The following is a 65,534-nucleotide window of genomic DNA, read 5'->3' on the forward strand; positions in this document are numbered from 1 at the left end:
CACTAAATTAATGGGTAAATATGTTACGACACAACTATTCTACTGTGATCAAATTTCAGGAAAATGTTCCATCACATAGAAGTCTTGTGAATAATAATAATAATGTATGTATGAAAAGATTGTTCATGCAAGAGCGCCGTAGAGTTAATCTAGCTGTACATGTTAAACAATCACACAATCATATAAACCAAATCTTTCGGCAAAATAAGTTCATACAGAAAGAGCATTGAACATAATATGAGTAAGTTAAAATACTGAACCAAATACCATGGCAATATGGCATCAAACTGAAACCAACAAATATGAACGGAACAGCTTAAAATAGGTTCAATCTACCTACTGTTCTGATCACCAAGGCAAAAGATTAGTGTTCCAACTTGCAACCGGAAGAATACATTGTAACACATTTCTCAAAATTGCACCTTTGTACAAGCAAGTTGAGTCAGAGACAAATACAAGATACAAAAATAATCTACTGTAACTTAATGTTACTTGCAGACAGCTGGCCAAGTTCGCTAAATATCATATTTTGATGTATATAGGTTGTTTGTTACAAATAAGTAATAAAACTTAGCACCAAATTTAGATGCACTTGTTTATTTTACTTCAATTGAAAAGGGCATAATATTGGCGCTCGAATTTGTTACTATGATCATTAACGCACTATAAAAACTATAAGCATCGAATAGTTTAAACAAAGTTAACTAAACAGAAATGGCTTGTTTCCATATAATAGTCTTTCAGATCTAGTGTAAAGAGCAAAAGGCATTTACTTCAACAGGAACAGTTCGATCTCCAGCAATCTTCTTCAGGTATTGGATGTCTTTCCACTTTGTCCTTGCAGGCCAATGATCGATGCTTCCACTGATTATAACAGGGGACTCGCGTAAAAAGTAATCACATATAAATTCCTCCAAAGAAATGCATGATCGCCTCTCAACCTTCTTACAAGATAAAGACTTTGCCGGAAGAATATTAAGTGCCTGGAAAAAGTACTGTCAGTAGTAATACAAGATGAGCAGAAGGTAATGATTATGAATGCCCTTATCCATACAACAAATTCAGAAAATGAGTAAGCGAAGTGGTAACTAGAATGAACGGTACAAACCATAAGGAGTAATCTACAAATCTTCACTGATCATTCCAGAAAAAAAGATATTCCTACAATTTATGAGTTGATATACGGCAGTTCAACCCTAACAGTTTTTCGCCACCAGTTTGTTCCTTAGCCTGATCTAACTATATATGAAATTATATAGTTGCAGTCATAGTTAATTACGCATACTGCAATGAGCTCCTAAAAAATTAAGCTAAGTTGGAACCCGCATTGCCGCAGAAAAGCGCGCAAAACAAACACGGAATCCTACAAAGGCAACAGCGATCTCACATCGTCTCGATTCCTCTCGAGCCCTTCCCTCCACCTCCGGGTCTCCTCGTCGACGGCCTCCGCGTCGCCGCCGCCGCCGGGGTCGGCGACGATGCGCGCTATGGCGGCCTCGAGGTCGGCGCGGAGGAGGTTCCCCCCCATGATGAGGCCCATGTCGAGCGCCCTGAGCGCGGCGCGGCGGTCGGCGGCGGCCGCCCCCAGCCGCCGGAGCCGCGCGACGTGGAGGCAGGCGAGCGCGTAGGCGTCCCTCCACGCGGCGCCCACCTCGCTCCACGGCCCCGAGTGGAGCTGCTCCCACGCCATCTCCCGCGCCGCCTCCGCGGCGCGGAGGTCGCCGCACGCCGCCTTCTCCGCCGACGCCACGAACGCGAACCCGCCCTCCTCGGTTATCTCCCGCAGCAGCGCCGCCCTCCGCCCCTCCTCCGCCTCCGTCGCCGGCGCCGGCGGCTCGCCGCCGGCCATCGGGGTGGAAAGAGAAAAAAAAAAAACGCAAAAAGCGGAGGAGATATTTTTCTGGTCGTCGTTGCTTTTGCTCCGGATGCTTCCTCAACGGGGATATTTGCTTACTCCGTTTGGTATGCTAATATCACGAAATGACTTTCTAATTTGGGACAGATAATGGTTGGATTCGGCCCATATGCTTTGGGCCCACTAGTAGACAACATAGCAATATATTTGGGCCCTGCTGATAGGCCTATGTTTTTGGCCCAATATATGGTAGGGCCATGTCAGCTGGTACCAACAGATCGTTAATGGGCTAAAAAAATTGGGCCAGTAATATATCGATCATAATCGGCCCAGAAAATTTAGATTAAGGCCCAATTTCAAACGCACACTTGAATTTCACATTATTTTTCTTATGAGCTTCACATAATTCAGAACAAAAAAAAAATCAATGTTTCTTGCATTCTTTTCAGCTTATGGCCCATGAGTTATATGCGGATAATTTGTGTCGTGTTTCAAAAAAATACAATTTATTCAAGAACCTTTTACATTAGCATTAACAACATCATTGTTTCATTTATTCATTTGCTTATTTGAATCACTTATTAGCAAATAAAAGATCCATTTGTTAGTAAAAGTTTTATATACATATCCTTATCGACTCAAAAGCAAATGCACTAAAGTAAACTAGGGTGAAAAAACAAAAAAAAACAAATTCAAAATTAAATTCTAAAATGCAAATTTTAGCTTATAAGCAAGCACCAAGCAATGAGATCCTAATTGTTTAGATAACTTATTCTAACCAAAATATGTTATATACTTTTATAATCGGTTCAAATCATCCATTTCAAAACGCCCCCGACTTCTGGATATTCGTCGGATCGAAGGTTTCAAAAACGAAAATTAATCTTGAAAAACCTCACGTTGCAAACGCGGTTTGATCGAGGGAGCATGCACACTCCTACAGATTAAACGAATTAACAACGACTGCAGGTTGCGTTTTCATCAGGAAAAAGTTTGATTGAGCTGCATCAACACTTGATGAACCAGCTGCTGAGGTAAGATCCGCTAATTCAAGATCCTATCGACAGAGATCTCGATCGATCGACCAAGCAGTCAAACACGCCTACTTTGTTTACATCAAAGGGTTAATGCCCAAACACAGTACACATCGGTTCATCCATCCATCCATCCATCCATTCCATGGGGGGTTTCACAGTCGTCGTCCTCTCTCGATCGATCGCTTAATTTCTGATCTCTCGATATCTCTAAGCTGCTAGCTAAGAGCTACGGTGTTTGCATGCGTTGCCGGCGGCGGTGATCTCAGGTGTGGGGGGCGGCGGAGTGCGGCGGCGGCTGGTGGTCGTGAGGCGGGTGCCTGGGGCGGGTGACCCAGAGGGAGCTGAGGGTGCGGAGGCGGTGGAAGTAGTCGGAGACGGCGAGCAGCGACCGCGCCATCTGCCTCGTCGTCAGCACCTGCTGCAGCCGGTGCAGCGTCTGCTGCCTCAGGTTCTCAGCCTGCATATATCCAGTTAATTAATTACATTAGAATTAAATCTACTAATCATGCACGAGCTATTTAGAGTAAGTATAATAGAGGGCTATAAAAAGACTGAATGCTGATGTAGATGAGAGAGGAAAGGAGAGAGAGATGAGAAGCGGGGCTGTAAGCTTACAGCCGACTTAGACACAAAAACTAAGAAAATCTATGAGACAGACAGGTATATATCTATAGTGAAGAGCTAACCACTTTATAAGTAAGCTGAGATATAGACCATAAAGATCTATACAGGAAACAATTAAATAACTGGTTGTCTTATTAGCCTTGCTCTTAGCTTGTCGGAATGTCTGATGCTTTGCCACCGTCATGCCAAAATCAGCAGCTAATCATCCAGAAGCACAGTTAGTTGAAGACTTTGGAGTGGAGTTGGAGTTATATATGGTAAAACTATTATATATTCGTGCAATCCACGATATAAAAGTAAAAATAAATATTGGATGTTTGTAAATTTGTCACTGGTTTTTTCTAATTTTAAAAGTATGCCACTTGAATGATAGTCTTGCAAATTCAACTCTAAGATTATATTTTAGACGCCGATGATAAGAAAACAAATAGACGATAAGAGACTATAGGCTGGAACTAAATCATTTCTATTTTCAAAAACAAAACATATATTAATTCATACTTGCATCTCAAATGGATATAAGAAGTTATCCTCCTATATATTTTAATTGTAAAAAAAAAAGCAACAACTAGTTACACGCATTGTAGGAATATTACTTTACACATACGTGGACATCATTAATTAGTTGGCTGATTAATTATACTAAGCACAAACAGTAACCAATTAAGCAAGTTGCAAAGTGTGATATGAAATGAAATGTGTGGTCGATCTGTTTGTGGCATCCATGAGCAGGTGAAGGGCGGCCTATAAAAACCGAGCAGCCAGGCACATCTACCCAACATGGAAAGACCGATGAACAAACTAACAACTAGTCAAGCAATAAACCCTCATAAATTATACATGTTTGTGGTGTTTGTTACACAGCCTTTTCAGGGTTTTTATATCAAATCCAACCTCTGCTCTCTCCCGTTTCTGGGATGGAGACAGTCGGGTGCTTTTCAAAAGCTGAAAAACCTAATCCACATGTGCTTCTCTGTCGATCGATCGACACAACACCTAGCTAGGCGACAGCAATTATCTAATTTAATCATGAACATATTCAGTATTGCAGTGTCGATTTCAATTAGGTGAACTATCCATTGAACCTTCTCAACTACTAACAAATATATGTGATCTTCTCCCATTGGCTCCAGCTCTAACTAATCCATCGAAGTGACAGGAGATTAACTAACAAATAAACTATAATAAAGTCATAAACATGTAGTACAACCCAGTTTTATTGTTCCGAATAATTAAATGAACAGATGGTATATTATCTGACTCTTCTTGAGATACTCGACGTACAAACGAATGAATTAACTATTATAAAGTTAAGTAGTGCGATAATCTGTATATAATTTCTTGAAAGAAAAAATCGTATTGTTCAGTAGCTTGGAAAGTGTAGTGCGATAATCAATACTCCCTTCGTCCCACAATATAAGGGATTTTGAGTTTTTGCTTGCAACGTTTGACCACTCGTCTTATTCAAATTTTTTTTGCAAATATAAAAAACAAAAAGTTGTGCTTAAATTACTGTAGATAATAAAGTAAGTCACAAATAAAATAAATAATAATTTTAAAAAATTTTGAATAAGACGAGTGGTCAAACGTTGCAAGCAAAAACTCAAAATCCATTATATTATGAGACGGAGGGAGTAATTAATCTGTAAGAGGAGGAAGTACAAATGGGCCTACAACTGATGGAACTGAAGAGAAACCAACTAACTGATGATGAAGAGTGCATGCAATGCATGACTGAACTGATTGCAAGAAGGGTTGGTAATTTGGTATGGTTTGGTTACTGAGCTCGATCAAATCATGAGAGAAGAAGATGCAGACAGTGTGTGAGAATCACGCAAGGTAGGGTACCTGGCGGACGAAGCCCTCGAGGGTGGAGAGCTTGTTGATGGCGACGGCCATCTGGCCCATGTAGTTGGCGACGTTGGAAGGGCAGCTGAGGGCGTCGGAGACGACGGTGTCGGAGAGCGACTGGTAGAGCGCGTCGAGGCCCTGCGTCAGCGCCTCCTCCGTCTCCAGCGCCGACTGCTGCAGCCCGTACACCCCCACGATCTGCTGCTCCGTCAGCGGCTCCACGTGCGCCACCAGCATCTGCATCCCCTCCAATCCACATTGATCACAATTACTACTTATTAATCAATCCAATCACATTAATCACATCACGAATTCAGTCATGCAATCGAGCAAAAAAGAAGAGAACAAATGCACACAAACTGTTGCTCTGTCAGCTAGTGATCAGATATTCAGATATTCATTCAGGAGTTATAGTATATGTCAATGCAGGTACTGTGATAGCAGCTGATATAACAGTTCAGTATACGCGATCGATGGAGCAGTTTAATTACACTGAAAAACCCAGCACAATTAATCGTAACAGATTCGAAACGAATGTAGGTAAATCCTGAATCCGTAATGGTTTTTGTTGGTTTATCAGTACTGCTACGTACGTACGTACAGTTCTACAACATTTGGTTGGATTCAGTTGTGGCCCGGCTTGAAAAGCTGAAATCCCAGTTTCCTGATCTGATTATGATCAGATCGATCATTCAATGCGTCGATATATCGATCGATTCGATCGACGCATGCGCCCGCGCGGTCGCGAAGATGGCGGGGAATGCTCGCACGCGCGCGAGCGCGACAGATCGATGAAGCTAGCTATCCATCCACTACTCGTTGTCGTCGTCCAGCTCTCTCCATGGAGGGAGAGGGTATGATGAGCTTGCCGAGCAAGTGCACAACTTCTCCTACCCATTGCTGGAAACGACAATAACAAGGTGTGTGTTTTGGCTTTTGTCACATGAATATTATTCACTGCCTCCGCGACCCATATAATTAAGGTGCCAATGCTGCTAATACTCTCTCCGTTTCGTATTATAAGCAAGTACTAAACTAAAATAGGGTTTACTATCGACATTGTTTTTTTTAAAAAAGACATTTTCCTTTACAGACGGCTAGGATGCATTTGCAAAAGACGGAATCGCCCCCTAACAGAAGGCCTATGAAAATTTTTACATGTAGAAAATTATCACATTCCACAAGCAGTTGGCTTAACTCAACCACGTGTGCGGCCACCTTAAGTCAGCCATATATGAAACTACGTTTTCGTATGCGATCAATGACACGACCCTTATGGATTGTCAATGCAGTCGGAGGGGGCATCGATAGAAATCATTTTTTATATAGTGAGGCTAAGTAATATCGAAATTGTTTTCGATAAGTTACTTTTTTCTTGATCAAAATTAGAAATGCGCAAACAATGTAATGTACGATGATAATTTAATTTAAAGGTGAATAAAATAATCTAATGTTTGTTTTTAACCCCACAAAAATTGATCTATTTAAGAGGAATAACGGGCATCTTTTTTTTTGTTGCAGTTATACGGCTTGTAAATCTGAAGCACAATGATAAAACTGAATGAAGCAATGCCATACGAATGCATGTGTTTACAAAGAGTGAAAAATTCTAGGGCTAGTTAATTAATGCCCATTTAGTGTGATATATGTTTCATCAGTATATATGATTCATATATTTTCCAACAAAAATCCCCACTTTCCAAACAAATCTAGCGACATTTTTCTTCATCACTCTGAAGACCCGAGCTAGTTAAGGTTGTTTATGTAAATTCTTTTCTTTTCTTTTGAGGGACTAATACGCAATATAAAAAATATTCGAGGGGTTTCAAAGCATAATCCAAATTATTTTTTTCCCCACTTTGTTCCGTTTGTCTTCTACCTCCCGACGACGCCATTGTCAATCGCTACGAGCATCTAGGGTTAGGGTTAATCCAATCCAAGCCAATCCATGGCGGGGGGAGTGCATAGTAGCGTACCTTGATGACCTCGGAGGGGCGGAAGCCGCCGAGCCAGAGGAAGCAGCGCTCGGCGGGGCTCATCCAGACGCCGGAGATGAGGTGGAAGACGTCGCCCCTGATGGCGCCGTCCTTGATGGCGGCGACCTCGTCGTGGTGCGCCAGGCAGCTCTCCACGTACACCTGCAGCTCCCCCTCCGGCAGCTGCTGCTGCAGCGCCGCCCGCAGCTCGTACATCAGCCGGTGGTGCTCCTCCTGCCACCTCCCGTACTCCACGTCGAACATCGCCGCCTCCGAGCTCAGCCCCCCGCCGCCGCCGCCGCCGACGCCGTCGATCCCGCCCAGCAGGACCCCCTTCCCGCCGCCTCCCTCGCCGATCAGCCCGCCGCTGCCGGGGAAGAACACCCCCTGCACCATGTATAGATCCGTACACATTTTCATCCATAATACATAATCCAAATTGGTTGTGTTTGATTTGATTTGGGTGCAGTTTGAATATTGCTCGAATTTGAAATTATGAAATTCGCCTACCTGGGCTCTCGCGGTGTGCAGTTCCTGTTCGAGCTGAGCAAGCCTGATCCTGCTGGACTCCAGCTGCTGGATGTAAGCCTGTCGTTTCAGTCAAAATTTCAGTAAAGTAATTAATCCACAGTGGCTGAATTGAAGAAGAGTGGTAGTAATTAACTAGCAAAATTAATTTGGTTTAATTTGATCAAATTTGGGTGATTGCTTTTGTTCTGAATATATTGAATATATATAGCCTGTCATTTTCTTCTTTTTCTTTCTGTGTTTAATTACTGTTTAATTTTGCTTCACTCACCTTCTTCCTTAGCCTGCTTTTCCTTGCTGCCTCCCTGTTCTGGGCTAGCCTCCTCAGCGTCTGCATATATTTACATTAATCACAAAATGATACGCAAAAAAGTAAGCATGATCAGACCAAATCATTTTTAGTGTTGTCCTTAATTCAACTGATATGCACAAAAAGAGAACAACAACTAATCTCTAATTATTTCTTGAGAATATCACTAGTATAATACCTTTGGGTCGCGTTCACCAGTAGATACACCCCTCCTGTGATCCTTCTGCAATAATAAAAAAAAACAGAAACAATATGCACATTAATGTAAGCTAAAACATAAAAACAATCAAGGACAGTGTTCTGAATAGATTAATCAGGGTGTTTTCTTTAGCTAGCAGGGTTAGATATTAGTTGGTTAATTAAGTGGTTAAGTGATGATGCTGACCTTGGCTGTCACCGGCTTCACATCCCTGTTGATCCCTGCAGGCTCAGCAGCGAAAGGTTGGTGCTGCAGGTGGTGGTGATCCTGTCTCCTGCTCCCTGTCGCCAACTCCTCCATGGCTGCTGCTGCTTGCTGCTGATGGTGGTGGTGATGATCAGGTGACCTCGCCATCTTGGTTCCCACAGCTGCTGGGGACAGCACTAAACTAATCTCTCCCTGCCAAATCAATCAATCAATCATCACATCCACAAACATTAAACCAATCTTTGATTTCATATATACTACACACGAGTGCTACATTGAAAAGACAAATGACATAACCAATGTGAGATTCAATGAAAGTAAGTAAAATTAATTAAATACCTTGGGTGATGGCTCCACATGCATGGGCTGGGAAGGGAAGATGTTGAGGGTCTCTGCATCATCCATGAGCACAACACAAATCAAGAGATCGATCGAGCAAAAGCAGAAGACCAGCTAACCTGGAGACTCACACACCACAACTCACAAACTGATCGAATTGCTACTGAAAACTCTACTGAAGAAGAGAGCTAGGCTGTATATATGCAGGCATGCAGCTGGAACAAGACACTACTGTGCTACTGCTGCTGCTGCTCAAATTCATCATGCTTTGCATGGCAGAGAGTAGTGTGTACTATATATGCATGCTAGGTACGTCCAAAGCTAGCTATAGCTGCAGTACTGCAGGCACACAGGCAACACGAGAAAGCTGGGGGCTACGAGAGATACGGGAGCCAAGGACAGATATCACACAGCTGCACAGCTAGCTGCTGCTATACACTGCAACACTGATCACTGTAACCTGAAGCTGGAAACAACAGAAGTGGATAGCATCGATCGGGTCAAACTCGAACAAATGTGCACATCTTGCTACTACTCCTAGCTAGTAGCAGCAACAAGAACGATCAGTAGCATGGGGATTGATCGATCATCTCTTCGGCGTGTGTGTGTACGTCCCTCTTTCTCTGCACCAGGCCACATGCAGATGCAGCTCGATCTCGGCGAAATCATTGAGCAGTTTGTTACATGTCACAGTCCAAACCAGCCGGCCAGATCTTAGCAGTCAGAGATAGAGAGAGAGAGAGAGAGAGAGAGAGAGAGAGAGAGAGAGGGAAGAGAGAGGTATAGCTAGAGAGATTGTTGGTTTCATATGCATGGACTTTGGGTTGCTGATTCCCTGGTCCTGAGATGTGTGATCTCCACAGGAGTGCAGTGGTAGTAGTAGCAGTAGTAGTACTGCAGAGATTTGTTGCAGCTAGCAGATATCATGGTCAAAATGGAGTACCTGAGAATCTGCTGCATGCAGGCCGGCCGGCCGTATACCATGATCGTTTCTGATGACCCCAGAAAAAGGATGCAACTTTCTGCAACCATAGGAATATATCCCTCCTCCTCCTATACTACAGCCTACTGCTACTCCCTGTGTATGCTTGGCACATTTGTTTCTGTGCCTAAGCTATATATACTGCTGTTATTATGCTATTATTACTACCAATGCTAAATGCCAAATGCCAAAAGAAGAACAACTGAAAACTGTTACTACTGATCTCATCACCTGCATTAATACTCTTTGAAAAAAAAATCTGAACTTTTTGCAAGGAAATATATATGGTGAATGCATGTTTGAGAAAATTTGTGGTGATTTTTCAGTTGGCGAATTAAAATTTACGGGTTTTTTTCGTATACGTACGCCTTTGTTCTTGGTGCGACGCCGCATGGCTGCCATGATCCAGGTACATGAACAAGGCCTGGTCCAGCTCCCCCAGATGATCATAAGCTCCTGCAGATGCCTCCTTGCTGCTCCTGGTGGTGCAACACAAGAAGCAAAATTAGGAGCAACACAAGAAGCAAAATTGTTGGTGATGAGGTATAGCTATATGTATGTGTGAGATAGATGCAGGTAGTATAGTAGCATGCATGCACAAGGTTGAGGAAGTAGTGAAGGCATCACACATCATCATGAAATCATGCTTCTATAAGCCAATTATGTATGATGCTATATTAATTATTTGTCTGGTCCAACCTCTGCAAGACTGCAAGAGTAGGAGCAGGAGAATAATATGAATCTACTCCACCTTTGTAGCATTTATTTTGGCACAGCCCAGAAAATAAGCATGGCCATGTACTCTCCAAATTTCATGTGTGCAAGTCATGCTCACTGTAAATTAAATGTAAAAACTTGGGCAGATATGTATGATCAGTTGGTCATAAATATGTCTTAGGTAATGCTCTTGTACTTATGCGGAAATGAATCGCTGACCTCCCAAAATTTGAAAGAAAGACTAGCGAGTTGTTGCAACAATTCAACTATATCTGGCTCCAGATATTAAATCACAAGTACTGAATTTTTAAATCTGAACTTGTTTGATCATCGTCTAACTTTTTTTTTCTTGGGGGGAGAGGAAGAAGGAAGAGAAAAGGACCGATCTGTTTGCATCCGCTCAAACAATCACTGAATTCCCAACCAGGAAGCAAAAAGGCAAAATCGTCTGCATGTAAAATGCAAAATTCTAGCAAAAAAATAAGCAAAATCTTCAACATGTAGAACAGTAGAATGCAAAATTCAGTCCACAAGAAGATTATTGGTAACCTAGTTTCTCCATGGCTAGTGTTTTGTTAAAAGAGGAGGGGGAGGAGAAGAGGAAATTAAAGCAGTTTCCATAAAAAGAAGAAGGAGAAGAAGAAGAGGAAACCATGGCAAAAAAGAGATCAGAAGAACCAGCAGAAACAAAGAGAGCAAGCAAGAAAAAAGAACCAAACCAAAACAAACCATGCATGATCATGACTAACAAATCAGAGATCAAAATCAAACTCCAAGACACGGCCCAAATCAAGAACAAGAAAGAGACACACATATATATGCATCAAACAAATCAGAGAGAGAGAGAGAGAGGGAGAGAGATTCAGTAAACAAAGCCGTACATGAAGCTTGCGGCAGCGGCATGCATGGAGGAAGAGGAAGACGATGACGGAGGCGGATGATGATGGTGCTGCTGCTGATGCTGTCCGTAGTGATGGTGGCCATGGTTCATCATCATCCCAAAGGAGATGTTCATCTCCTGCTGCTGACGATGCTCCCTCTCCTGCTGGCTCTCGCTCCCGCTCATCATCGATCGATCAAATCAAAGCTAACTTCTTCAGAATCGAGAGGAGGAATAAGAGAAGAAGAAGAACACACGCCGAAACATACACAGAGAAGGCAAGGTAGCAAGCTATATACGTATGTGTATGTGCCTCTATCTATCTATAGCCATAGCTGCAAGGTCCTAAATACTCTTTGACTCTATGAGGCTAGCAGCCAAGGCGCCACCTCTCTCTCTCTCACTCACTTTCTCTCTTCCTCTTCCACACCAGCAACTACCCCATGCATGACCTCTAGCTCTATCTAGGACTCTAGTTCGTGATGGCGCCTTGGACACTAGCACCACTTGCAAACTACCCTCTCTTACTGCTTTGATGATGCTGTTCTTGGGCTGCTACTGCTTTGATTTCCTCTTAATTCACTAATATGGTTGCTGATGATGATGATCTTGGCTATGTGTTTCTAGAGAGAGAGGTGAGTGGGAGAGCCATTAATGGCGAAACAGACTTTCTGTTTGGCTCCATGCTCCCTCTGCATCTAATGGTATACTGCTACAAACAGCCGACTTCTTCTCTTCTCTCCTCTCCTCTCAATTTTCTCTCTCTAGATTGAGAGAGAAGTAGAGAGAGAGATGGAGGGGCAGGTGAAGCAGAAGACGTCGCCACCTTTAATTTTTCTGCCACTTTTGCACCGAAGCACTCGTGGTTTCTCTTATTCTCGTTTCAATTCAAACCCCGGCCGGTGACAAATTGCATTAGCCATTAATTTAGCCACTGTATTTTGTTAACTAAAAACTGAACTGTTATTACGATTTGAGATGCCGGTAGAGTTGTGCAGTTGTGCATGCATGCACCAATTAACGGTTTGAGATGTGATCCTTTCAACTTGTTGTCTCTGTTTTGACTTTCGGTAGAAACCGATATTGATGTGTTCACTCCCAACAGCAAAGTCAGTAGTATGTACTACCATGAAAAAAGTTGGTCAGAGCCACCCAAAGATTGCGAGAGAGAATTTTTCTATGAGAGTGAGCTAGAAAAAGTAAGCAATGCCTTGTGCCAAAAAGCCCGGGCCTCTTCTAAAAGTAAAGTGAGTTCAAACTGCCCGTTTGTCTCACGGCCTCGATCGTGTCGATATGATGTTGTAGAGATTAATTGATACTATCTTTGATTTTTAAATATAAGTCGTTTTAGCCTTATGATAAGAATTGAGAAAACAATACAAACGACTTTATTGTGCTTCATTTATACTGCAGGAAAAAAATAGCGTGTTTATTTGTGAGCGAGGTAGGTAGCATTTATTTAGCAATGACGGGTAGGGAAGAAAGACCGAAAAAGTGTCTTGAAGTTCCAAAAGGACTTGTATTTAATAATACATTGAGAAGTTTAAAATGATTTAGAATCAGAGAGAGTATTAACTTGAAAGTTTACAAAATGTCATGTGAATCAGTTTAATTCCCATAGAACTCCATGAAACTTTGTACCCATGATTTCAAAGAGGAGAAGAACTAGATAGGTGTGGTGTAAAAAGGTAACGTAGGTAGCATGATCGAACAGAAGCATGCGACGAACAAAGAACCACCCGCCTTCTTAGCCATGGTCCCTAAAAAATATACATATAGTTTAATTCTAAACGGAAGAAAGAACTAAGAAAACAACACAAATGATTTTATCGTGCTTCATTTATACATGGAAAATGATTCATTTACTTACGAGTGAGGTAGCATTTATTTAGCAATGACAACCAGGGAAGAAATACCAAAATAGTGACTATAAATTCCAAAATAACTCATATTTAAGAAAACATTGAGAAGTCTAGAATGATTTAGAATATGAGGGAATATTGGCGTAAAAATTTTACAAAACTAAGTGTGTGAATCAGTTCAATTCTCGTTGAATTCCACTACCCATAATTCCAAAGAGGAGAAGATCAGCTAGATAGCTAGACAGGTGTGGTGTACAAAGGTAATGTAGGTAGCATGATCGAACTAGAGTAGGAGAGGACAAATAACCGTCCACATGCCTAGCTATGGAAAAAAATATATCTAGTTTAATTCTGAACGGAAGGAGTGAATCGTTTTAGCCTTGTGCGGAACAAGTAAAAAAACAACATGAATGACATTATTGCACTTCATTTATACTACATGGAGGAAATAACTCAATTATTTACGAGTTAGGTAGTAAGCGTTTGTTTAGCAATATCAAACAAGAAAAAAAGAAGACCGCAAAAATGACTAGAAGTTTTAGGACGACTTACATTTAGGAAAATATTAAAAATGCTATAAAATGACTTAAAAATCTGACAAAAGCCTATAACATTAAAGAAAGTACAAAATGTCATGTGGATCAGCTCAACTCCCGTAAAACTTCCTACATATGACAAATTGGGAAGGAAAACGTTGAGCAAGCATGCTATAACTTGAAACCAGAGGGAGTATAACATAAGAACTTTACAGGATATCTAGGTTTTAATTCTCCTGAAAATTCTGCAAAATTATACTTTCCGCTATGATTAGTGTGGTGTAAAAAGGTAAGAGTTTGGTTTGGTAGTATAGGTAGGTTGGTCGAGCGAAGTGGAGGATCGCGCGGGCGACGACAAAAGAACCGCCCGCTCGCTCGCGCTGGCTGTGGGCATGGTCCAAGATTGAGAGCCGCGCCTGGGATCAGACGCACAAGAGACGCAGAAGAATTATTCGCCGAGTATGTGAATGCTCCTGTTGCTGCCCTCGAGGCACGTATACCGTCCCCAACTCCCAAAATCATCAGTCTGTTGAATGAATGAAAATGAATGAATGGCCATCGCCTTACGTGGCCGCTATCTTCCCATCCTCCGATCCAATGCATCTTTGCTTAATTTGCGTTGCATTATCCCCCGAATTCTCGGCAAATTTCTCTTCATCATCTCCAGCTTCTGTTTGTTTTATTATCTCGATCATCAGAATACAGGTAGTAGTAGTTTGTTATAGTACATCTATCATCTTGAAATCACAACACTTGTAGTCCTACTAGCAATTATTTTTACGTGAAAAACATAATTAAAAAAAACCACCTGCGCCGATAAACAATGATCATTGAGTTGTCTGGCTTAACAAAAATATATAAAGAGACAAGACAGAATCCTAAAGTCCTACTAGCAAAAAACCTGAATATATTGCATGTTAAAATTCGAATCACATTTATATTTAACAGTACGTTTGTTGAAATTGGTTCAATTCTCGTTGAATTCCTTTTTTGCAACGGACCCAATTGAATTGGTGCACACGTTACAAAAAAACGGGCCTGAATTCTTGGAGGAACAGGGGAGAAAAGTTTCGACTGACCGACTTAAATTGTTCGTTCACTGGACGCATTAACTTTGAAGTGAATGTGCTAGCGAGTGACTGGCAGGAGGATCGTCGATCGGACCAGGAGGACCGGACCGAGGGAGTTCTGACATCTTGGAAATTGCAGTCTCGAGATGGTAACTCGATCAGTTCAGCAGCCTCATGGCTTGTAAAAATTCTTCGTCTTCTCGTGTACTAGAAAAAAAAGATTGTTCCTTTTGAGACTTTGAAAATACAGTTGCTGCTGCTCATGTCATCTGGAGACTTGCAGCCTGTGGTAGGACGCTCCTGGAAATTGCAGCATGTGAGTTGTGACCCAGTTTAGCGAAGCCGTCAACCTTTGCCTGATGACGACGAAACAGGAACTCCGTCAGCTCCTAGCTAAAGAAAACACAGGGTCAGATTATCTCACGAGATTATTAATTTATTATCATTCGTTTATGACAATTCATATTCTAGGAAAAAACTCAGCATATATTATTATGTACAAACGGCCGGAAGCAGATTCTTTTCTATTATATAACGCTCGTTTCAGCTACAAAATATGGTCAAGACGACAGTGAAAATAAATGAAAATGCAAACGTCCATGAGTTATTTCTTTACCTAATGTGCTAGAAGAGAAAAGGTATAGCAATTGCTAAAAGACTCACCTTGACAGCATAGGTGAAGAGGAGTAAGAGCAGGTACGATAGCAGGCTATAAGCCAGCTATAAACATATTTTAAAGAGATAAAGAAAGAGAGAGAAAAGCGGCGGGCTACAGATCTGTAGCTAGCTGCAGCACGAATTCTAAGATGTAATGTGTGTATGACAGATGGGACTAGGTATTAATAGTATAGTAAACAACTATTGTATAAATTGACTATTACATTAGCTATAGATAATTTGGAGTTAGTAGTGGGCTATACTATTAAACTTGCTCTAATAAAAGATTAGTACTCTAGGGGTAGTAGAAAGGACTTACGGAGTACACTTCTCTCCATGCGTAAAGAGTACTTGCATCCAAAAGGAGAATCTCCGGTAGAAGTCAAAACTGTTACTGCCTGACATCCCGTTTCGCAAGTCGATATTCTACTCAACAGCTTTTCACTGATCCAGTCGTTCTGAATTCTGAACATATGCTCCAGCGGGTAGCAGGTCTGCCATGTGATGGGAGGCATGGAGCTGCAGCTGCTGCTGCAAAAGGATTAGGATCAGAGGACCCACAATAGTTGGCCCCTGCTATTTTGTGCACAAGAACAGCAATCAAATAAGGGAACAAGAAGTCAAGAACAACATTGTCTCTCCAAGCCAAGAGGTATGAATCTTGTGTCTTTAACGCAAAAGGAATCAAACAAAATCATCCTAAAAACACACGAACAGAAAAGAACAACAAACGAGAGGCAGCAACAACATTCCAGCATGGACTGAACAGCAATGGCAAAGCTCAAACAACCAACCAAACAATGCAAATCACTGCGATGTCAAAACAAAAATGCAGATGACAGATAACAGCAATGGGAAATGATTATGCAAAAACAGAACCCGCTCCATGATGAGATGAATGTGTTACATGAAGCTCTGCACAATTAGAAGTCATATGGCAAACTTTGTAAAAGTACTGCTGACATTGACAGTAACAAAAATTAGTATTTCACGAACATAACTGCCCCAAATGCGATCAAAGAAAAATCCCTTCACTTTGACCTTTCCCTAATTCATGCATTACAAACATGTCGCAAGTCAATGACAATCTCAATCCATTATCAATTCGAATTTTTTGAAAATAAAAATAGCAGCAGCCATTCATTGCTTGGATTGATCTCTACTTTTATCATTGAACAGAAAATAGTATGTCAACTTTTAACATTTGAAACTATGTTGGCTGTTATGCATACAAAGCTTTTCTTCGTGAAATATTTATCAAGACCATTTCAAGTTCACATGCTACTCCCAACTCACATGCTTCTCAAGGATACATATGCTACAGCTCGCAGATCTTGGATGCATGCATAGTCACACAGATGCACTGTGGTGAGAAAACTTACGGATAGCCTCTAGATAAGAATAATCAAGCATAGAAGATACATGGTGCAAGGGATCCAAGATGCATGGTTTAGGAAAAGAAAATTGTACTGGAAGCAATTTCTACTTTCCAAGAAATTGTGCTGGGTCATAAGTAAGCAGCTCTCAAAATTAAAGCATCTCATAAAAATAAGCAATCATGATGATATAGTTACTATCAATGCTGCAAGAACCTAGTAACATTCTACATGCTCATGGCATTTGGGCATAACAGGTTCTTTGATATAATAGTCAAAACTCAAAGATTATACTTTCATAATAAGAGCATCAGTTCAGGACCAACTCTAGCCATAGATTGATGGGTTTCTTCGCCCAATTAAACATCATGTAACCACATGCAGCACTGTGCTTAGCTGAAGTTATTAGTATTAATAAAATTAAGATAAAACTTATGCTTCCCAGTGTTTAGCCATAAGCACCAGAACATTTCCTTAACATTAGTTGTTTTTAGTTTTTTAGGTAAGAGAACTACAGAAGACACTCCATGGCTCTTATTCAGCGTATAAACGCTTTCTTGGACTTCTTTTTTTTTTTAAAAAAAAAAGCAAGCAGGATTGCAAACAGATTCTACAAATTGGAAAATGTACCAGTCATACAAAATGTCCAGCAGGACAAGCTATCATAGTATCATACAGATTTAAGGGTTATTTTCTTTTAGGGAATGCACAAAGACTTGTCTATCATCACATCAAGCCTGGGTACTGATGTTCAATTACATCGATCTAACTTCACAGCTGCATGAGACCACCAAAAGTAACTATGCCATATTGCCATGTATGATGTATCGTTGCATCAAGGGTTCTTTTCTCTCAGCTATCTCCAAAAATAACTATGCCAATTGCCAAGTAGCACAAGGGGACAGAGGAGGATAGTGTTGGTGTGATTTAGTAGCAGCCCCCATTGCCACCTGGTAGATAGTGCCATTACATTAGAGTATCCTAAGATTTTATATGCGCTTATAGAATTGCTTCACTTTTGTAACTATTAGAAAATGGCACTGGCAAAGAGCTTTTGATCTGCTACAACAGTTCTCTACTTCATTGTAATTGAACATATGGACAGATCGGATACAGGAGGTTCCTATCAACTGATGATTTTTCATTTATTAGTCGCATATAAAATGTTGAGGTGAATTCTCAATGTTTCTGTAGAATGCATAAGGGGAGAGAGTGAGAGAAAGCAGGAGACCAAAACTTTCATTTCTCGCAGGCTAAAAAAATTACAAAAACTATGTTCATTCTTCACTAGATATCTTTCTTCAGAAAAGGCCATATTTCAAACTTAAATCATATACACCTTTCCCATTTACAATTCGGTCATCATTTGATATATCATTTCCAAAGAATGCAAGTCAGGTATAATTTGCCATGCTAGAAACGGTATCAACTAACAAGATTGATATTTGATGGCAAAATAAGAAGTATAGCCTTCCATACTCAAGTTACGATGGTAATCCTACTGACAAAATGGGCGACAGAAACAAATGCAAGGAGGCATTGTAGCCTAACCTGAAAAGGAGAAATGAAAAAAATGGTCAAAGAGGAAGCAACATCGAATAAATGGATATGTTTAATGAATTTACCTATGTTATGTTCCCAAGTATTCCATTAGATCATCATCATGCAGCAGCAAATCATCAATATCTGGGATTGGGCTACTGATACTGATATAGTCTAAAGGTAATCCCGCAAAGGAACTGCCAGCAAACTTATCTTGTTCGCCATAGAAAGGGTAATCAATGAGCTGCATATCCCCAGGAACAGAAGTAGAATTCCCACTACCAATTATTTGATCACTATAAGGACTGTTGTCAGCTGGTGTTCTGATACCCAAGGGAACCACATGATGCTCCATGATAGATAGTGAAAGTGGTTGCTTAGGAGGTATGGTCTGGTAACTACTAGGCATATTGTTAAAGCCTGAATCAGAATCCTGTGGGAAGATATTTCCAGTTTTTGGCCTGGAATTGTCACTGCTTTCATAAGGTACAGCCTGGCCTCTCATGCATATGCTTACAGGAGTAGCAATTGTTGCCTGCGCATTGCCATAGTGATTAAAATCGGCAGGAAGATGGGCCAGTTCTTGAGTATTTCCTCTGTGTTGCAAAGCTTCACTCGTATTAGCTTCCTCATTGAAGCTGGTAATCTGGTTAGCCATGCCTTGGATTTCTACCTGGTCCAGTCGGTTCATATCTGGAATCATATTCCTTGAATGTTCTGATGCGTCATCAGCTCTTTGTACCTCCTGCTCAATTGCGGTGACACTGTGGCGTGGTCTTTTTCTCTTTGGTGGTTCTTTTGTTCCTGCCTTCTTAGGAACAACCTGATTAGGGCGTTTGACTTTAGCTCTTTCTCTCCTTGTTGGGGCATGCTCCTCGCTCAACTGTGCAGCCGGAGAAAGATCTTGTTCATCATCTCTAGATGATGTTGAAAGGGGAGCCTCCTCAAAACCATCAACATCATACTCATTACTGCTGCTGTGTGTGTCCCCATTTCTGTACTCCAGAGCACCGTGGTGAGTAACCTCTGACATGCCATTGTCAATGCTGAGAACAAGCCTTTCCTCTCTCTGTAGAACACCCAACCAAATCAGGCTCTCTTTTGCAGTCATCTTATCCTGCAAGCATTTTGATTTCCTAACATGGTTTCTGATCTTATCGAAGTTTGGGGACATGTGCTTGATCACACCTGTAAGCACCCCAACCTTCCAGACCTTCTTAAGATCATGTGGCTTTTTATACGGAGGAATTTGCCCCCTCGGAAGGCCCAAGGCAATCCACCAATCCTCGTTCCCTGAAGGCCACCACGGGGGTGGAGTGCCCTTCTCCAATGGGTACTTGCGCTGCGGTGGATCACAGTGCTGCATCAATGACGAAAGCAGTGAACCGAGAGTGGCGTCTTGGAGATCCATCAAGCTGTGCTGGCTCTTGATCCCGCTGCTTGGAGCATCAGCCGACGCCAAGTTCTCCGACTCATACTTTGCGATTGCCGCCGGCCCGTTCTTATCAAACTTCACCTTCTCCTTCCACCAAGCTCTAATATTGTCGGAAGCGCCGCTCACGGGCTTCCCTTTATCAGGGATGATCCCGTAAACGAACCCGCGCGCGTTGCACACCTCCATCAGCTTGAGCATGTACTTGAGGATCCCGTCTTGCGCCCTCGACATCTTCTTGCGCATGGCCTGATCGGATATCGGCTTCCCCTTGGACTTGTCCAGCTCAGCCTGCTGCAGCGCAAGGGCGAGCCTGTCCTGCCTCTCCTTGATCCTCCTCAGCTTGATCCTGTCTTTCCACATCCGCCGGGCCAGATCCTCGGCCTCAATCTCCTCGTCGCTGACATCATTCTCCGTCAGATTCTGGATGCCCTCCACCTCGAAGTCCGACGAATCCCCCAACTCCGTCGCAATGATAGCCAGATGATCCATCACAACACCACAAACTAGGGATTTCCCACAACCCGATCACATCCAACTCCACTCCCCCCCAACCCTCTCCTCGTCAGCAATCCGCCCACCGAAATCCTAGCGAGAATTCATACCTCCCGGTGCCAATCGGGAGCGAGTCAGCACCAATCCGAATCCGCGAAACAAGCCCTGCAAAAGGCGAAGACCAATACAGGATTAACGCCACCAAAAAACCAAAACCCCATCCATCCACCCCGACTCATCCAGGAACACCGAAACAACGAACAGAAATCGGAGGAATCAGCAGGGCGGGCGCGTACTTGGGCAGCAGCGGATGGGATTGTGCGCGGCGCGGCGCGAGGCGAATGCGACGGCGAAAGAGAGAGAAGAAATCGCTGTGCTCCCCTCCTCCCTCGAATCGAAGCGAATCAATCTGTTCGGGGGAATGGGGAATTTTATTTTTTTTTTAATTTTTTTTGCCCAGTGGAGGTGGAAAAGATTCGCTTCTCTTCCGTGTTTCCCTTTTTTTTAGAAAAAAATAAAAGGGGAAAGGGAAAGGAAACACGAGGGAGGCTAGCGCTGAGGAAGAAGGGAGCAGGGGTAGGGAAGGAAAGAAAGAAAGGCTCGCAGATCCCATTTGCTCCGGTCCACTCTGTGCACAGCCCTGTGTTGTCTAGTACTATCTCCGTCCCAAAATAAGTGCGGTCATGGAAATCTGTTTTCAACGTTTGACCGTTCGTTTTATTTGAAAAATTTATGAAATTTTTTTTAAAAAATAGTCACACATAAAGTACTATTCATGTTTTATTATCTAATAGCAATAAAAATAGTAATCATAAAAAAAATTCAAATAAAACAAACGATCAAACGTTGGAGATGAATAGTGTAAAACTGTACTTATTTTAGGACGGAGGGAGTAAGTTGGAGTTGGGAACTCTCCTCCAAACATGTAAAACGGAGCTATCCATTAGTAAGAATTAATTATTTTTTTAAAAAATTAAATCAATATGATTTTTAAAGAAACTTTTGTATATTTTTTTATGCAAAATCATGCTATTTAGCAGTTTGGTAAGCATGTGTACGGAAAACGAGGAAAGTGAGTTGGGAAAGCTAATTCTATATACCACTTTAAATGATGTTACCACTTTAAATGATCCAGAATTACTAATTTTAGAAATTGTATACGTACAAAACCTTCAAATTCACCTTCTACCAACAAATGAACCCCAATCTTGTATGATCCGACTGTATGACTTGTGAACATAGTCGGAGAGGATAAAACGAGGTGATCTAGAAGCATATTTTTAGTGTGGCTGCCCTTGGAGATGACATTATATGCTTAATCATCTAACCATGCTATAAACTTGTATTTTTTTTTGCTTTTGCTTTTATTTCTCAAAATATACTCCCTCCATTCCAAATTAATCTGCATATAGTTTTTTTTAGGTTATTCCTAAATGATCTACATATTTGCGTTCATTCATTAGGACTATTCGTTATTTGTGCATTGGAGTAAATAGATATTGATGCATGTATCCATGCACACAAGCATTTATTACCCACATGCAATATCTTGATTTGCTATTGGCTAGGAAATAGTGGGGATGGTGCATGCATTGAGTTTGTTGCTAGAGTAAATATAGTATGAGAGAGTTATTAGCTTTTCTTGGTCTTGGTATACCTATGAAATATGTAGATAGGGAGTATGTTGCAACACACAGGTTTTAGCTAGTTTTTTGAAAAAAAAATGTTGGAGTGTGTGTCATTTCACATAAATTTCATTTATCAAGTTAATTTATAATAGATGATAGTTGGGTTAGAATATGTATTTTTTACCAACTACTTGTCGTAAGTTACAGTTAAAATAGTTAAGCTGTTTAGAAAGATGCGAAGATTTGTTCGTGATTTTCAAATATAGTGGTTTTCTCATTGTTGTTAGAATATAATATACTCCCTCCGTGTCAAGATAAATCAACTTTTGTCCTAAATCTAGACATCAACATAGAGAGTTAATTTATTTTTTTATGGGAGTATCAGTTTTTATTACACAAAAGACGCACACTACTCCCACATCCATTAGTGTGTCCCCTAAAACACGCTCAAATTTAGCCGCGGCCGTAGCACCACTATAACCCATTCGTCGCTTCATTTTGCGCGTAAAGGGAGGATTCCCAACCCTTCCAAAACAACACAGCCCGTATAACTCAGCCAACCCAACAGTCACAGAAATGTGAAACCTCTTCCTCTCCACAAAGGATCCCGATCTCAAGGGGTCAGCCATGATGCATCAATGTTCACTGGACACCCCCAAGCTTGTGTCTGTGTACGTTCCTTCCTTGAGTGACTTTTCCTGCTTCCGTAGAGCCGTTTTCCAGCGTCAACCCATGCTCGGAATCTCGGATTCTCGCTCGGCTACGACCACTCCCCATCCCGGAGACCGCCCGTCACAACCACCCCACCCTCTCATCGATTCCATCCTTTCTACGGCGGCGTCGGCGGCGCGCGGCGCTGCGAACGGTGAGCGTCAGGCATTCGTCGTCTTGACCATGAAACTTGAAAGACCTCGTGGTTGTACTCTGGCAGAGGCGTCGTCAGACGTGTCATCGTCAAGTGGCTATAAAAACTAACACTACTTAAGTTTGAGGTCAAATAGATTCAGAGCCACACGTTTCTTAAGGATCAAGGAGTTTGATTTAGCAAAACAAAAAATAAGATTAAGCAAAGTTATACAAGTAACACAAACTTGCAGGGGTATGGATAAGATAGTAGCCCTACTGGTAGTATTCTAGGAGTACTGCTGGTAGCAGCTTGTTTGTTCGTGCATGGCACCTTTGGTGGTTTTTTTTTGGCCATTTGCTAAGGTTCACTGAAAGGGCAGATTCATTGAACGTGGACCCCCTCGTTAGGTGCCGAGGAAGCCGTCCAGATTCACTGTACCCAGCAGCGGGCCTCTCATGGGCCTTGTCCATCAATCTGGGCCGAGAGCCAATTCAGGCCGGAACACAACAAGAGCAGTAGTAGAAAAGTAATAAGTTCAGGTTAGGTCCCTTGAATTATCACCGAGTTCGACTTTGGTCCTCGAACCACAATACCACGTACAACAACGAGGGGGCAGTCCCTCAACTTGCAAAACCTGTACCCGAGATTCTAAACAGTATAGTGTCCAGTTTTAACTAACATGACTAGGTGGGTCTCACATGTCAGGCATATTTCTCGTTCTCTCCAACCTCCTGCCATTGCTAACTAAAATTATAAATCTCTCCTTTTTAGTTTTAGTAGAGTTGGTATTTTTTGGATGTATCCATCCTAATCAACAAGCAGGAGGTCTCTTCTCTGATTTAATTTGCTAGCCCATCAGATATGGGGTGCTTCGCGTTCAAGAGCGGCAACAGGAGCAAAGGCCAAGAACGCGCGGACGCCGGTGGCGGCGGCCGCGTCGTCCTCGCGCGCCGTCAAGCGCCTTAACCAGCGCAGCCTGCAGGTCAGTATGGTTTTGCATTTACTCCTCTCAAAAAATTGCCATGGTGCTTTTGATTTGAGCTAGATTTGTCAAAACCATACCGAATTTGTTCATCAGAATGATCGAATTACAGGCGATACTTCGGCAAAAAATGAACTTGCAGATTTTGTCTTTTGAGCCTGTGCACTGACCACATGTCTGCATATTTTCAGAGTACCAAAAAGAAATAGGCCTAATATGTGGGGCTTACTCGTCACATAAGCTAAAACCAAGCATTATACTGTTTGGGATCTCGGCTACAACAGTTTTATAAGTTGAGAGACACGTTATATCTGGCATTGTGTTTGGGGGGATGAAATTCGAACTCGACAACTAGATAAAGGACGTAAAGTGAACTTATTCCAGTGGAAAACGAGATGAAACAAAGAGACGAGAATTTGTTTTATTTTCCTCCAGATCGACGAACAAACAACCGAAACGAATTCCAATTGGTAAATCAAATAGCTCAAGCAACAATGAGCTTTATCCCCTCCCCCTCACTCAACAATGGCAACGGTGGTCAAGCATGTACAGTACATCAATTCACCAATCACTCTGAAACTGAAAATCGCACAGAGAGCTAGCTTAGCTTAGCTAGAACCATTAGCTCACTCAGTACTTCTTCCGCTTGAGGAAGTTGGCGATCCAGTAGCTGGACTGCTTGCGGTAGCGCTTGAGATTGTTGAGGCGGTCGATGTAGATGAGGCCGAATCGGTCGAGGTATCCGTCGCCCCACTCGAAGCAGTCCATGAACGTCCAGGTGAAGTAGCCCTTCACGTTCACCCCGTTCTTGATAGCGTGGTTGACGAACTGCAGGTGCTTCGAGTGGAACTCGATCCTATGCCCGTCCTTGAGCGCCTCCGTGATTGGCAAGCTCTTGTTGTTCCCCTCGGCGATTCCTGCAATCACACATGAAAGTCATCTTGCAGGATGTCGATCCCCTCGTTTTTTTTTCATTTCCATGTTATCCAAATAGTTGTGAAAAAGTTTTGGAGAAAAAAAGATGAGAATGTAGTTCAAATGTATCAGCCCACAAAACATGCAACTTCAAGTTCAAATTAATCTATACAAAGAGTGTACTACTTATCTATATTCCTTTAAAAGACCCTAATGATAATGGTGAGTGGTGAATCTGCCACCACCCACCACCACTACCATATGGGTCCCCTAAATACTGAGATAGGTGGACTTTTATCCCTTCCTTGGCCAGAAGCCATCAAACAAGGAAAACTTATTTTAAAGTGAGATACAAAATTATGAAAAATATAATGTCGAATGATTTATAATGGGGATAATTTTATTTTAATATTTGTGGTTTTAAAGCCGTATATTAATTCCCGTTGCAATGCACAAGCATTCAGCTAGTATATCAAAAAGAAGTTAAAGCCATTACAATGAGAAAGTTATTTAATTGGGAAGTGCGGCAGTATAAATCCTAATGCTCATGAATATTATGCATACGTGAGTACATTTTCAATAGGAATTTAGTGGAGCTTAGGATAAGCTATTAGTCCCTGTCTATTTGAGCGTATGCTAGAAGTGTGCGTACTCGTGGGTGTGTGAGTGTAGTGCATGTATTTATCTCGTGTGTAATGAAAACAAAGATGGTTATTTAATTACCATTTTCTGTGACGTAGATGATCGGGTTATTGTACCTCCTCTTGGTGTAGAGGAGTAGCTCGCGGAGACCCGGAGGGTAGTTGAAGAAGATCGGGGTGAACTCCTGCCAAAATGTTGGAAGAAATTAATCAGCCGTGGATTGATGGATTGATCGATCGGTCTCAAGAAAATCAAGAACATGATGTTGTGTTCATGCGTTGGTGTTGAGGAGGAGTCGATCTATGTACGTACCTGCGGACCAATGGGTTTGCCGTTGCGGAAGCCGGTGGTGTTGGCACGGATGTCGGTGTCGTAGGAGAGCCTGTTTGAGCTGGGCAGCGGCACGCTCTTGGCGTAGTAGGTGGTGTAGTAGTTGACGCCGATGAAGTCATAGGATCCCCTCACCGCTGCTGCCTGCTCCGCCGTGAACGCCGGCAGCCGCGCCCCAAGCCACCCCCTCATCGTGCCTGGGTAGTCGCCGTGCACGATGGGGTCCAGGAACCATCCGTACATGAAGTCGAGGCTGCGTTGCACAGCGCGGCGGTCAGCGGCCGTGTTATTATACGGCACGAACCAGTGCGACACCGCCGTGATGCCGATCTGCCCGTGCTGCGTGGGTTGGTACTTGGTGCGGTAGAGGTGGACGGCGGTGGCGTGGGCGAGGATGACGTGGTGCGCTGCTAGGTAAGGCTCGCGGCTGGAGTCGCCGCCGGCACAGGAGGTGGAGACGTAGGGGGAGCACCGGCCCGGGGCGTGGATGCCGGTGCCGTAGCCCTGGGAGCAGTAGGTCCATGGCTCGTTGAAGGTGGCCCAGAACTTGACGCGGTCGCCAAACTCCCGGAAGCACACTTCGGCGAAGTCCACATAATCCTTGCTGAAAATATTGACAATCCAAATCTCTAATATGAGTATTTTTTTAAGATAATAGAAATGGTTTACATCTCCGGTGTCTTTCGACAGGCACACAGCCAAATTTGCATAATCGACAAATTTTAATGTGAGTCATTGATGAATTCTAGCCAAATTTGCAGAACCGACAAGCAATTTATTTTGATTCAGATGACCAAATTACCTACCCTGTTCTATCTAACTGGTTTTTCTTTTGAAACTTAGGTGAATGGCCTAACTTTAATCAACCTCATCATCAGCTTAACAAGTTGAGTGATTTTAACAGGTTTATGGATTTTCTTTGTCTCTATCTAAAAAACTTACATGATATTCTCACTCAGGAATCCTCCGTATTTGCTCTCAAGGGCCTGTGGTGTGTCCCAGTGGAAGATTGTGACAAATGGCTTCATCCCTGTTATGAAAATTTTGTAATTAATTCAAAGTTTACTACTTAAAAATACCAAAAAAATATTTATAATTTTGTAGTAACAGTAACACATGATTGTAAATAGGACATAACTGAAAAAAATTACTCACCTTTGGCTATGATTTCATTGATCAGGTTGTTATAGAAAGCTACTCCTTCCTTGTTCACCCCTCCACTCAATGTTCCATCTGCATTCAACAGGCATTTACAAAGGAAAATTTCACGGTCAAAAAACTGAAATGCAACTGAATGCGCTGATACGATCTAGGAAATATAATGCCCATTCTCAAATACTTCCTCTGATCATAATTATTTGACGTTCTGGACAGCCATATACTAAGTTCAAGTCATCTTCACTGTCTAAAACGTCAACTAATTCAGTCCGGAGATGGTAGAATTAACTTCACTCACTTGGCAGGATCCGGCTCCAAGAAATGGAAAACCGGAAGGCGTCCATGTTCATGTCTTTGAGAAGGTTTACATCCTCCTGCATTTTCAAGGTTCAACAAAAGAAATGAATGATCAGTTCAAGAAGATTCCTGTCCAAGATAAACTTTTTATTCGGTCCATCAAGTCATGAAAACATTTATTTTTTGACATACAACAAGTCAAAGATTAAAACCTTGAGTTAATATCTTTTTAAATAATTAGACTGACACATGGAAATCATATGGGTAAAATCTCATAGTAAAATCAGGTTTTTATAATGTGCTCACTTCGGTCAAATTTATTTGACGTTGGGAGAACTGAGTTTAGTTCTTCCAATGTCAAATATTTTTTTTACTAGAGGCTGGAGTATACTATAACAAAAATTAGTCATTAAAATTGCATTCCAAAGACTGCGATTTTTTGGGAAAATTACTGTAGAAAAGGCTTCTACAGTGTGTAAATATATATTCCAAAGACTGCGTTAATACCGAACAATGTGTTTCCTTGAATGCATTTCAAGAGCAAGAACTCCTGCTTTACTTAAAAGAAAAACTAGAATCTACCTTGTAGCGATGATAGAAGTCATCTGCCACATCTCCGGTGTCACCATTTAAGATTTTTCCTGCAGGCATGAAAATAGTTTCCCTTAATCACCTATTTTAAATTTTACATGCCAGCTATATATATAATAGTGGGAGGTTAACACTTAATAATAATAATAACCTGGGATGTGCGAGAAAGTGTCCCACACGCTAGGACCCCTACCTCCTTCCTTAGCAGCTCCCTCATACTGCAAGTAATTAAGCAATGCAAGGATACATCTCTGAATTTGTTCAGGAACTAACCAAGAACCATGTGCATTGCACTTGATTCAAACCATTCTTGCAGATGTAAGAGTTTTGGACAAATTTATCTCTGTATGGATCACCTGATACGCTGCAGAGCCGGTGCCGAAGATGAAATCCTTGGGGAAGCTGTACCTGTTGAACGATGCATCAACACCGCTGCAGAGTACAGCAACGAAAACAAGAACAGGAACAATCTGCCTTCCCATTCCGATTCCGAGCCAGGCCATCTCGAAACTGGAACTGATCAAGCCAAGCAGCTTAGCTGGGCAGTGGCTCTGCAGGAAGCATAATTCAGAAGGGTATTTATAGAGAAGAGTTGGCGATGCAGATAAACGGATCAGATCATAGGCCAGCAGATGTGTTGGCGTTGCTTCCCTGATTGGCAATTCTCACTATTCCGAGATCGAGTTCCTCAAGACTTTCGAGAAGAGATATCGTATTATATTTGATTGGAACCGGTTGAATTTGTCATCTACAGTAGCAAGAAGACGTTGAAATTGATTTGTTTAGTTCAGCATGAGGGGCACGAGAGGGCAACTGCTCAAGGCTTGAGACATGTAAGTACAGTTTTTTTTTATATATATAGAATGTATATATGATAGCGGCTGATTTCGTTCTCATTCTTCTGAAGAGGACGCACCACCTATCATTTTTAGTTAAAGTATTTTGTGATTGGTACGAATGGTGTATAAATATATAATGTACGTTGCAATAAAAGGAATAGTTGCTATAACGACTTACGCACGACGATCGCCTAGTTGCTATAACTGGAAATGTATTTTCAACACCGCAATTAATTCTCTTCACATGTAATGGTGTGCCGCTGGTTACAACTGAACTCTGTACTTGTAAACCTCTTCAAATGGCAATGGAAATTTAGTTGGGAAACCTCTCCCCTCTGGTCTCTCGTGATTATTAAAAAAAAAGAATAGTTGTATTGATTATAATATAAGTACAATGTGTATATACTCTGTACTTATATTATAATCAATACAACTATTCCTTTTTTTATATCTTACTTAAATACTAATAATATACCTCCTATGTGGATTAAGAGAGAGACATTTGATCTTACACGTAAGGTAATGATATAAAACCGACATCACAGTCGTCATCTATATACAAACATGGAAAACACTCGAGATTCATTCTAGATAAGTCATTTAAAGGCACGATATTTTTGATAAATTTTCATGAGGTGGATTTATTGCGCGCATGTTCGCGCTCGAAATCGCTAATAGGCGATCAGTCGCGCGGGGCGTGCGATTGGACACGTGTCATGCGCGGAGAGGGGGGCGTGGGCGGCGTGCAGTTTCTTTCCTTTTTTTTTTGTTTTTTCGCACGGTTTCTAGGTGGCACGCGGTTTCTTTTTTTTTTCTCTTTTTATACGCGCGGTTTCTTTTTTTTTTCTTTTCTTCTTTCAGTATCGTTACTTTTTTTTTGGCGCACGGCTTTTTTTCTGTTTTTTTTCTTTCCATATTTTTTTGTTTTTCGGTTTTTTTAATACAAACATATACAAATTTTTGTATATGCGTATGTAAACTTTATATACGTATACAAAATTTGTATACGTATATATAAACTTTGTATATGTGTACCTTTTTATATATAGATGTACAAACTTTGTATATATATATATATATACATATATAAAGTTGGTATATTTTGTATGCATACATATATAAACTTTATATACATCGTATACAAACTTTGTATACGCCATATACATACATTATACATGTGTATATACATATTAGAATATCTACTTATATACTACTTAAAAAGTTTAAGATGTTTCCTTCCTCTGTTAATAAAAAAAATTAAAAAAAGTCCGATTGTAATTAAAAAAAGCCCGGGGCGAAAAAAAAGTGCGGCAAAAAAAAAAAAAAACTGACCGATTCCTATCCTTACTTAAAAAAGCGGAACAAAAAGGTGCGGCAAAAAACGATTGTAAAAAGGAAGCCCGGCACGGCCAAAAAATTTTTTTTGTCTGTTTCCTTTTTTTTTCCTTTTCCAATTTTATTTTATTTTCACCGCTTTTTTCTTTCACCGTTTTTCCGGGCTTTTTCGTCCGTTTTCTTTTTTTTTTCGTTTTATTTTCTTTGCGCCGTTTTTTCTTTCACCGTTTTTCTGGTTTCGCTATTTTTTTCTGTTTTTCCATTGGGCCGAATCCTAGCGCCGCCACCATATCGATTTGCATTTTTTATGTGTTTCCTCGTCCAATTGATTGCAAAAACCGATTCTCCACTACTCTCTTATCATTTTCCCCTTGAATTTCTCTTCCAGTTCGTCATTTTTTTTCCAAGTTTTACGGATTGCTTTGATTTTGGTAAAAAAAACGAAAAAGGGAATCGAGTGGATCAAAATCTCTCAACAATTTTGGAGATCGAGAAAGATTCGACCGCATTTGACGGAGAGGATCGACTCCACCATCGTACAGACACGGTACTATGCGAGCTCGACCAGATTACTGGATTTAATGGGTGGATCGGCTCCGTCATGGTATGGGCACGAGTTGACGGAGAGGATCGACTCCACCATCGTACGGACACAGTACTATGCGAGCTCGACCAGATTACTGGATTTGATGGGTGGATTGGCTCCGTCATGGCACGGGCATGAGACTGTTCGAGCTAGGCCTACAGTTGCACTTGTGGGCTGAGCCGAAGAGAGGTAGGCTAGGCACAGGACTGTTCGAGCTAGGGCTACAGCTCCACTTGTGGGCTGAGCCGAAGAGAGATAGGCCGAGCATATAGATGTAGCGGACTACTCTAGGACTAGAGCTGAAAAGGAAGGAAGGAATGAATGTCCGGTCCAAAAACAAAGAAGCATCCGGTCCAAAACCAAGGAGTATAATGTATCGGCTTGTTTGGTAACTCAAGGGAAGGGGATTGGGAGTTTACATGAGGGAATTGATGATGAGATTAAGATGGGAATTTGATTTTTAATCCCAATATCTTGTTTGGTAGAGGTGATGGAAATTGATAGGGAGTTTAGTTGGAGATTAGTTCATTAATAAAAACGGATGGCTGAGATTCGCTTAGACAAACTAAAGGAGGAATTCCCTTCCAATTACCTTCCCCTACCCAGGTATTGAAAAAGAGGGAGTTCCTTACTCAATTCCCCATCCCACCAAAATTCTCATATCTCCCAACCAAATAAAACACTTAATAGCCTCATCCCTCTAAACTCTCAATCCCTCATAAAAACTCCCTCCAACTAAACGAGCCATATAGGATAAAAAATGTTTTTACCCGTAGCAACGCACGGATATTTTTTCGTGTGTGTGTCTATATATATATACACACACACACACATATGTATAAACTTTATATATAAAGTTTAGGAAAAAGTACGTTTTACCCCCCCCCCCCCCGAACTATTGCGACAGTACGTGATGAGGACATCAACACCGTCGATACATCCACGTCCCCCCATGTACAGCATGATGGTCCTATTACCCGCGCTTGTGCACGTCAACTAAATTATCAGGTGAGTTCTTTCTTGAGTTCATATTCCTCGTCTTTATACCCCGGAGACGCGTGCACTCGTGTTTTACTCAGGAACGATGGAGAGGATCCAAAGGGAAGAGGATTCGCGCGGGGTGGATTCGGACTGCAGGGCAGCGCCAACTTCTGACGGCCGCCACGACTTCATGCGAACTCCGATTTGGGCGTGCAAGTACTTCATGGAAAGCTTATCAAGTCTACTTTCAAATGGATCCAGCCACATGTCCATATCTGTTCTGGAGCGGCCGCAATTGTCATTTTACTCCCGACTGTTTTCTGTCCATGGTGCTGCGTCGCCTCTTTTGGCCCAATGGGCTGTGTATCCAAGTTGGGCCCATTAGGGGCGCGTCCTAGGGTTGGAGCACGACCCTATGGTCGTTCTTCCCCTCTTCTTATACCTCTAGTCACCGCCAAAAACAGGCGGGTTTTGATGATAGAGATAGCTACTTGCTACCGGCTCGCAGCGCGCGTGTTGGCTAAACCGCCCGTCTGCCTGTAATCGGAACCCCACCATATTGTGTTTGATAGCGAAACTTTCATCTTTATCTAGCAATTTTAGTGCTTGTCCTACTTGTTCTTGCTTGTTCTTCGATTGCTTGCAGGACGAGTGCCCTCGTGGCCGGGTTGACGCGCACCACAAGTTCGCGGCGACCATTGGAGACGGTGTATCGGTTGCTAAGGCACAGCGTCTTTGGACGGTTGTAGTCGGGCCGTGAACGTCGTCTTCATCCAATCGAGTTATCCCTTACCTCTCATCGAAAGATCGGGCCACAAACCCTAGCGGGTTCGCATCAGGTGGTATCAGAGCGTGGTTCATCGGTGAGAGAATTTACCCTTCCCTTCGTCATTAATTTTTTTTTCCTAACTTGTGGGTTGCTGTCCCCCTCCTGTAAGCAAGGTAAGAACTGGTAAGAGCTTGTGAGACAAGCTGCGAGTGAAGTGAGAGTGAGCGTCTTGCAAAAGCTACATCCCAATAGTTGTGTAGGGCTTACATTACATCCTCCATTGTTTTGTTGTCCTTCATTTCTAACCCATGGCAGGTCCAGAGGATAAAGATGAGGAGGGTGCATCTCATTCCCCACGCACCAAAGGCATCATCCAATACTTTACAAGGCAAGTGAAGCAGCACACAGAAGGACTTGATACAGATTTGCAGGTGACAAATGAGAAGATTGGACATTTGGAGTCCACGCAGATCTCCACCAACACTAAGCTTACAGGGCTGGAGACAGCGGTCGCCCGCATTGACACTAGCCTTGCTGCTCTTGTGAGGCATTTTGATGCTCTCAATGCTGGAGGCAATGGTGGGGGTAATGACGATGACGTTGACGGAGAGTACGTCGAGGATAATTTGGAGGATGAATATATTGCTGACACTGAACAAGATGATCGAGATGCTCGAGATCGTCGACGGCTACACAACAATCGACGAGGTATGGGTGGTCGCCGCCGACGCGAGGTACGCAACAATGATGATGCTTTTTCTAAAATTAAATTTAAGATTCCTCCTTTTGATGGAAAATATGATCCTGATGCGTACCTCTCTTGGGAGATTGCTGTTGACCAAAAATTTGCATGCCATGAGTTTCCTGAGAACACTAGAGTTAGAGCTGCTACGAGTGAGTTCACCGATTTTGCTTCGGTTTGGTGGATAGAACATGGCAAGAAAAATCCTAATAACATGCCACAAACTTGGGATGCTTTGAAACGGGTCATGCGGGCTAGATTTGTTCCTTCTTACTATGCACGTGACTTGCTGAATAGGTTGCAACAATTGAGACAGGGTGCAAAAAGTGTAGAGGAATATTATCAGGAGTTACAAATGGGCTTGCTTCGTTGTAATTTAGAGGAAACTGAGGACGCTGCCATGGCTAGATTTTTGGGTGGGTTAAACCGCGAGATCTATGACATCGTAGACTATAAAGATTACACTAATATGACCCGATTGTTTCATCTTGCTTGTAAGGCTGAAAGGGAAGTGCAGGGACGACGTGCTAGTGCCAAGGTTAATTTTTCTGCAGGTAAAACTTCATCATGGCAGACACGCACCACTCCTCCGGCCGGCCGTACTGCTTCTCCATCTTCCACACCCACAACCAGTCGAGCAGCACCTCCTCCATCTAGTGACAAGTCAGCGACAAAGGCTGCTCAGCCAGCACCGAGTGCTTCTTCAATGGCATCCTCAGGCCGAATGAGAGATGTTCAGTGCCACCGTTGCAAGGGCTTTGGGCATGTGCAGCGTGACTGCCCTAGCAAGCGAGTTTTGGTAGTCAAAAACGATGGTGAGTACTCCTCTGCTAGTGATTTCGATGATGATACACTTGCTTTGCTTGCGGCTGACCATGCAGATAATGAGCCACCGGAAGAGCACATTGGAGCTGCATTTGCAGATCACTATGAGAGCCTCATTGTGCAGCGTGTCCTTAGCGCACAAATGGAGAAGGCGGAGCAAAATCAACGACACACGTTGTTCCAAACAAAGTGTGTCGTCAAAGAGCGTTGTTGCCGCATGATCATTGATGGAGGTAGCTGCAACAACTTGGCTAGCAGCGAGATGGTGGAGAAGCTCGCACTTAGCACCAAACCGCACCCACATCCATACTACATCCAATGGCTGAACAACAGTGATAAGGCGAAGGTAACAAAACTAGTGCACATTAATTTTGCAATTGGAAATTACCATGATGTTGTTGAATGTGATGTTGTGCCCATGCAAGCATGTAATATTCTGCTAGGTAGACCATGGCAATTTGATAGGGATTCTATGCATCATGGTAGGTCAAACCAGTACTCTTTTCTGTACCATGATAAGAAAATTGTGTTGCATCCCATGTCTCCTGAAGATATTTTGCGTGATGATGTTGCTAAGGCTGCCAAATCCAAATGTGAGAGTGATAAAAAAGCCCAATCTGATGGCAAGAAACCTGAGACAATCAATTTGAAACCCAAATGCTTACTTGCTACTAAATCTGATATTAATGAGTTGATTGCATCACCTTCAGTTGCCTATGCTTTGGTATGCAAAGATGCTTTGATTTCACTTCACGATATGCAGCATTCTTTGCCCCCTGCTGTTGCTAACATTTTGCAGGAGTACTCTGATGTGTTTCCCAAGGAAGTGCCACCGGGGCTGCCACCGGTGCGCGGCATTGAGCATCAAATCGACTTGATCCCAGGTGCTTCCCTACCGAACCGTGCGCCATACCGAACCAACCCTGAGGAAACCAAAGAGATTCAGCGTCAAGTTCATGAGTTGCTTGATAAAGGGTATGTACGCGAGTCTCTTAGTCCATGTGCGGTTCCGGTAATTTTGGTACCAAAGAAAGATGGTTCATGGCGTATGTGTGTTGATTGTAGAGCTATTAATAACATTACCATTCGATATCGTCATCCTATTCCTAGGTTAGATGATATGCTTGATGAATTGAGTGGCTCTATTGTGTTCTCCAAAGTTGATTTGCGTAGTGGTTACCACCAGATTCGTATGAAGTTGGGTGATGAATGGAAAAGAGCATTTAAAACGAAGTTTGGGTTGTATGAGTGGTTAGTGATGCCTTTTGGTTTAACTAATGCACCCAGCACTTTCATGAGGTTGATGAATGAGGTTTTGCGTCCTTTCATTGGAAAATTTGTGGTGGTCTACTTTGATGATATCTTGATTTACAGCAAGTCTATGGGGTGAACATTTTAATCATTTACGTGCTGTTTTTAATGCTCTTCGTGATGCACGTTTATTTGGTAACTTTGAGAAGTGCACCTTTTGCACAGATCGAGTTTCTTTTCTTGGCTATGTTGTAACTCCGCAGGGGATTGAGGTTGATCAAGCCAAGGTTGAGGCAATTCAGAGTTGGCCGACTCCTAAAACGGTCTCACAAGTGCGGAGCTTTCTAGGACTCGCGGGGTTCTATCGCCGCTTCGTGCAGGATTTCAGCACCATTGCTGCACCATTGAATGCGCTTACAAAGAAGGGAGTGCCTTTCACTTGGGGCACATCACAAGAGAACGCCTTCCACATGTTGAAAGATAAGTTGACCCATGCACCTCTTCTCCAACTTCCCGATTTTAATAAGACTTTTGAACTTGAATGTGATGCTAGTGGGATTGGATTGGGTGGTGTTTTGCTACAAGAAGGAAAACCTGTTGCATATTTTAGTGAAAAGTTGAGTGGGCCTGTTCTGAATTATTCTACTTATGATAAGGAATTGTATGCTCTTGTGCGAACTTTAGAAACATGGCAGCATTATTTGTGGCCCAAGGAATTTGTCATACATTCTGATCATGAGTCTTTGAAGCATATTCGTAGTCAAGGGAAACTGAACCGTAGACATGCTAAATGGGTTGAATTTATTGAATCTTTTCCTTATATTATCAAACACAAGAAAGGGAAGGAGAACATCATTGCTGATGCTTTGTCTCGGAGATACACTTTGTTGACACAACTTGACTACAAGATTTTTGGCCTGGAAACAATCAAAGACCAATATGCGCATGATGCTGATTTTAATGATGTGTTGCTGCATTGTAAGGATGGAAGAACATGGAACAAATTCGTCATCAATGATGGGTTTGTTTTCAGAGCTAACAAGCTTTGCATTCCAGCTAGCTCTGTTCGCTTGTTGTTGTTGCAGGAAGCGCATGGAGGCGGTTTGATGGGCCATTTTGGTGCCAAGAAGACACATGACATCCTTGCTAGTCATTTCTTTTGGCCACAGATGCGAAGAGATGTTGGCAGGTTCGTTGCTCGCTGCGCTACATGTCAAAAGGCTAAGTCACGCTTACATCCACATGATTTGAAGCCGTATTTGGGAGAAGAAGATGAGCTTGAGTCGAGGACGACTCAAATGCAAGAAGGGGAGGATGATGAGGACATCAACACCGTCGATACATCCACGTCCCCCCATGTACAGCATGATGGTCCTATTACCCGCGCTCGTGCACGTCAACTAAATTATCAGGTGAGTTCTTTCTTGAGTTCATATTCCTCGTCTTTATACCCCGGAGACGCGTGCACTCGTGTTTTACTCAAGAACGATGGAGAGGATCCAAAGGGAAGAGGATTCGCGCGGGGTGGATTCGGACCGCAGGGCAGCGCCAACTTCTGACGGCCGCCACGACTTCATGCGAACTCCGATTTGGGCGTGCAAGTACTTCATGGAAAGCTTATCAATTCTACTTTCAAATGGATCCAGCCACATGTCCATATCTGTTCTGGAGCGGCCGCAATTGTCATTTTACTCCCGACTGTTTTCTGTCCATGGTGCTGCGTCACCTCTTTTGGCCCAATGGGCTGTGTATCCAAGTTGGGCCCATTAGGGGCGCGTCCTAGGGTTGGAGCACGACCCTATGGTCGTTCTTCCCCTCTTCTTATACCTCTAGTCGCCGCCAAAAACAGGCGGGTTTTGATGATAGAGATAGCTACTTGCTACCGGCTCGCAGCGCGCGTGTTGGCTAAACCGCCCGTCTGCCTGTAATCGGAACCCCACCATATTGTGTTTGATAGCGAAACTTTCATCTTTATCTAGCAATTTCAGTGCTTGTCCTACTTGTTCTTGCTTGTTCTTCGATTGCTTGCAGGACGAGTGCCCTCGTGGCCGGGTTGACGCGCACCACAAGTTCGCGGCGACCATTGGAGACGGTGTATCGGTTGCTAAGGCACAGCGTCTTTGGACGGTTGTAGTCGGGCCGTGAACGTCGTCTTCATCCAATCGAGTTATCCCTTACCTCTCATCGAAAGATCGGGCCACAAACCCTAGCGGGTTCGCATCAGTACGAATTATCCCCCCGAACCACTAAACCGGTTATATTACACCTCGAAACTATTGATACCGGCTGAATTACCCCCCGACTCAATACTGAGCGGTTTTGCTCCTACGTGGCATACACGTGGCGTCGACGTGGAAATCCAATCAGCAAAAAAAAAAGAAAATATAGGGCCCACCTATCATTACTCTCACTGTCTCTCCCTCTTCTCCTTTGGACGGCGACGGCCGAGGCAGCAAGCGCATGCGGAGTCAGCAGCGGCGAGGCGAGGCAAGGCGGCGGCGGCGGCGGTGGAGAGCGGCGGGGGCGGAAGAGAGGCGAGCGCGGTGGGGGCGGCGGAGAGGCGAGCGCAGCGATGGCGAGGCAGGGCGGGCGCGGTGGAGAGGAGAGCCGAGCAGCGGGGGCGGAGAAGGCGAGGCGGCGGCGGCGAGGCAGGGCGGGCGCGGTGGGGGCGCCGGAGGAGGCGAGGCAGCAGAGTGGCGAGCGTGGCGGCGAGACGAGAGGCGGGGGTGGAGGAGGCTAGGCGACGGCGGTGAGGCAGGGCGGCGCAGGTGCTGTGGAGGAGTCGAGCGGCGGCGGGGTGCGGCGGAGGAGGCGAGCGCGACGTCTTCCATTTGCAGACGCGGGTCGGTCGCCGGCGGCGGCAGCGGCGGGAGGAGGTAGGCGTTCACGGCGAATCCCCGCGACGTCATCCCCCACCAACCGCCTCGCAGCCACGCTTCGCTACCCTCCGCCGCGACAGGGGGGCACGGGCGCCGTCACGCCCGCCGGCCACCGGCCGCCTCTCCACCACGCCCAACGTGCCCCCGCCACGCCCGCCGCCTGCCCCGGCCCCACCACTCCCTGCCGTGCCACCCGCTGCGCCCGCCGCCGCGCTCGCCGCCCGTCCGCGCGCTGCCGCCGCCGCCCACTGCCCTTCGACGCGTGCCTGAGAGAGAAGGGGGGAGGGGGAAGACTGAAGAGAGGTAAGGACAGGTGGACCCTATATTTTCTTTTGTTTTTTTTTGTGGATTGGATTTCCACGTCGACGCCATGTGTATGCCACGTAGGAGCAAAACCGCTCAGTATTGAGTCGGGGGGGTAATTCAACCAATATCAATAGTTTGAGGTGTAATATAACCGGTTTTGTGGTTCGAGGGTAATTCGTACTATCGCAATAATTCGGGAGGGTAAAACGTACTTTTTTCTAAAGTTTATGCATACGTATGTATATACATGTAGTATATGAAAGAGACTATAGGATCAGAAACTGACCGCGCGGCTCGTGGGGAGCGCGGCTGATGGCACATTAGGGCGCCCGTTCGCGCTCCTCTAGTCAGCGTGCAACATGACAAAAATTAACCTACGTGCGGCCGAAGACACGTGTTCAGCCCATGAAGCATTATAGCCCACGTGCTATCCTTTCCTCGTTCAGCCCACAACCGCATGTGCCCAAATATATGCTTGCATTTGGACTGTTGAGTCTACTAGTTTTCAAGCTCAGTAAGCAATGTGTTGAAAAATTATATAAAAAATTTATATATGTACTCCCTCTATTTCATAATGTAAGTCATTTTAGCCTTTCCTATATTAACATCAATATATCTAGATTCATTAATATTAATATAAATATGAAAAATGTTAGAATGATTTACATTGTGAAACAGAGGAACTAAAACTTATATGTGAAAATTTATAAATATATATTTTGTGGGGATAAACTTTATACACAAAAAAAGTTTAAACATATAGAAAGGGTCTACACATAAACTTTACATATATATATATATATATATATATATATATATATATATATATATATATATATATATATATATATATATATATATATATATATATATATATATGTAACATATTCAAATTTGTTTTCGCAAATAAATAAATAAAATAAAACAAACATGTGGGCCATCTGTCTTCATCGTATTCCCACACCACATTAGATTTGGCATGCTCTCGCAAAGGAAAGAAATTAAGATGAGCTAAGCACGAAAAGAAAATGCATGCAGGGAAAAAATGGTGGATGAGCGATGCCAGTCCTTAAGCTTTGTCGAGTTCCACGGTACGACAAGAATGTCTCTCTCTAAATCTAACTTAGTTATAGTGTATTATAGTATCATCGACCTTAAGTTGGTTAGACTTACCAGCCGCTTACACCGATCGCTTGTTCTACATGTTCCGCTATATGGTACTTCCTCCGTTTCACAATATAAGATTTTATATTATTATCTATATTTATTAGATGTTAATGAATCTAGACATATATATGTGTTTAAATTTATTAACACACATATATATATATGGACAATGCTAAAAAGTTTTACATTGTGAAACAGAGAGAGTACATCCTAAGTATATCTCAGTCCTAGTAATCAACTCCGTTCATGTCTATATTTATCTATGTATCATATATACTTGAACCAAAATCTCAACATACGTTTACCACAACACCAAAAAAATCTTGATCATTGGATCATCTTGGTAAAGGGCTAGGAGAAGATCTCAGCTGATATGAAACTGTCTTTAATTCTCTTCTGTTCACATTCATAAGTGCATTTCATCATCGTAATTACGGGATGTTCTTTCCTGCAGCTTTTAACTGAAGACTATATATATTGATGTTCTTAATCATGCAACCGAAAAATCAGTACTTTTATCCTTTTTTTCGTCCCTTTTTCTTGGTGCTGTCTACGGCTCGGGCGTCCGATGATTTCAAGAAAAATCGGGCACTGACGTCAGCATCTGATTTACGTGTAAAACTACTTTAAACTGATTTTTCTCCTAAATTACTTATAGATTTGATTCGATTGCACCATTAAATTCATTGCAATTAAATCTTCAAAACAAGACCACACATGGATAAATTCTGACGAAAAAATAGCTTATTATTGAATTATTTTTAAATGTTGCATGATGTTCCACCAGGTATATCGGAATTATTTCACTAACTAGATCGAAAATGTTTCACTCGTTTAAATTGGGTGTTGTTTTACCTTATATAAAAATAATGTTTCAACAAATAGCGAAATAATATTTCAGTTCACTACAACATTAAATCTATACATAGTGAAACATTGTGAGTACATTAGGTGAAACATTTTTTGGTGGAACAAAAAATAAACCAAATTTCCTTAATAGGGGGTTTCCAAAATATGTGGGTTTTTTGTTGCAATGGAATGTCTCGTTCACTGCAACATTAGATCTATACATAGTGAAACATTGTGAGTACACTAGGTGAAACATGTTTCGGTGGAATAACAAATAAACCAAATTCCCTTAATAGAGGGTTTACAAAATATGTGGGTTTTTTTGTTACAATAGATTATTTCAGTTCACTGCAATATTAGATCTATACATAGTGAAACATTGTAAGTACACTTGGTGAAATATCTTTTGTGTAACAAATGGAGGGATAAGTGGGTGGGTCCATATAGGGAGAGGGGAGCGCGCGCATGGGGAGAGGGGGAGCGACCGATTTTTCCCACCTCCCCCGGTCGCCCGATTTTAATCAATTTCCCTTTTTCTTTAGCTTGCATATCTTTTCAAATTCACTTATGTGCCCGCTGCAACTCACGTGGTATCACCTACTATCCAAAGCAAACTCTAACCGAATGAGGAATCGAATCAATCCTAACCTAGTCACGACAGGAACCAACCAACGTACGTAGGCTGGAGTTTCTCAGATCTATCAAGAACACTGTGCGTTGCGTGGCATTGGTACGATAAAGCAGCGATTCTAACAACAATTGATTGTTCTGCAATAATCGATTCATGATTATACTAGATCGCAATATCTTCCTCCTGTTTTGTTTTCAATTATCCGGCCCCCAGCTTGTAAGATATCAGCAGACAGCAAGTTCAGCACACTGCACACCGACGCCGACACCACATTAGGGAATGCAGGAACACATGGGTTTACTGGCGTGCAGCAAACTGCAACGCGGCTCATCGCTCACCCCTTCCATCGATCTGTCGGCGCAAACCCACATTAAACTTACCCAGTTACATTGCTGGGGAAGAGAGCTTTACTCCCGGTTGGTAATCTTTTATAGTTCCATACTTTCGGTTGTGCAACCGGAACACCTAATCAGGGACTAAAGATGCATAGCAAGTCAGAAAAATCTGTGGGTGTGGGATTTAAACTCAAGATTTCTCACCTCATTCCTTACGCACGTTACCATCCTACCTACTACACATATTTGACTTTGATAGAGATGATTTTTTTAAACTAACCTTGGAAACGTTTTTAGTCTAGATTGGTGACACCAATTGGGACTAAAAATATATTTAGTCCGACTAAATATTAATTTTTAAACTAACCCTGGAGACATCTTCAGTCTGGGTTGGTAACACCAATTGGGACTAAAAATATCTTTAGTTTGACACCAACCAGAACTAAAGATCAATTTTTAGTCCGTGTTAATGCATCTTTAGTCTGGAATAGTAACACCAACCGGGACTAAAGATCATTAGGGGCCTGACAAGGCCTACCAGCTATTGATCCGTGGCTAAAAGTGATTTTTAGTCCCAATTGGTATTGCCATTGGGCTTTTTAATTGGGGCTAAAGATATTCTTTAGTACGGATCCAATTAGAACCAGGATAAATGTGGTTTTTGCCATCCGAGTAAAGATCAGTTTTCCATTAATGTTAGTTCTTCCCTCCATTTTATATTATAAGTTATTTTAACTTTTTTAAAGCTAAATTTTAGGTTTATCAAACTTACAGGAAAATCTGACATCTACAATATAATATGAAATTAGTTTTATTAAAAATAATTAAATATATTTTAATAATATGTTTGTTTAGTGTTAGAAATGTTGCTATATTTTTCTATATATTTAATTAATTTCTTTTTAAAAAATAATATTTTTTCCTGAATTTTTCATTGATAGGTGAAAATATGGGAGTTACAGAGCCTGAGGAACGGTAGCATCGTGCCTTTACATTGATTTAGAGTTAGTAGGGCTAGAGAAAGCTTGTTTGCAAGCAGAGATCACAAAGCGTTCCGAGTTCTTAATTCTTTCCGCCTAGATGGTTGCTTCATCCATGCAGCGGCGAAGCAGTCGGTGAAGGCACGGGGGTTCATTCCTGAAGACAACATCGTGTCGGTGATCAGAACAAATTCAAAGAAACTTATAATACAAAATAGATAGTAACACGTTATGTACTTTCCCCATCCCATAAAAATAAACAAGATTCATAGTACAAACTACGAAGAGTACTCCCTCCATACTCGTAAAGGAAATTGAAATATAAATCATGAATAACTCTCTAGTTGTTGAGTTTGAAAATATAAAAATTATATGAATAGATTTGTCTTGAAAAATACTTTCATAAAAGTATACATATATTACTTTTAAATAAATATTTTTATAGAAACAAGAAGTCAAAATTGTGTTTTGGAGACCGTGTCGCTGTGCTAAACGACTTCCTTTATGAGTACGGAGGGAGTATATAGTTATCTCGTTCTCGATTTAAGGCCTGTTTAGTTGGCAAAAGAATTTATCCCTACATGTCACATCAGATATACGGACACACATTTAAAGTATTAAACATAGGCTAATAACAAAATAAAATTACAGATTCCAACAGGAAACCGCGAGACGAATTTATTAAGCCTAATTAATCTGCCATTAGCAAATGTTTACTGTAGCACCATAATATCAAATCATGGCGCAATTAGGCTTAAAAAATTTGTCTCGTAATTTCCTGGCGAATTGTGTAATTAATCTTTTTTTCTACATTTAATAATTTATTTATGTGTCCAAACATTCGATGTGACGACGTAAAAAAATTTGGTTTAAGAACTAAACAGGCCCTTATTTTTTAGGCAAAATTTGCTACAGGATATCCAAAAAACGTGTAATTAGCCGGTGGACACCGTAAGATCACGAATTTACTGTAAAGCACCACAAAAAAATGGTAATTAGCTAGTAGACACTCGAGCCATTATTTTATTATTTCCGAAAGAAAAGAGGTAAGAGAATTTTTGAATTGCCGAGAATGCCCCTAGTGGCGCATCACGTTATCCGACTAGGTCCGGTCGAGCCGACCCGGCTGCATTACAGCTGCGTCCACGCCCTCCTTGCCGCCGCGCGTCGTGAACACCATCACCCGCTCCTCGTCTCAGCGCGCGGAGGTCGTCGCTGCCGGCGTGGGAGAGATCAATGTCGTAGCCCAAGAACCGCGCCGACGCCCACCTCGGCATCCCGGTGCTCCCGTCCATATGGCCGGCCTTGGAACAGGCTACCATGCTCCAGTTGCACGGGCCGCCGTCACCGACGCCGAAACCAGCGTTCCAGTCAGCGAGGACGTTGGCCGTGTCATGCGGTGCTGCCTTGACGGCCAGCAACGCCTCCGCTGCAAGGCGCACGCGAATGCAGCAAGAAAAACCGGGTGAGTGCAGCAAGAAGTGAAAATTTTCATTTGCAAATTTGAAATATATCAAGAAAAGATTGATATATTTGGAAGAATTTTTATCATCATGATTCAAGCAAGAAAGAATGGTATGAGCTAAGAAACCAATCAAAGATGAAACAAGATGAGAAGACACGGCTTGCGATCAAAGAATTTTTTTATTTTCTTTTTTTCGTGTTCAGCACCTTCGCCGGCGGCGGCTGGGGAAGAAAGAACCTCCGGCGGCGTGGGCGCCACACCGGCAGAGGACAAGTCGGACACCACGAGGCTCAAAACCAGCACGGCGAGCAAGTAAGCAGCAGAAGCAGCAACTCTCTGCTCGTCCATGGCGTCAGCGTCGGCGTCATGCGTGCTCTCGTTCGTCGGTGACTCGGTGTCGTCGCGTCCACGCCGAGAGAGCGCTATAGCCCAAAGCGAACCGCTCGTGCGATGCGAGGAGAAAAAGGAGACGAGACGCTCGCGATCGAACACTACCCGCTACTGGACGCGACATGAAGCGGAAGCGAGAGCTACAACCGCAGTGACGATGGCGAGACGCGGTTGACGCCATCGCGGGCTGGCCACTTGTCGCGCCGCCGCTCTGGCCGCGCCGCTCGGCAAGACCGACTGGGTCTGGTTCGACCGGACCGATCAGGATAACGTAGTGCGCCACTGGGGGCATTCTCGGCAATTCAAAAATTCTCTCACCTCTTTTCCTCTGAAAATAATAAAATAATGGTCTAAGTGTCTACCAGCTAATTACCACTTTTTGATAGTGCCTTATAGCAAATTCGCGATCTTACGATGTCCACGAGCTAATTACACGTTTTTTTAAGATGCCCTGTAATAAATTTTGCCTATTTTTTACGTGACGGATAAAGTTGGTTGTAGGTACGCAGGAGGCAGCCCGACCAACGGCGAGGGACGTGACCCGATCGACGGGGCCCGGGGGCTCACGGGCGACGCGCGCGATGCCGATGCCGATGGTGATGCCGATGGCACCAACAGTTGCGCGGGGTTGTACGCGCCGAGGCCCCACCCCCCCCCCCCCCCCCCCCCCCCCCGGGCGCCCCCGCGGTCTCTTTCCACGCGCGAGCATGTCACGGCCCACGCGCCGCGCGCTTCCTTTTCCCCGCCACGCGGAACACGCGGCCGGGCCGGCGCGTCTCGTCGGTCTCGATCGGTGTCCGATGGAGGTGGAGCCCCTGCAGGCTGCACAGCGCGCGCGAGAGGCGAAGCGATCGAGCATGGACGCGGCACACAACGCCTCGCCGCGTCGCGCGTTTCCGTATACGGTACACGCATGCGCGAGGTGCGCGCGGCGGTGTAGTTGGTGCCGTAGGCGAAGGCGATTGGCACGGGCCCGGCCGGTGGTGCACTTGTCGCCGCGAGCGCGAGAGCGAACAACTTGTTGGCGCGCAGAGCCAAAACCGCCGGACCGGAGAACGTCTGCAACTTTCCGTTGGCACACATGGAATGCAGCAAAGGCAAGCAGCGCGGCACTCATCGGTCATCGCTCGTCAGTGGCTTTTTTTTTTCCCTCGATTGAGATATAGATTTTACATCGGTTTTTGGTTTAACATGTTTTTTCAAATGGTTAAACGGTGTGTTTCGTGCAAAAACTTTTTATATAAAAATTACTTAGAATATCAAATAAATTTATTTTTTAAATTTATAATAATTAAAAACCAAAACTGGATAAGACACATCTAAATCCAACGAATCTAGATAGACATACTTATGATCAGATTCCTTGAAATAGGATGTATGTCCTGTGCAGTGCTAGATTGCTATATTTTGAAATGGATGGAGTAATTAACTATGGATTATGGATGTGTTTGGAGTATGGACGTGTTTGGAGGAGATAGTTGTGGCTGCACAGCGCAATAGCTATAAATTGTGCAGTAAATTTTATGCTACTTGTATTGTTAATACAGCTGGCTCAGCCCAACATCTGTAATATACAGCACAAACGAACACACCTATATGTTAAATGGTTTTTTCTATTTTACTCGCTCTAACCTTATTATCTTTTATCTTCGTTAGGAAAAAAAAAACATCACCGTAGTTGTGTGAGATATCGAGTATTCTGTTTAGCTAGTAGAGTATATAGCATCAATTATTCAAAGATGATTGGAGGAGGGTTCAGTTGATCTCATCAATGACGATATTAATTAAGCCTGAACCAGCCCAACACTGCTCGACAGGGAGCATTATTGTTTCTTCTTATTATTGTCCGGCTCAATGGGATCAGCCAGCAACGATGCACAGGTGCACATTCAATAGTAATGCAGCATAATTCATCACGCCATCATATCGGTCACCACCACTGATGCACAAATCACAAATTAACCAGCTGAAAGCTAGACTGACGAAACACAAATCTGGTGGCCAGCCGATCGATCTCGTGATCAATCCGAAATTTTGTGGGGCTGGATCAGTGCCTCTTGAGGAAGTCTTCGATCCAGTAGCTGGACTCCTTGCGGTAGCGCTTGAGCGTCTTGCGGTCGACGTAGATGAGGCCGAACCTGTCGAGGTAGCCGTCACCCCACTCGAAGCAGTCCATGAATGTCCACGTGAAGTAGCCCTTCACGTTCACCCCATTCCTGATGGCGTGGTTGACGAACTGCAGGTGCTTTGAGTGGAACTCGATCCTGTGTCCATCCTTGAGCGCCTCTGGCAGTGTGCTGTTGTTACCCTCGTCGATGCCTGTACACATTGCACACAAATTTTACACCTTTCGATGTTCGCGAACGATTTAGTATATATACATGTTAATTGAGTTAATTGAGGATATGGTTCTTTTCGATCAACTTATATTTAAGTTTAATTTTGGATGAATTTTGTAGGACCAGTGTTGAAAGATTATATGTTCTTACCGTTTTCTGTAACATAGATGGTCGGGTTGTTGTACCTCCTCTTGGTGTAGAGGAGGAGCTCACGGAGACCCGGAGGGTAGTTGAAGAAGATCGGTGTAAATTCCTAGACATGACAAGGATTCGCGTACGTTGAATTCCTCAGTAAAATGGATGGATCGATGTGGGTATATGTGTACACGCAGTCACGTATGCACCTGTGGACCGATGGGTTTGCCATTACGGAAGCCGGTGGTGTTGGCGCGGTTGTCGAGGTCGTAGGATAGCTCGTTGGAGTTAGGCGGCGGTATACTCTTAGCGTAGTAGGTGGTGTAATAATTAACTCCGATGAAGTCGTAGGAGCCCTTCACCATCGCCGACTGTTCAGGCGTGAACTCTGGCAGCCGACTGCCGAGCCAACCTCTCATGGTGCCCGGGTAGTCACCATGCACGATAGGGTCCATGAACCACCCATAGATGAAGTCTAGGCTCCGTTGCACAGCGCCGCGGTCAGCGTCGGTGTTGTCGTACGGCACGAACCAGTGGGTGACCACCACCATGCCGATCTGTCCCTTCTGTGTTGGCTGGTACTTGGTGCGGTAAAGCTGGACAGCGGCAGCGTGGGAGAGGTGGATGTGGTGTGCCACGAGATAGGGCTCGCGACTGGAGTCACCGGCACCACATGACTTGGAAACATACGAAGAGCATCGTCCTGGCGCAAACACGCCCTTGCCATAGCCGTAGGCGCTGTATGTGAATGGCTCATTAAATGTGGTCCAGTACTTGACACGGTCGCCGAACTCGCGAAAGCACACCTCCGCGAAGTCCACGTAGTCTTTCCTGCACATGTTGAGCAAGGGTGTTTTAAAGTGGTATTTTCTAATATTAAAATCAATTGAAAGATAGTTTATATTTTTCCAATATAATGGGTCATATCTATTTATAATATTATCTCTAATGATGGTATAATAATAATATTACCTATTTATAATATCATCTCAACTATTGATATATAATAATAATAATATTTTCTATTAGTATTAGAACTAAATGAAAATCAACGGTTGAGATCACTTGTATTGGTGGTGATAATACTGATAGTAAGAATAGTAAAATACTATCAGTAGATACTATCATCCTTGAGAATGTATCGTGAGGTGCTATATTTTATAGCGTAAAATTTGGTATCTCAAGGTATTTTCTTAAGGACCATAAAATTTCTCTAAATAGTATTGTAAAATCACTCGGGAATTAAAGGTTTTTTGTCGAGAGATTGCAAGAATGTTTGTGAAAGTACAGTAAGCAAGAAAGAACTTACACTATGTCTTCACTGAGGAATCCTCCGTATTTGCTTTCCAGAGCCAAGGGGGTGTCCCAGTGGAAGATAGTGACAAATGGGATCATCCCTATGTGATACAGAAATGTTGTCAAAATTAGTTCATATTTTTTTGCGTTTTTGGAATAAAAGTTAGTGATCACCTTTTGCTATGACATCATCGATCAAGCTGTTGTAGAAAGCAACCCCTTCTTTGTTTATTCCTCCACTCAAGGATCCATCTGCAGTAATTACAATTTGCACGCAGTGGCTATGTGATTAACATCAAGCTTTGGAACTCACATGTCTGCGTTTATATTGTGTTTCGCAAAACAAAAAAAAAAGGGAGAAAATTTTGAGACTCACTTGGCAGGATCCTGGTCCACGCAATGGAGAACCGGAAAGCATCCATGTTCATGTCCTTCAGGAGGCTCACATCCTCCTGAAATTTGATCGGATTTGTCAAAACATGACCCGTTTCAGAGAATTCAGACACTCGATGTTAATCATCGTCAGTCAGTCAAAATGGAAGGTCACCTTGTATCGGTGATAGAAGTCATTTGCCACATCGCCGTTATCATTGTTTAAAATTTTACCTGCAGTCATATGGATTGTTAATTTCTGTCTGTCAGATAAACCGGAAGAATTAATTACAAGCTTTGTGATTCACTTCCTCACGAATTAACCTGGAATGTGAGTGAAGTTGTCCCAGACGCTAGGACCTTTGCCCCCTTCTTTGTAGGCGCCCTCATACTGCAAGTAATCATAACCAATCCCAGGATAAACTGATGAGTATCCAGCTACAAATTACATCACTATATAACATAAACATAGCTAGTTGAGCAGTGACACAACTGATATTGAGCTTCAGAATTCCAACATGTCATATGTACCTGATAAGCTGCTGAACCTGTGCCGAAGATGAAGTCCTTGGGGAAGCTGTACCGGGTAAACTTGGCGTAAACGCCATTGCAGAACAGAGCTCCCAAGAACAAGGTGAAGAGGAGTCGCCTTCCCATTCTGATCCCAATTCCAGCGAGAGATGGGGTTCAGAATGAGTTAGCTGAATTGCCTCCAGTAGCTGCAGCTCTAACGGGTATTTATAGAGTGATGAACGGGAGGGGTAGTAGTGGAGTACTCCCTCCGTACTCGTAAAGAAAGATGTTTAGGACAGCGATACGGTCTTCAAAACACAACTTTAACTCTTTATTTCTATAAAAATATTTATTGAAAATTGATATATGTATACTTTTATGAAAGTATTTTTCAAGACAAATACATTCATATAATTTTTACATTTTTAAACTCAACAACTTAAGAGCTATTAATGATTTATATTTCCAAGGTTTGACTTAAACATTATCCTAAACTTTTAGTATGGAGGGAGTACTAAGGACCATACTGCGTGCTGGCAGGAGACACTCCATCAATTCAGTGTAGTGTTTTCTCTGCAGACATGGTAAGCTGGCGTAATTAGGATCTCACTTCATCACAATAGCGATCGATGAGGAAGAAGATGGAACAGGCGCTGCCGAAATCCACACGAGGAATTGTTTATTAAACACATGAGGCGCGTGCTAACATGTCTCTATCTAATATAAATTCTACTGAATAATGCAATAAGGGCATGAACTTACAAAATGCTCCCTTTTTTTCTCAAAACACAATTCAAACATAGAAGCATATACATCAGACCGATATGTATTAAAATTGACGAAATCACCAAGGTCATATCATTATCGATGTGTGTCGTCTACCACTATGACTTGAACCCGAGTTGACTGGTTTCAAAAAAAAATCTAATAAGTTAAACTACACTCAATTTGTGTGGTGCGTGTAAACCAAGACCATACAACACATCTAGGATGGGAATGGGGCTTGTTTCCCGATTCTCCACGGGAAATTCTCCATTAGAGATGAGGATGAAAGAATGGAGATGGTTACGAGTAATCAAATGGAGGAAAACACGTCCGTGTTGGGTCTGGCGGGACGGGCATGATCCTCCATCCCCCCCGTTCCTGTGGAGATACAATTAACAGGCATAGGAGTCTAAATCCAATGCAAATCCTATATATCTATAAAGTTCATCCCACTAAATATAGTTAATGATATTTCTCTTTTCTCTCGTTAAGCCACATCATCTCAATTATTTCTAATTCTTAAATGATTGATCTATGGTTTAAATTATCTCTCTTTTTTTTGAAAAACAAAAACAATGAAATTGTTGACGGCAATGCTCTAGAGTTAGTACATAGGTGATGTATTGTACATGCTAAGTAGGTGGATAAATTAAATGGTAGAATATTGTAATTGTTTAATATGACGAGATAAGTTGAGCAGCTATATTTTAAGACAAAGTTAAATACTAGAAGTAGTTATATTTTCAAACACGGTAGTACTATATATATTTCCTACTTACTCCGTTTTAAATATAACTAGAATTCAAAAATTATTTTACAATATAATGATTTATTCATCTATTCTCTCATTTTAGTTTATCAGAACCATATTTTATTTAATTTCTTCTTATACTTTGTTTTGATTTTTTTCCCATTTAATTTTATATATTCTCTTAATATCTATGACTAATTTCGAAGGTTGTTATATTTTAAAACAGAATAAGTAGGATTGTAGTATAATTTGATTCAGTATTACTTTGTTACAATTCTCAATACCTTTGCACCAGAAAAACACTTTAAGTTATTTTATCGATTACTGAAAATACCTCAAATCAAACGATACATTTTTTCTTTCAATTAAACGGTAGCATAGCCGTGCACAATCACGTGGAAATTAGCACTTAAGAGGAGCCAACGTTTGCTCTCAAGGACTAAAAACTACCACGTGAATTGGGAAAGAAAAAAAAAAGATAGAAAATTTCTGCACTGTTATCTGAAATTTAAGCTTAGCACCTAGCAGAAGACATGATATTCGTATTTATCTATTACATCACTAAAACAAAGGCTAAAATGAGCCCCATGTTTATACTCAGGAAGCTGTCAATTACGACCTTATTTAAATGGTTCCTATATATTTGCGCTGCTGACTTTATGCAGTTAGTTTGTAATTTTGACCACTATTTGCTTTACTAGGATATAATGATAATATCTTAAAAAGTAATATACCTAAACGATTTTTATGCTTTCAAACTAAATATATTATTAGAAAGCTTCAAAGTTTTAAGAGTTTAACCGAATAAAAATAAATTATATATTTAACAACGGAGGGAGTGTTGTAGTCACCAAAAATCTAAACTGTTAATTGTGTATAGCAGTATAAGTTGTATTAGAGTATTGTTATAACCGTATTATAAACGCAAATGTGTTTTAATAAATAAAAAATATAGGACTTGTCTATCAAACATAATTGTATTGATCTCTATTGCTCGATAAACATCGTGGTATCTATTGCCAGATAAACATCAAGTCGGATTTGTATTGATCTCTTAATTGTCCTCCTGAAGAATGCCCTCTACCTAATCCGGTTGTCCATCAGAAACTGATACTCTGAACTCATATTTGTCGAAACCATCGATCGTTAGCGTATTTTCGGCAATAATTAATTGGCTAGCTCATTGCAACGTGGAAACTGTAAAGTACCAATGCAGTAACTGTTGCACTGAAATATAAGGGATATTTGATTTGGATATCATAGAGGTGGAGGTTCAGATGTGCACATCAGAGACCGACTGATGTATATATGCAACTACGGAATTACTTTTTTTTTTAAGAGAAGGGTATTCTTTTTACCCGGTCTTTATATCCAACTGGATATATGCAGTATTTTTTTAGCATTTTTTTAAAATATGAACTTAGCCTATAGAACAGGGAACTAGCCCTCAAATAACCCAATCTGAAATTCGCTCCTATGGAGGTTTGAACTCAGGACCTTGGGGTGCTACTCAGGTCACTGCAACCACTAGGCTACATGCACTTTCACACTACGAAATTACTTAAGGGTTAAGGCACCACTAGGCTACATACACTTTCACACTACGAAATTACTTAAGGGTTAAGGCTGTGTTTGTTCCAAGTACAAGCATGAGAAAAATCCGTCGTTTTTAACACGCGTGTTGAGTTGTGATTTGAATTCATTTGCACATAATAAAAGACAGCTTCTGCCGGAGCAAAGCGGAGGCCCGTAGATACCCGATGTGTTCTTTACAAAAAAAATTCCTATACAAAAATTGTTTTAAAAATCATATTGATTATTTTTAAATTTAAAATAATTCATACTAAGTTATTAATCATATGTTAATTATCCACCTCATTTTACCTATCTTAATCTTCTTCTTTCCCCTCCGTTCAAACTAATCTATCTAAAATATATCGAATGTTGTATAACTACACACAAAATGCAAAGGACCACAAATTGCATTTCTGTTCAACATACTACGTTTTTTTCCCTAAAAAAGAGAAGGGGACCAAATTGTTTTGCTTTTAGAGCCTGCTGGTTTTGTAAGTTGCATTAATCCTGATTTTTGGAGTTCATTTTAGAATTGTTGCATGTTTTTTTAGTCGTTTTCATCGCTCGGTCTTGACTTTTGGATCACTATTAACGACCAAATTTGGCAATGTCAGCATCGAAAAAGGAGATTAGATCAAGGTGGAGTCGAAGGCGGAGATTGATCCGAGAATAGAGCAAGAATCGGCTGAAGTCCAGATCGGCTACGATTAAGATCGGCTGGGTCTGAGTCGGACTAAGTGAGCCGATGCAGCCGATTCTGACAGTATAATTTGGTGTATGACATTGGGTTGAATTGAGGTGCTTCAAGATGATTGCCGCACATGGATAGAGTCCTGAGAAGGCAATTGTATCTATTAATTAGGATGTTTTATGTAACTTCCTTAGAGATATGTTTGGGCAAAAGTCTGCCGCAAAGACTTATGGTATCTTAGAGTTTGTTAGAGATAGTGGTCGTGTCCGGTATGGACATATCTTGTAATTCTCGGGTATAAATAGACCCCAAGCCCTATGTAATTTTGAACACACACGTTCAATACAATTTTGGCGCATCGCCACCTTTTTACTTTAGTTTTATTTCGACGAGTTTTTGCTTTCGGGTTGAGCTGCATCGGTTTCGATCTTCAACAAGAGGTAAAACTTGTTATGACGACTTGTGTTCTCGTGATTAGCGCTTCCATCTTTATGACACTCTAATCTTGTCTATATAATTCGTCAAGTTATCATATATCTTACATAATCCTTGGCAATATCGTCATCTAATCTACAATCGGCTAACATATGTTAATAGAAGGCAGCCGATTATGTTAAATAGCGACATTGTCCTAGATCATATAAGATATCTACCACTTTATGAAACGCCCAGCGGCTTGATTGTCTAGATATTGTTCTTCCTTTCATACTTAATGTTGCATCAGTTGAGTTTGATCTATTAAGTCGTGCTTAGAATATCAATCTCTAGCCTGTCCTCTGGTTGCCGATTAGGGTAGTATCGGAGTTTCAGCCGATCTTATCTGATTTAACCATATTCGATCTATATGCTTCAATGACATGTTAAATCCGCTCTTTATGTCAGGATCTTATTGCATTTAAGTATATTAAGCTTTTGTTTGGTATATTATATTTGTTTTGATATCTTTATATAAAGTAGTATCGGAGTATTAGCCGATACATGCTAGATCTATCTGATCGGCTATGCTATAAACATATATAATCATGTTATTAATATATATTTCGATCTAAGTGATTTATACTGTCTCGGCATGGTGACCGATCTATCTCAATCACTTGATTTAAGTATATATTAATATAATAACTATATATCGTTAATATCTACAGCCGATCGAATAGATTTAGCTCCTTACTATCTATTTATAACCGCCGATCGATTCATATATGGCATCGGCTCAAAGATAAATGATATGTCATTGGCACCTAGCCGATCGGCTATCATTTATAGATTTAACCACGAATTCTTTGTCTCTATTTCTTGTTGATTACAGGATCAAATCAACTGGCACGCTCATACATTCGAAGACGAGCTTTGGACTTGCATTGGAGTTAAGCAGATCTCCCAGGCCTCATGTTTTCTGTCAACAATCACCTATAATATAAGTGTACTAGTACTAACCCAAAATTAATTTTTATTGCATCGATCATGTATCTTCCGTGTATAAGCAATGGTCATGAGGAATTCCTATCAAATGGGCCTAATTTCTCCCTTCCAAAAGTCAACTCTCAAGTACAGAATATTTTTTGAATAGCTAAGTACTACTACATCACTTATATTTAATGAATCACTTATATTAATTTGATGATCTCTACCATGATTATATTCCTTTGATCATTCTTTAACCTTGCTCTGATTGCTTTGATGCCTTGACTTAAGATTCTAAGAACCTAACCAAATCCAGCCATTGACTAATTTAGGAGCAAAACAGCATAAACTCTAGTGATCAAAGATGACTAGATGAGGACCTCAAATGACGTATAAACTCTAGTGCCTGGATGGTTGATTTTCGGCCCGAAACCAATGTAATCTTCCGGGTTTATTGAGCCCAACTACGAAAATTCTACGGCCTTCTTTTTAAAGTATATATGACGCTATTTTTCGTATAACATTTAACCATTTATTTTATGTAAAAATTTAATATAAATATATAAAAGAATAAGTTAAAATTATATTTTATTTAAAGATAAAACAAATCGCAACAAAATAAATGATGCTTATTTTCTTGTAAGATGCATGATAAAACGTTATGTCAAAAATCAACGATACCGCACATTTAAAATGGAAGGAGTAATACAGTATTTTCTCCGCACGAGTACAATCTCGATCCTGCCTCCCAGTCCCTAGCATTGATCCGCTCAACCAGTCTCTGTTCATCGTCAATGTCCTTGGCTAGTGCTCTTTCGGCGTCGATCCGCGCGGCCAGTCAATGGCGAGCAAGAGCCAGCAAACAATTCATCTTCCTCAAGGTCAAGAATTCCCTCTTTCCCCTCCGATTATCTCCCTCTGTTACCTTTCAAACAACCTTGCAAGCAGATAGGAAAACATGTGTAATGGTTTTACAGGGGAAAAGAAATACAAATTTCCCAAGCAAGGCCCTTAGTATTAAGTAGTAACCATGCGCTGTCACACCATCCTATTACCTCCATCCCATAATTAAAAGGATTTTGTGTGTGTATCTCACACATGGACCCTATGATTTTTATTATTTTTCAGATTGAATTGCCACATAAGCATCACATTAATGACACGTGGGATAAAGACTTTCAAAGGAGCCACTTCAACCAAAACCAGAGACAATACTATAAATCTCGTTTGCACTGGTTTTATAAGTTTGTTCTGTGGTCTCGGGATGCATTTCGGACTCAACAAAAAATGGGAGACCTTGTGAACTTGTTCTTATTGAGTATGACAAGCTTACCACCAATCGCATTGTGGATTCCCTACAGCCCACTAACCTGGCCCAAGGTGATGGAGGAATTGAGGCCTAACTTTGCCGGCCCACCCAACACATGCCTCTAGTTGAACACGGCCTACAAATAATCTAGCCCAACCAAAACGTAGATCCAAGCCCAGATCCACTTGCAGTACAATGCCTGCCACAATGTACAAACTATTGTACAAAGCAAACAGTCAGCTACTTGTATTCCTAGTTGGCACATTGCCGTAGGTTTTTCACCTCAACTAAACCATCTTAAAACAAGCAATGCAATTCACAGTAACAAAATAATTACACTTCAACGCAACATGTCGATAGATCAATGAACAATGGTCAGCTCACGCTGTGCACGTAAAACTCCACCGCAAAACCATCAACGAGACTTCTCTGACGCAGATCGCTGAAATGTATTCCCTCCGTTCTATTAAAAACTACTAACTACTCCAGTAACGGATGTGTTATAGTAATACGAATCTGAACATACATCTGTACAGATTCATATTACTATGATGTGTTACATTTTATTCTAGATTCGTTTTTTATGAAACGGAGGGATTATGTCCGTCAGTAGTATGGTTTATACGTCAGTAAGTCAGAGAATCGCTGCTACATGTTGTAGCCTTGGTGCCACGGTTGCCACCCTTGCTGACGCCTCGTCGCCGCGGGGGGAGCCATCACCGGCGCCGCCGCCGCCGCCAAATCCACGCGCTCGCCGCAGCAGCCGCAGCGAACGCACTGTTCGCCCGAGACGTTGGTGGATTCCACCACGGGCACGACGCAGAAGTTGGACCCGCACCGCGCGCACGCGCCGCGCACCTGCGCGGCCAGCGCCGACTGCACCCGGCGGCACCGCGCGTCGTCGTGGTGGCAACCCCCGCGCGCGCGCAGCTCCACGTACTCCGCGGCGCGGCGCAGGTGCTCCGCCGCGCGTCGGCGGCGCGCCATGGCGGCCGACACGGGCGCCAGCCCCAGCGCCTCGCGGATCTCGTCCACGGTGGCGTCGATGCCGTGCCGGAGCGGCGTCGCGTCCACCCCGGACCACGGCGTCGCGTCCGCCCCGGACCAAGGCGTCCACGTCGAGCCCCCGCTGCCCGTGTCGCTGTTGCCACCGCCACCGCCGGAATCCATCGTCGTGTGATGGCGAGTTGCGTCTCACACGGAGGAAACGGATACTCACGATGGTACATATCGCGCCGCGCCACGAGGTGTTCGACACGGGACCGAGGCGTGTGTCCGTGTCGGAGAAGGATTCTCAACCAGAGGAAGGAGACCAAAAGTCCCAAGACAGGTCCCGATTACCTTTCTCGTAATGTTTTCCAGTACGTACCGATTTCAAAAACCAATTTAAGATGAATCCGAGATTAAAATAGGTCAAGTAAAACACATCAATTCTCCCAGTTTATGGAGTTCTACAGGTAGAGGATCTCTTCGGGTGTTTTGAGTTCATGGACACATCAGGCTCAACGAGAGGAAATTACTGGCCTAATCAGTTACGAATTCCCTCTCCATCCTGAAAACCTAAATGGCAATGTTAAGGAGCACAAAACCAGGCTGCCCAATGTTCCATGTCTCTTGGCATGAAGGCGCAGTGACGGTGGGGAAGAAGATGATCAATGGTCTCTACAGAGACCAGTTCATGGCATTGGGGGAGTGGCTGAAGGCGCCGCTGCCGGAGCCATGCTCGGCTTCCGGCCGGTTGGACGGGGCACCTCCCTGCAGTGCGAGCTCGAGCTCGCCGGAGAAATGGCCGTGGTGGACGGAGCCCGGAGGGACCTCGTTCAGCGCAACCCCGTGCGGTGGCGGCAGGTGCACGTTCCTGGCGCCGTCATGGCCCCGGCTGGAGCTGTTCCAGCCGGGGCTCGCCGCCATGTAGTTGCTTGCCATGACCGAGGGCGACACCGGGTTGTTGCCGCCTCCGAAGGCGCTGGCCGTTGACGACATTGGCGGGGACCGGTTGTGGCTGCTGGTGCTTTGGGTAGTATCCCATGGCTGAGTTGACAGAAGAGAGAGAGCACAGCTGGAGTCGGTGGCGACTCCCGCGAGACATCCACCTGAGGTGAGCTCAAAGGCAGGGTGGTGGAGCATTGGTGCCCCAGCCGCTGAGCCACCATGGCTGCTGAACGCATGGTGATCACCGTATCCCGCAACTGCGCTGCGGTGAGGATGGAGTTCATGGCCCCCTTGCCACTGGATTGAACCGGACATGCGATCACCGGGCTGAATAGCAGGCCACGCATCCCTCACACTGCTTGGAACCCTTGGGTATGAGAAATCTACCACAAAGCTTCTGGACCTGCCTGGCTCTTCTGAAACAAAAGTTGCAGGGGCAACAAGTCAATACACTCATCTGAAGTTCAGAGTAACAGGACAAACATGAGCCACATTTTACCATGAAAGGATGCAGCAAGCCGGCCATAGCGAGAAGAAAGAGGTCCAGGTGTCGGCTTCCTCCGGCGTTCATTGTGACCTGCAAGGCGTCTGCGGCAGCTTTTTTTTTCTTGATCAAATTCAGGTAATTGGTGGAACCTGTGATTTGAAGTGGCCAAAATATTAGTGAATTACCACAAGCGTAGTGCCACTGCAGGATATAATTGAATACAAGGAGTTTTCCTAATGAAGAATGTCATGCTATAAAAAATACTCTACACTGACAATGAAAAGCAATAATCAATTTAACTCAATAAAAAAAAGCACGCTGAAGAGCATTTTTGGTGAGGCTATTGCATATTGTAGTGACCTTACTTTAGAAAATTGCAAGCACATGAAAAGTAGGAGTGCCAACTCTGTAATCAAGAATCAGCTACCCCTGCTGCTTATCTTAATACGGAGCGTGCATCAGATAAATAAATCAAACCACATGCCATGTGAAAAGCTGCGTCGATGCAAGCATAACAACTTTTTTTTAATCCTAGACTAATGTGTATTTGTTCTAAGTAGCAACACTAACCAAAGACACGCCTTTCATGATTAGATACACATACACCACGACCGGGAAAATAAAAAGGTTACCTAACCATGTGGACAGAGCACCTGCAATCATTCCCATAGTACTTTAGCACAAACAAAGGCTTTAGTTAGTACATCAAATAGTCAAGAGATGTTTTATCTACGGCAGAGCAGATTTATAAATAACACAACAGTCAGAACCTTCTATTTTCCGGTAATGCATATGTCCACAACTCCACAAGCCACCAACTATGAAATAGTATGCATTTTTTTCCAAACAAATCATTGGATGCAATATAGCAGATGATGTTATTTCATTTTGATATTTTAGATTATGTAGCATAAGCATAAGTGTTTGTGTTCTAGTATCTACTATACAAAATGAAAACATATAGGACAAAATTAGAGTAAGTATATGGGATTTCTGATGAACCAAATGAGAATTATTGGTTAGCATGATTGACCAACTTCGTTATTGCTGGGCATGTTCAAAGGTAGAACCCATATAGTCTTTTAAATAATACATGTTTATTCAGAGACTATGTCCTTACAACTGTTGAGATCGACAAGAAAGACTTTATTTAAACCATGCATTCATAAAAACAAAATTATTACTATTATTTCCTTGTTAAAACCCTCATGCAGCAAAGTTTCCATTCTATAGAGGTTAAGAGTCGTTGCTAAGCGGTTGTTTAATCGAAGCTACCATGTTTGCATCTCCTTGCTTCTCTCTCATCCATGTCAGCAAACATTCCTAATTAGCAAGGTTTTGTAGTTACTATTTCATCCGATTTGTTTTCCACCTCAATTTCTCTGCTGCCCTACTTCCATTTTAGGGCATTAAATAGTGCATAGTAGTACAGTGTAGTACCTTACTACTACCCCATATATACTTCATATCCTACCACATTCCACATACTACTAGAATAGAAAAAAAGGAGATCTAGACTTACTATATGTGTGCTCCTCAGACAAGATATTCTGGATGGACACTTTTATGTCCCTTACTATTCTAGTCAGGTTCCACATGTCCTAAATTTCACATTGATCGCTACTACTATCAAACCCAGCAATAGTACACTACACACAGGGCATGAAAATCTCTCAATCTGGCCAGGGACAAAACGGCAAAATTTAATTTGCCTGAAATCCAACGTTGCTGCTACGTTTTTGCAAGTTGCAGAGGTTGTTTCTTTTTTCTTGTCCTAAAATCAGAGCTTGCTGAGGTAGCCAAATCTAGTGGGGAGTTTTTTTGAATTTTGGCAGGAACCGTTTGAAAGTTGGGCGAATCACACGGTGGATTGGTGAGTGTCTGTCACACTCACGCGCTCACAGGTGGAACAGTAGAGCAGCAGAGGAAGCAGGGGCAATGGCTGGACGACGGCGACGAGGAGGAAGAAGAAGAAGATTTTGGTTTTGGTTTTTGGTTTTTTACCTGCTGCACTGTTGGCAGAAGCGCTGCTCGAGGCCGGCGACGACGACGATGGGCTCCTTGGCGTGCATGTAGCACACCTTGTGGCGGCAGTAGTACGGCTTGACGCCGCTCAGATCCACGCCGCAACCCTCCACCTGGCACCTCGGCGGCGGCGGCGGCGGGGGCGCCGCCGCCGCCGCCACGCCCTTCCCCTTCTTGCCGCCTCCGCCCGACGACGTCGACGACGACTCCACCGCCGCCGCCGACGCCGACGCCGCCGCGTCCTGCTCGAAGTAGATCTTCTTGCCGAACTTGAGCCCGTGGACATCGTCACCACCACCTCCACCTCCGCCGCCGCCGCCGCTGCCGCCGGTCGCCATTGCGGCAGGCGGTGGTCGGTCCCTTCCTCCTCCTGCTAGCTGCCTAGCTTCTCTCTCTCTCTCTTCTTTTTATTGCCGCTCCCCCACTCTCTCTCTCTCTCTCTAGCTAGCGAGCGTGCGCGTGTGAGTGAAAAGGAAGGCGAGCTGAGCTGAGCTGAGGAGGCGACAACAGTGGTGGCACACCCCTCTTTTAAAAGGAGTAGTAAAATAAAAGCTCAGCTGCTGCTGCTGCTGCTTGTGTGTGTGTGTGAGTGTGACGCACTAGTGCACTACTACTACTACCGCTTCACACTCCCAGATGCTACTGCTAGTACTACTACTCCGAGTAGCTACCACCTTCAAAGCTCAAAGCTGCCTACTAGTGGTAGTAGGAGGAGGAGTACCGGGGTTTAACTCGTGTGTTGCGGGGTTTCTGGGGTGAAAGTGAAACTTGGGTTGGCGGCTCCACCCCATATATAGGCGCCACAGGCCGGTGTGGAACAGCGGCGCGCGCATGCTCTCGTGGAAATTTTGTGCCGTGTCGGGGGCTCGGCCGCGGCGGTGTCGCCGATGGGGGAATCTCGCGTATCGACTATACTCTTACTACTAAGAGCAAGTACAATAGCATCGGGCTACAGATTTCTAGTCAGCTATAACACGGAATTTAAGACGCAGTGTGTATGACAGATGAGACCAGGTATTAATTTTGTAGTATGTAACTATTGTATGAGGCTCCTATCCAATGGTCCAATAAACTAAAAAAATAAGCCAATTTTGAATTTTCAAACTTAATTTTGAGATATTTTCAACGTAATTTTTTTTAACATTGGCTTTTAAGTTACAAAGAACACATATATAAAAGTTTTACCTACAAATTTATTTTTATTCCCTAATAAGCCGTTTTGGCTTATTAGAAAAAAAAAAGTCAACCGATGGGGGCATGAATGAGCTATTAGATTGACTATAGATAAATTGGAGCTAGTAGTTGGCTATACTATTAAACTTGCTCTAATTAGTACTCCCTCCGTCCCGTAATATAAGAGATTTTGACATTTTATTTACACTGTTTGATCACTCGTCTTATTAAAAAATTTATGTAAATATAAAAAATAAAAAGTTATACATAAAATACTTTATATAATAAAGTAAATTATAAAAAATAAATAATAATTTTAAAATTTTTAAATAAAATAGATGGTTAAAAATATTAAAATCTTTGTATTATAGGAGGGAGGGAGTACTGCGGTAGAGGAGACGGCAGAGAACAGGAGCACGGCCACGGCCACGGCCACGGGCGAGAGCGAGTGACAAGAGCAGCAGCAAGCACAGAGGCCAGCAGCCAGCGTCACTGTGCATCCCGCTGCCGCGCTGGACGGACGCTGGGCCACAGTAGCTGACGACTCACATCGATGTGACGATGGAGCCAACCCGCTCCTGCCTCCGCTCCCGTCCACACCAGCAGCTGCAGCTGCAGCTGCATTGGGCGCGGGACGACGAAGGTGGGGGCGCGCGTCGATGGCGATTGGTGGTGGAACCGGCGGTTCCGGGCTATTGGGGAGACGTGCTTCATCACAGGTTGGAAGGGGGGAAGAACCGAACAAGGGTTGGGCGTGTAAAAAAGGTGGCTCTTTTCCGGAGGTTTCCACTCAGGTTGGTTTTGATTCAGTGGCTGCTTTTTAGCGTCCTTTCTTTCTTTTTAGCACAGGTACGAACTACGATCACTTCTTATTTAGGATAGTTAGGTGGATAAAATCGTACAATTGAACCATGGGTTATTCGAGGAAGATATGAGTTGTCCTATGTAGTACCATATGTTAGAGAAAGATCTAAACAGTATCATAATTAGGTGGATTTATATCGTTTGTTGTATATGTTTGTCGCTATTAACGTCCGGAGAAAAAATCGTAATTTTATATCAACTTTCAAAAATAATTATTCTTAGAAAATTATCAAGAAAGTATAGAATTATGTCACCATAAAGCAACGTGATAATCCAAACAATGCTAGCATATAACCCATTAATCGAGAGTACTTGATAAATGTAGTGCTAGGTATACGTGGTTTGCTTCAAAGCACTAGAGATGTGTTAGTGGATTTGTAGAAGCATGTTTTTCCTAGTGCCTACAATTACGCACATGTAAGTATAATTTTTATGGATTTACTTCTGAGTCATTAGCCTGTATTAAGAGTGCACACCCATGTGTTTGTGAGTGTGGTGTGCATATGTAGTGATGTCGCTAACCAAGATATAGGTACATAAATACTTTGATCTGTTGGAATAAGTAGCTTTTAGTGGCAAACTATCTGTCGGGAAAGATAAAGTGGCATAGTATAATTTTTTTCTACAGACAATTGTCTTCTTTTTAGTGTTGTAGTGTAGTGTGTGTGCGCGCGCATAAAACATACACATATAGGTCTAGCTCATGCATATGTATCTTTTGTTGATGCATATGTTGGGTTCAATTCCATTATCTAAGTAAAAAGGCTTGTATATTTTGAGAAATTATTTGTAATTTTAAGTTGTATGTTTGACTAAATTTCGCATAAGTGCATATGATATGATCAAATTATAACAAAATTACGCATCTAATATTGTGGGTATATATATTTGAGGTGATGTGGTTTACGAGAGATGAAAAACAACTTGGATCACAGATTAATTATCAAATGTAAAAAAAAAGAAATTGAGGTGACGTGGTTCTATAAAATAAGAGAGAAAATAATTTAGACAACAGATTAATCAATAGTAAAAATAATTGAGATTGTATGAATTAACAAGCGTGAAATAAGGTAACAGTATTTCGTATATTGGTATCTGCCACATTCTTTTCTTTCCATATCCAAGGTACTCCCTCCATCCCATAATATAAGGGATTTTGAGTTTTTACTTGTACTGTTTGACCACTCGTCTTATTAAAAAAATTTAAAATTATTATTTATTTTTTAACTTACTTTATTATTCAAAGTACTTTAAGCATAATTTTTTGTTTTTTATATTTACATAAATTTTTTTAAATAAGATGAGTGGTTAAACAGTGCAAATAAAAACTCAAAATCCGGGACGGAGTGAGTAGTACTACACAGATTAAAAAAATGGTGTTATACAATGTGTTACTAGCAAGCATGCATGCCTTATATATATTTTTATACTAGTGTACTGTACTTACCAGTACAAGGATAAGAGCTGACATTTTAGGATTTTTGATTCCTTAATCACTTTAATTAGCCTCAGTGGTCTACTGGTACTAGGAGTGCCTCCCTTCCCTCAAGCTAAAATCATGTGGACAAATAGGGGCTGCAGTGTTGTTGGGAGAAATGGTTGAAATTAACGAAGCGTAGGGTTTCATGCGTGGAGGCATGGAGCATGCACGTGCTTGACTGCTTAATTGGTCTCTAGCCTTCCACTTTTGAGTTGGACAAGACGGCTCTTGGGTTTTCTTTTAACCGTTGGTCCTTTGCCTGGGGCCGAGTTACGCCTTTGGCGTGTTACCATTGCTGAAGAATCTTTCGTCTTGAGCCCGAGTTTCCACTGGTGGTGAAGTTTTGGAATTGCCTCGGAATTCATTAGGGATGTTATTTTTCACACATGATACTCACGCACACGCTCTCATCTGTCGTCTCTATAAATTTAGACCGTGTTTTTAAGTTACTGTCACATCAGATATTTAGACATTAATTATAAATATTAAACATAGACTATTAATAAAACCCATTTATAATCTTGGACTAATTCGCGAGACGAATCTATTGAGCTTAATTAATCCATGATTAGCTTATATGATGCTATAGTAAACATTCTCTAATTATGGATTAATTAGGTTTAAAAAATTTGTCTCGCAAATTAGCTTTCATTTATGTAATTAGTTTTGTAAGTAGTCTATATTTAATACTCTAAATTAGTATCTAAATACAAAGACTAAAGTTAAGTCCCTAGATCCAAACACCACCTTATAAACACCCCTTTTGCCCCTATCATATGCAGTATGAATAAATCTAAAAATTGAGTCAGCTTATCTTAAAATTCACAAATTCTCCATAGACTTCTACCACTGAGAAATTATAATAATTAGTTATAAACATGAGTGTTTTAAAACTGAGTGTTTTATCATTACCAGCATAAACTTAATATGTTTTTTAATCCTAAAACTAGGCTTCTATGTAAAAGAAAACCTCTAAAAGTTTTCCTACGTAGATGCCAATGAATTAAAATCCCCAAATATGTATTTCTCGCCCTCTACATCGGCTGGAGGGCACTTGCTCTTAGTCCTGATTGTGCGAAGAGAGGGATGCGCTCTCGTGGGAAGAGGGGAACAACGAATTTAGGCCATATTTTCATTACCGGTGTTTTGCTTTGTATCACACTTTAACCAATGTTTTTATTTTAGAATAGGTAATCTTTTTTTTTTTCACTTTGAACTACCCTAACTCATTTCTCAAGTATATAAACGAATTCGAGTGTGCTAGCTCCGATTCGTCAATGAACTCCCACCATTTTATATAGAAAATTTATTTGATATATGATATAGTTTGATGTAGATAGATAAAAGAGTTGAGAGTGATCCAAGGTGGTACAAAGATAAGATTTCTAGTTGAAAATTAAAAAAATGGTTAAAGATGACCCAAAGTAAAACTTATTCTTTTTAATTTAGGGAGCTGAGTGTATGCTCTCTCTCGGTGAGATGTATAACTTTTAATCTTTAAATTCTCATTATAGATTTCCAAGAAAAATTTAGGGGTTATAATTTTGGGCAACCTTCATTGATGATGCTCTTAGGTGTTGTTTAATTTGGCTGTCGCGACTCAAAGTGCCTAAGTTTGGCTCAAAACTGAGTGTATGATAGTATATCATATACTAGGACAATATAAATTAGTAAAGTATTGATTGTTATAGTTGTAATAACCAACACATGGTAATAATATATGACTTGTATAGTATTTCTCGTGGCGAATTATAGCAGGAAACTAAATATGCTCTTTAAAATTCAAACACTTCATTAATAAACTACACCTATAAAATTTTGGTGATATTTAGAGTATTAGTTTTCATAATCATGATTTTATATTAGCACAAAAGAAAACATGTACTTCCTCCGTATTTTAATGTATGACGCCGTTGACTTTTTGATAAATATTTGACCTTTCGTCTTATTCAAAAAATTTATGTAATTATCATTTATTTTATTGTGACTTGATTTATCATCAAATGTTCTTTAAGCATGATATAAGTATTTTTATATTTGCATAAAAAATTTGAATAAGACGAATGGTCAAAAGTTGGTTAAAAAATCAACGGCGTCATATATTAAAATACGAAGGGAGTATACTAGAATCTGCGTTAATTAAATAAGTTATTGGTATTACCAATATTTTAGTAACTCCAGGCTTGCTACCGAAGTTTTTAGTATGAAACGAACCAAACTATTCTACT

General features: G+C 42.1%; 7 protein-coding genes across 9 annotated transcripts in view; all 7 read right to left on the bottom strand.

The window, feature by feature from the left end:
- The window catches only part of LOC127783598 (lysine-specific demethylase JMJ30-like), a 4,345-nt gene extending 2,405 nt beyond the window's left edge, over positions 1-1,940 (bottom strand). Inside the window, exons 1-2 of the mRNA XM_052310786.1 lie at positions 1,388-1,940; positions 774-983 (exon numbers count right to left, since the gene is read on the bottom strand). Of these exons, the coding sequence (XP_052166746.1) occupies positions 774-983; positions 1,388-1,849 (672 nt within the window). The 5' untranslated portion in view covers positions 1,850-1,940. The remainder of the gene's footprint in view (positions 1-773; positions 984-1,387) is intronic.
- An 860-nt stretch (positions 1,941-2,800) lies between these two features.
- LOC127783517 (transcription factor TGA2-like) lies at positions 2,801-12,285 on the bottom strand. 2 transcript variants are annotated; one of them, XM_052310704.1, is made up of 10 exons: positions 11,507-12,285; positions 10,275-10,381; positions 8,927-8,979; positions 8,567-8,779; positions 8,360-8,404; positions 8,143-8,202; positions 7,854-7,931; positions 7,344-7,730; positions 5,365-5,604; positions 2,801-3,349 (listed from the first exon to the last, which is right to left on the bottom strand). In XM_052310704.1, exons 1-10 carry the CDS (start codon positions 11,692-11,694, stop codon positions 3,155-3,157), a joined length of 1,566 nt encoding a protein of 521 aa, XP_052166664.1. In that variant the 5' UTR covers positions 11,695-12,285; the 3' UTR covers positions 2,801-3,154. The 2 variants fall into 2 exon arrangements, with proteins under 2 accessions (XP_052166664.1, XP_052166663.1); XM_052310703.1 differs by having other exon boundaries at positions 10,275-10,387.
- Positions 12,286-18,353: 6,068 nt separating this feature from the next.
- Positions 18,354-21,001, bottom strand: LOC127784644 (ETHYLENE INSENSITIVE 3-like 3 protein). The gene is made up of 3 exons (XM_052311987.1): positions 20,772-21,001; positions 18,632-20,640; positions 18,354-18,557 (listed from the first exon to the last, which is right to left on the bottom strand). Exon 2 carries the CDS (start codon positions 20,470-20,472, stop codon positions 18,637-18,639), a length of 1,836 nt encoding a protein of 611 aa, XP_052167947.1. The 5' UTR covers positions 20,473-20,640; positions 20,772-21,001; the 3' UTR covers positions 18,354-18,557; positions 18,632-18,636.
- A 3,327-nt stretch (positions 21,002-24,328) lies between these two features.
- LOC127784213 (beta-glucosidase 29) lies at positions 24,329-28,519 on the bottom strand. The gene is made up of 9 exons (XM_052311401.1): positions 28,222-28,519; positions 28,017-28,083; positions 27,857-27,915; positions 27,276-27,351; positions 26,975-27,052; positions 26,762-26,849; positions 25,802-26,423; positions 25,571-25,673; positions 24,329-24,849 (listed from the first exon to the last, which is right to left on the bottom strand). The coding sequence occupies exons 1-9, from the start codon at positions 28,366-28,368 to the stop codon at positions 24,563-24,565; spliced, it is 1,527 nt and encodes a 508-aa protein (XP_052167361.1). The 5' UTR covers positions 28,369-28,519; the 3' UTR covers positions 24,329-24,562.
- A 14,283-nt stretch (positions 28,520-42,802) lies between these two features.
- Positions 42,803-44,153, bottom strand: LOC127783810 (uncharacterized). The gene is made up of 2 exons (XM_052310967.1): positions 44,012-44,153; positions 42,803-43,769 (listed from the first exon to the last, which is right to left on the bottom strand). Exons 1-2 carry the CDS (start codon positions 44,151-44,153, stop codon positions 43,435-43,437), a joined length of 477 nt encoding a protein of 158 aa, XP_052166927.1. The 3' UTR covers positions 42,803-43,434.
- Positions 44,154-45,979: 1,826 nt separating this feature from the next.
- Positions 45,980-49,044, bottom strand: LOC127785426 (beta-glucosidase 30). Its single transcript, XM_052312871.1, has 9 exons — positions 48,869-49,044; positions 48,662-48,728; positions 48,513-48,571; positions 48,342-48,417; positions 48,140-48,217; positions 47,979-48,066; positions 46,879-47,500; positions 46,685-46,787; positions 45,980-46,514 (listed from the first exon to the last, which is right to left on the bottom strand). Exons 1-9 carry the CDS (start codon positions 48,992-48,994, stop codon positions 46,243-46,245), a joined length of 1,491 nt encoding a protein of 496 aa, XP_052168831.1. The 5' UTR covers positions 48,995-49,044; the 3' UTR covers positions 45,980-46,242.
- Positions 49,045-56,717: 7,673 nt separating this feature from the next.
- Positions 56,718-60,536, bottom strand: LOC127785461 (squamosa promoter-binding-like protein 17). Of its 2 annotated transcripts, none has more exons than XM_052312916.1 (3): positions 59,769-60,536; positions 57,777-57,913; positions 56,718-57,690 (listed from the first exon to the last, which is right to left on the bottom strand). In XM_052312916.1, the coding sequence occupies exons 1-3, from the start codon at positions 60,125-60,127 to the stop codon at positions 57,008-57,010; spliced, it is 1,179 nt and encodes a 392-aa protein (XP_052168876.1). In that variant the 5' UTR covers positions 60,128-60,536; the 3' UTR covers positions 56,718-57,007. The 2 variants fall into 2 exon arrangements, with proteins under 2 accessions (XP_052168876.1, XP_052168873.1); XM_052312913.1 differs by having other exon boundaries at positions 56,718-57,693.
- Between the last annotated feature and the right edge of the window lie 4,998 nt (positions 60,537-65,534).

The sequence above is a fragment of the Oryza glaberrima genome, chromosome 9 (genome assembly GCF_000147395.1).
Source record: "Oryza glaberrima chromosome 9, OglaRS2, whole genome shotgun sequence".
In the NCBI taxonomy this organism is placed as follows: domain Eukaryota; kingdom Viridiplantae; phylum Streptophyta; class Magnoliopsida; order Poales; family Poaceae; genus Oryza; species Oryza glaberrima.

What these genes read in the sequence shown, in the direction of transcription:
- LOC127783517 (XM_052310703.1), bottom strand. Translation starts at nt 11,694, where the DNA reads ATGATGAGCGGGAGCGAGAGCCAGCAGGAGAGGGAGCATCGTCAGCAG. An exon ending in GTCGCACCAAGAACAAAGGC is followed by an intron (nt 8,980 to 10,274) that starts GTACGTATACGA and finishes TGGATGATGCAG; the next exon opens with AGACCCTCAACATCTTCCCT. An exon ending in TGAAGCCGGTGACAGCCAAG is followed by an intron (nt 8,405 to 8,566) that starts GTCAGCATCATC and finishes TTATTATTGCAG; the next exon opens with AAGGATCACAGGAGGGGTGT.
- LOC127784644 (XM_052311987.1), bottom strand. Translation starts at nt 20,472, where the DNA reads ATGGATCATCTGGCTATCATTGCGACGGAGTTGGGGGATTCGTCGGAC.
- LOC127784213 (XM_052311401.1), bottom strand. Translation starts at nt 28,368, where the DNA reads ATGGCCTGGCTCGGAATCGGAATGGGAAGGCAGATTGTTCCTGTTCTT. An exon ending in CACTTTCTCGCACATCCCAG is followed by an intron (nt 27,916 to 28,016) that starts GTTATTATTATT and finishes TCATGCCTGCAG; the next exon opens with GAAAAATCTTAAATGGTGAC. An exon ending in TTGGAGCCGGATCCTGCCAA is followed by an intron (nt 27,053 to 27,275) that starts GTGAGTGAAGTT and finishes TGTTGAATGCAG; the next exon opens with ATGGAACATTGAGTGGAGGG.
- LOC127783810 (XM_052310967.1), bottom strand. Translation starts at nt 44,153, where the DNA reads ATGGACGAGCAGAGAGTTGCTGCTTCTGCTGCTTACTTGCTCGCCGTG. An exon ending in CCCAGCCGCCGCCGGCGAAG is followed by an intron (nt 43,770 to 44,011) that starts GTGCTGAACACG and finishes TGCGCCTTGCAG; the next exon opens with CGGAGGCGTTGCTGGCCGTC.
- LOC127785426 (XM_052312871.1), bottom strand. Translation starts at nt 48,994, where the DNA reads ATGGGAAGGCGACTCCTCTTCACCTTGTTCTTGGGAGCTCTGTTCTGC. An exon ending in GTGGACCAGGATCCTGCCAA is followed by an intron (nt 48,218 to 48,341) that starts GTGAGTCTCAAA and finishes TAATTACTGCAG; the next exon opens with ATGGATCCTTGAGTGGAGGA. An exon ending in GCAAACCCATCGGTCCACAG is followed by an intron (nt 46,788 to 46,878) that starts GTGCATACGTGA and finishes TGTCATGTCTAG; the next exon opens with GAATTTACACCGATCTTCTT.
- LOC127785461 (XM_052312913.1), bottom strand. Translation starts at nt 60,127, where the DNA reads ATGGCGACCGGCGGCAGCGGCGGCGGCGGCGGAGGTGGAGGTGGTGGT. An exon ending in TTCTGCCAACAGTGCAGCAG is followed by an intron (nt 57,914 to 59,768) that starts GTAAAAAACCAA and finishes TTCAAATCACAG; the next exon opens with GTTCCACCAATTACCTGAAT. An exon ending in GCTTGCTGCATCCTTTCATG is followed by an intron (nt 57,694 to 57,776) that starts GTAAAATGTGGC and finishes CTTTTGTTTCAG; the next exon opens with AAGAGCCAGGCAGGTCCAGA.